At 34.0% G+C, this 72089-nt stretch overlaps 1 long non-coding RNA gene across 1 annotated transcript; it reads left to right on the plus strand.

Moving 5' to 3' along the window:
• The first annotated feature begins 12120 nt into the window (after positions 1-12120).
• Positions 12121-43646, plus strand: LOC308640635. Its single transcript, XR_014020320.1, has 4 exons — positions 12121-12196; positions 34676-34802; positions 40409-40487; positions 43460-43646. It is a non-coding gene; the product is annotated as an uncharacterized lncRNA (long non-coding RNA).
• The last annotated feature ends 28443 nt before the right edge of the window (positions 43647-72089 follow it).

A 72089-nucleotide genomic window follows, 5' to 3' on the forward strand; every position in this document is an offset into this window, starting at 1 on the left:
GAGAGAAATAAAGATAATTCTTACTAACCATAAAATCTGTGAGAGTTTATGCTTAAGAATTCAATTAGAAATGGTGAACATGAGCCTAATTAACCTAAAGTTGTCATGGCAGAGGATACTTGAGAGTTTGATGTTATCCTGCTGTCAGTCCATAGTCAAGAAATGTACCTGGTCAGGACTCTTTGGGATCTTGTTATAGATCTTCAAAAAAACTGAAGTTCAAGAGAGCCATGCTATTATCTTTTCAGAGAGAACACACTTTCTTCTGTCAGAGTGTCACCCTGTTCTTCCTTCAAATCACTTCTAATAAAATCATTGCCTGCCACTCTGATTTCTAAGTTTGGAAAGTTATGTCTTGATTGAAAAAAAAGTTTGCATTTGAAGGGAGTGGTCTTCATTCTACCTCAATTTTTCAGAGTGTCACAGCCCTGTATCACTAAAAGATCCTTGCCATCTGTAAGGCTATCAGAGACTCCCTGGAGTGTCTTCACTTCATAGTTTATACTGCTCTCTAGAGGGAGAGACCCAGGGAATGATATTCACTAGACACTCCAAAAGAATTTAGACATGGTGGCTCTTCAAACCTTTTGTTAAGCAGTTATGAAACCCACAAGTAGGACAATATAGGAGGTTAGAAAGAGGACACATCACACAGGAAAATCTTAAAGGAGGAATTTCAAATCAGATATTGTGATAAGGTGTCTGTACCTGGGAAGACAGAGAGCAGAGAAAAATTGTTCTTATTTTTCAAACTGTCAAGTTACACTTGTCTGCTTTACTCTCATGTGAAATGCTCACAAAGAGAAACCAAAATCTTTAATCTGACATCCAGTTCTTGGAGAAAAATTAGAAATACCGCATTCATTTGAAATGTAAAATAGAAAAAATAAAACAGTTGACAAGCAAATGCTGGCATTAAATATATGAACAGTGCCAAGTGCAATGGTGCACTTCTGTAATCCCAGTATCTTGGAAGGCTGAAACAGTAGGATCATGAGTTCAATTTTAGCTTCAGGAAAGATGAGGTGTTAAGCAACTCAGTGAGATTCTTTCTCTAAATAAAATACAAAATAGGGCTGGGGATTTGGCTCAGGGGTCCAGTGAGTGAATATATTTTAGAATGACTTGTTATCCAATGACAGATAACTAATCCACTCACTTTTGACTGGATGCCATGATTCAATCACAAGATACCAACTAGTTTCTATGTGGAACTCCTGTCTGACAGGGTCACAATGTGGGGGATTCTGTGGCAGGGCTGCACCACCTGGAAACCAGAACCATGGGGAATGTTAAGTGTTTTGTTTCTGATACTCATGAGATAGATAATAGGGCATACCACAATCAATAATAAAAGTACATGTTGCCTGAGATTGCAGGAAAATTCCCAGAATGAGATTAAAGATGCAAATAAGATATGTCCTGAGATGTATTTTAGTATCTTTGACAATACAAACAATAGTGTTTTTTCTTAAGAAATTCACAGGGGAAAGATTGCAAATCAAGGTTCCTGAGAAAAGCTTAACAATTTACACTAAGCTCCTCATTCTAAAGTCACAACCTGTGCAACATACATTCCCTTTACTAACAGAGCCTTCTTTCTCTACACAGGAATTCATGATGAAAATAGGAAACACATAGTCAATACTAATAGCAAATTAGTTGAAGTGCAGAGCCTGCTCTTTAATTAAAAATTATAAAGACATAAGAATTCATAATTTGATGGAGGATCAAAGAAACTCTTTAAAAAAGCAGTTAAATAGGTCATGTGAAAAAAGAAAATTACTTTGGAAAAACAGAATAATGTAAAATTTTATATAGAGATATTGTTGAGTCAGTTCAGAGGAGTAGGCTTTTAAATAATAGGCTTTCACTGTTTTAAGTGTGTATTATTAGGACTTTAGTTTAGAAGCAAAAAAGCTTACCAATAATCATACGTGTGCTTTAAAGTTTAAAGTTAATAGGTCATCATGCCGGTAGTCAAGTTGCATAGTCTAGTACTTAGTGATTGAAGTGAAAATGTAAAAGCTTAATCGTGATTAGCAAAGGTTACAGGAACATATTTTAAACAATGTGTTCAATATCTTATGAAGTTAATATATGTCAGTAAAGATTGCAGCTCTTGAAAATTATTTAAATGAAAGAAGTTTTGGGCTTTGCTATTTTAACTACATGAATAAATACCTTTACAAAAGGTATAAAAATAAAGGCCCCTCTATGGGCATCAGATCCTTCTGAAGGCTGCTTTTAATTTGCAACCTGTCATCCTGTCTCCTCTTCTTTTGCTGAGGCCACATATCCTTCAGTACCCAATGCCATTCATACTTCAGGACCCCTAGATTCCTGCTACGGCTGGACCCTGGCAATAATAATTAATTTTTTCTTTATTTAAACTTGAAGTTGACTCTGTTGATGGGCTGTATTGAATTATAGAAATATATATATATATATATATATATATATATATATATATATATATAGACATAATGCCTGTGATTTGTGCTAATATTCTCATAGTACCCCATACCAAAGAAAAAACAGACATCATAATTCTATTATTATGCTCAAGGCAAAATTGCAAATAATTTATTTTTTAATTCCTTATACTCTAGGTTCTGGAATACTGAGAGATCTAGAGACCTGGCACCATTCACCTCTTGTTTGTTTTATTAAACTAGAAACTTTTAAAAATTTTTTTTTGTCCCATTTTTTTGTAGGGGGAGTAGGGACAATGCTGCCTCAGGGAATTACTTATGAGTTGAAGTCTCAAGCTCTTTTCTCATAAGGCCAGAGAAAAGAAATGTTAAATAAAATTTTACAGTAATTGTGATATTTAATTTTTATATAAATGCACTTCTGTCTGGGCTAGATCTAAATATTGGGAGGAAACTCTGCCATGAAATAATTTTATCCTGAGTCACTTAATGCAATTCACAGAAAAAAAAAAACAATAAATAAAATAAAGATTCCAAGGCTGTGGAGCAGTCCTGTAATATTGTAATATCAGTTACTTTAAAAGCCATCAGAGGAGAATTTGTGACCCTTCCCCAGGACTCTATCTATGTTTCTATCAATTCATCAATCCATTCATCTGTGGTCCTGGGACTCTGTAGTGAATAATACCCATGGGTCTGATCTCCAGTATTTTTTTTTTTCTACTGGCAATTGAACTCAGGGGCACATGACCACTGAGACCACATTCACAGCCCTATTTCTATTTTATTTAAACACATCATCTGAGTGAGGTTCTCAGTGCCTTGCCATTGCTGAAGCTGGCTTTGAACTCATTGTCCTCCTGCCTCAGCCTCTCCAGTTGCTTGGATTATAGGCATGCACCCCTGCATGTGGTACATCCCCAGTGTTTGAGCAACAAAAACAGAACAGACAAAATCTGTCTTTGTGTCCTTATTTGATTCAGATCTGGATAAAATTTACTATTACTCAAACAGTAGGCCTACTGAATTAGACAGGAAGTCAGTGTAGATAGGTAAATTGAGTCAGGTTGAATCTAGGAAGCCAATTTTGAGTGAATCTGGGAAGATGGAGACTGTCCCCTGAGGGATATTATCAAGAACTTGCCCCTGCTCCAACCTGTTGCCAAGGTAACCTATCCCAGGAATTTCCCCTCCCTACAGAGAGCTATAAGATTGTTAATGTGTCCTTGTATTCCATCCTGCCATTCCCCTTAAACCCACCTATTTTGCAACTTTAGGCCATTCCACCAAGCATTTTTGGGCCTAGACATGTACTCAGGAAGGAGAAAGATATGGGGGGAAAGGCAGGAGAACAAAGGAAGCCTAAGACATATAAAAGGGCAGAACACCTTGCTTCTTGGGATACCTTGATACCAGCTATGTCCCCCTTCTCCCTTGTGGGAGAATCTATGTTACCCTTTTCTAAATAAACCCTGCTTTGTATGCTTGCCTCAACATGCTTTTCTATTGTTGAAACTTCAACATGTGGAAAAGTAAGACTTGTCACCAGTAACCAGTGGTATCTCTACCAAGCTCAATTTTGGAGGAAGTTCCTGAGGCCCTTTCCAATCTGTCTCTTGGGTGAGAACTGTCTAATCAAGACACAGCCAGTGATGAGGGGGCAGACTTCCACAGTCTTCTATTCCTTTTGTTTTTGGAGCCTGCCATTCATTGAATCCATTTCTCTGCTTCCAGGTTTTTGTGCTACACTGGAGCTGAAAAAAAAATATATAAGGGGAACACTAAGCATCCTGAAATCCAGAAAATGGTAAGTGTGTGTGCTTATTTTGAGACTGGGTAGGGAGGCTGTTTGAAGCCAGTGGGATTGGCAATTGTGGCTGGAAACTCCTCATAATTGTCTCCAGAGTCTGGTGGATAGAGGGTCTCTCCTTGGCAGGTTAGCCTTTAGTTTTCTCTGACTAGTATAGTGGAGCTTAGATCAGTATTTTAGACCTCAAGTTTTTTGTTCCATAATTGTATGGTGTTTTCAGGGCCTTCCTGAATTCCTATGTGGGCATCTGTGTGCATTAGCTCAGTATGTCCCCAGAATGTGTGGTGAAGGCTGGGATAATCATCAGAAGAGGACCCCAACTTCATTAGTTGTGTTCCTGTGTGGGAGAAGCTGTGGCTTTTTTAGGGACCCCTGTTCTTGTTCCTCCTAAGTTTTTATTTTTGTTGTTTATATGTTTGTTTATTTTAGACCATGAATTATTCCCCTGGGTGTTTATCTACTGACCCACATTATCAATCTTTTTCTATATATTTTTGTAGAGACAAAGTCTCACTGAGTTTCTTAGAACCTGACTAAGTTGCTCAAACTGGTTTTGAACTCAACATCCTCATTCTTCCTGAGCTTTCTAAATGTAGACTAAGAAGTATCTCAAATCCAGAATGGTTACCTGATAGTTTAGCTATTTATAGGTCTGAGATTAAATCCCAAATTTCCAGCTCCCTTCACATTCTCAAAGGCAGGGTTCTTGCTCAACTTGATTGAGAAAAAATAAAATAAAATAGATAGTAAAATTACAAGGCAGCTGTATAATGGACATCTTATTTAACCATACCTGAATGTTAATGGATAGATATGTTAATGAGCACCATTAAGGCCTATTCAAATAAAAAAAGAAAAAAGAAAAAAAATAAAAAAAATACTTGAGACTCACTTATGGGAATACCTTCAACCAAATTATTTTTCCTTGGGGTGAACCCAGTTGGAAGTCACTGGAAGGAGGATGGGATACATTAAGGACAAACTTGAGCCTAGTTGGTAATAAAAATGCCTTTTTCAATACTCATTTTAAATAGATATTAACCAATGCTCTGCCAAAAGCCATATTTAAACTTCGAAATTGACACACACAAAAAATGTGTTCTTCTGCTATCATGCCCTCTACCACATTTTGAGAGTTGTATTTTTTCTTGCTAAAATAAATCCTATTCTTTTTACTATTACTTTCCCTGAGTGTCCATAGATTTTATTCTTCAAAACGTGTGAGACAAGATCCCAGAGAAAATTGGTTAAATGGGAAATTTAGTTTCATCTCAAAATTTCAGTTTCAACATAATTATGTTTTCCCATGTTTTCTTTTAAAGGCATGCTTTGTTTGTATTTTTTTCTCCAAGAACTGGATGGCAGTTTTAAAAGATTTTGCTTTATCCTTATGAGACTTTCACATAAGAAAAAAAAGCAGGAAAAATTTAGATGATGTTAAAAATAATGACTTTTTTCTTAATAAAATAATATAGTCAATGTGTCCCAGTTGCCAGGGGCAAAATTGTGACATATGCAGTCAAGGAGAGAAATAAAAAATGTCCAAATGCTTCTGCCCCTTTTAATGCTTTATTCACTCAAATTGCTCAATGCAATTATACTCTATAGGTTCTTACTCAAGAAAATAACAATCCTGAATGCTAGGCACTGTAATAGAGATAATCCATTCATAGCAAAAGAAAAAACAAAGGTTGATTAATTTACTGCTAAGAAGTCTAGATTAATTTTAGACACTGCAAAAGTAACTTAATCATGACAGGCTAGTTACAGACATTCCCTCTGTGTACTAAGTTTAAATGTCAGAACAATATTCTTAAGCCTTAGGCTTTTAGTCCAGCAGATGCACACTCACTCAGACCATGGTGACCAGGTCCAGAACCAAGGGAGGCTTCTCCTGGCTTGGAGTGGACAACAGGTTGAGGAGAGAACCTATGGAGAAGTTGTGGCTTTCACCAAAGTTCAGATGAAGTGGTAGAGTTTGAGAGATGAGAAAATCATGCAGAGGATCATTAGAAAAATGACAAGTGATGGGATGTCAGGTCCTCATCAGGCTCTTCAGCTTGAGTGTATGCTGGTTTCTGCTGGCTAAATCCCTGCCCATTAGCTCTATTATTTATACTAAATTTGGGGGCTTTTAACCTCTCTTTCAATTCTTCTTAGCTATCATGGGATTTCTCCATGACATCATTTACCCTGGGGTCAGAAACTTCTGGTCTTGTGGTCTCCACTCTGATTTTCTTGTCTTTCTCTCTTATCAGGCAAGTATAGCCTGCTAGATATTTCACTCTGTTTATCACTTTAAGGGGAAGTAACTTTTTTTAGGCTATACTGGATGATTCTGTGGGTGTGCCTGGTACCACTGCATGTTTCAAACCAGAGTTTTTAAAATGGAGTTGTTTAAGCTCAGGGCTAAGGCCATTCTCACAGTCTCAATTAAAGACTTTTTAAAAATGTAATGGGAGGTTTTTCCCTCCATGTATGTAAGACCACTTTAGTAAAATGACCTGTAGAAGCATTCCAAGCATTTCCAGGAAACATCTGTGTCCTAGTGTGGAGGAAAATAAAGATGAGACTGAACTTGATTTAAACTCTAAGGAAGTTTAATCACAAAGGCTAGAGTACATAGTGAATCTGAACATCAAAAGCCATGTGAGAATCCTGGTACATTAAAAAAATTAGTTATCAATGGACTTTTATTTTACTTATTGATATGTGGATCTGAGGATCCAACCCAGTGCCTCACCCATGCTAGGCAAGCATTCTGTTACTGAGCCAAAACTCCAGCCCTAATCTGATACATTTTTATTAACCTGTTTTACATAGACATTAACCAGTAGCCTTAATACTTTTTCAATATCTGTTTGGATTGAATTAATAACCCAGAAATCAGTGAAGCAAAGAATCTAATTTTATCTCCAACTGTGGTTTCAGATATCATAGTGTCGAGTTAAGATTCCCCTTTGAAGAACTTAACTGTGTTGTGTTCTCATTCCAACCTCCCATATTTGCCCAGTCCTTAGTTTTAGAACAGTCTGACTTAAGGTGTCCACAGATATCAATGTCTCTTAGCCTATTTAGAAAATATCATTATCTGAGTCTTGTCTTCTACAGATCAGTTTGAACTATAAGTGTGTAGCATCTAAGGGGAGTAGTTCAATGCTGTGAAGCCAGAAGAAATCTTTTGATATTCCTTTCATCTAAAAGGATGTTTTTTTTGGGGGGTGCATACCAGGAATTAAACTCAGAGGCACTCCACGACTTAGGCTCATCCTTAGCCCTATTTTACATTTTCTTTGGAAAGAGTTGCTTAGTGCCTTACCATTGCTGAGGCTGCTTTGAACTCTCCATCCTCTGCCTCAAACTCCCAAGCCCCTGGGATTAGAGGCATTTCCCACCATGCCTGACTGGCATTTCATTTTTTTATTAGATACTGTGAATAAAGCTACAATAAAAATGGAATTGCAGTTATTTCTTTGAGAAAAGTTTTCCAATTCATTTAGATGTATGCCCAGAAATATTATTACTGGATTGTATGGCACTTTTTTTGCCAGATTTATTATTATTATTTTTATTTATTGAGTCACTATAGATTAACCCATGGGCACTTTTTCACTGGGCTATACACCAACCTGTACCCCTTTTTTGAGACAGCATCTCACTCATTTGGTTACAACCTTGCCAAATTGCTAAGACTGGTCTTGAACTTGAGATTCTCCCCTCTTATACTCCTGAGCCACTGGAGCATAGGCATGTGCAGCCTTACTTTGCTACCCCAAATTATATGTCATTTTTTCTTGAGCTTTGGAAGAACCTTAACCCTTTTTTCAAAAAAATATATTTATAAATTTTTAAATTTTCACTAATATTTTTACATGTATATGGACACTAGCATAATTGTAATCTTTCAGAAATTGTTCACCTTACTTGGTTTGGCACTGGGAGATAAACCTAGGAGTGCTAACCACAGAGCCACATCCCCAGTCCTTTTTATGTTTTATTTTGAGACAATGTGGAGAAAACAGGAGCCACTTCAATGAAACTAAAAATGTGTCTGATCCCAAGAAAGCAATTTTTTCAAACTATAGGATTTATTTCACTTTGAATGTTCCTCCTCTTTTTACCTATTTTTCTGGTTTCAACAGCATGGATGAACATATCTGTAGCCTTATGCTATCATATAACTACATATTATCAGGATCAGAAACACAGTATTTTATATAGGCTTTGCTACTGTTTGAGGAGTATCATATATATTAAATAAACACTTTACACAAAAAATAATAGCAATTTATATAGTTTCTGTAATTCAAGAGAAATTGTTTCTGGTCCTCATCAATACTGTGTAATTTTTTTTTTTTTTTTTTGGCATCAGATGTTAGCTTGCATTTTTATAATTTGTTAAAATGTTAAGAGGTTATAATTTTTGAACATTTCTCCTACCATAAGTGTCATTTTTTTAATTAAATATTCTTAACTTTTATTATGTGAGCTCATGAGTTCTCTCACTTCTCTTTATACCTTTTCTTAAAATTATGTTATTTAGCTGTGGCTGGACATACTACCCTTATGTTATTTATTTATTGTTATGTGGTGTTGAGGATGGAACCAAGGACCCCACATGTGCCAGGTGAGTGATCTGCTACTGATCCAGAACTCCAGCCCATCTTTGTACCACTTAATGAAAAATACTTTATTTATTAATGTTGCCCAATTTATAATTTTTTAACATATTTATGTAACTTTCTGAAAATAAATAACTGCTCTGTTTTGTGGTTCTTGAAATTTAATCCAAAGTTGCCATTACACTCATCAACATCCCCAGGCATTTTTTAAAAATCTTATATAGAGACAGGTTGTTGGCAAGTGGCCCAGCTAACCTTGAAATTTTAACCTTTCTGCCTTAGTCTTCCAAATAGATGGCATTAGAGGCAAGTACTATGACATTTTCCATATAAATCCCTTTTATTCATGCTGGGGATTGAATGCAGGGGTAACTGACAAATGAATTACATTCCCAGGATTATTTTATATATTATGTAGTGACAGGGTCTCACTGAGCTTTTTAGTGACTCTTTCTATTGTGGCTGGCATTGAACTCACAATCCTCCTGCCTCAGTCTTCAGAGTTTTGGGATTGCAGGCATGTGCCACCACACCTAGCATAAATTCCTTGTTATAGTAACTTTTGACAGATATATATGTGTTATTGAATCTAGGGGTGGTATACCCTTAAGCCACAGCCGTATACCCAGGCCATTCAATATTTTATTTTGAGACAGAAACTTCCTCATGGTGGTCATGGCCTTCCTGTGTTGATGAGCCTTTCTTTGAACTTTTGGTTCTTAAGCCTCTACCTCCAAAGTCATTGAGATTATTTCTGTAATACCATCCACAGCTCTATTTTATTTTTATACTGAAGTATAAAATACTCCTGAAACTAAGTTTCTTCTGGTATTAAGAAAGAATATAATATTGTTTTCCCAAAAAATAATTTCTTGTCCCAATGATTGTTTTGGAAAGAATGTCATATTTCTATTTTTGAAAAGCACTGCAAAGTTTCTCTAAATTTCAAGTTTCTTGTTGTTTGTTTTGTTTTGTTTCATTTTCTTTTTCTTAATAAAGATTCTGTGTTACTTACACACATCTATTTATTCATATTATTATAAGGTATCTAATTATTTCTATAAGTTCATATTGTACAACAATGTGTGGTAAAATCCATCTGTTTTTCAGTGATGTACTTCAAGTAAATCTAATATGTAGCCTAAGATAAATTTAAAAAAAAAGTTAAAAAAGTTTAGAGTTCAATGTATACCTATTATTAAATGAGGCATATTTGGTACAGGTACATATATATTACTATTATATACAATTAATATTTTATTGCTACATCTCAAATTAATCATATCTCTTTCAATTTAATTTGTCTTCTGGAAGCACGCATACATGACACTATGCAGATGTACATTTTTTGTGGTGTGAAAATTTTGCTTTTGCTTAGTATGTTCTGCCCTTTACTCTCCTTTTTATGAAATTGTCATTTCAAAATTATTCATTTTTCTGAATTTTAGACCTTTTATTTTAACTAGTGAAGTCTGTAGATTTTCTTTTTATCCTCAGCTTTAGGTGCATCCCACTATATAAATTTTAATGTTGTGTAATTGACCTCTAATATTCGGTAAAATTTACCCCAAATTCTGAGCACTCTGGACTATTGATGTCTGAATGAAAAAAAATCTCAAAATTATTCATGCAAAAAGCAGGAAATGGATGGATCAGAATGTAAGACTGGTGGATGCTAAGTATGTAGGTGACATTATTTTTTTTAAAGCATTGGTGGAGGGGCTGGGCCCAGCTCCAGATTTCTGACCTATCACATAAGAGGCCCTGTGTTTGATCATCAGCACCACATAAAAATAAATAAAATAAAGATATTGTGTCCAAATACAACTGAAAATAAATACATTAAAAATTGTGGAATATATGGGGGTAGGGAGAAAAAGATCAATGAAAAAAAAAACTTGAGCAGCAGAAGGGTTCAGATGCAAAAAGTCTACAATGGCATCATGAGGTTACATGGGTAGTGTTCTTGGAAGCAGAAATAAAATTTGGGAAGAAAGAAAAAGGTAACTGTTGCACTATTCCCAAGTGAGAGAGCCAGTTGTGTGGGTTCTCTTTTTAACACTTCCTATCTAGAAGTGGAATTGACAGTTCATAAGGTATGCCTCAGTAAGTAGTAGAACACCATATTGAAAGTACCTTTACACTTTTTCAAGGCTACAAGCTCTCTTTTACAATTGCAGTCACATTACATCCTTGTACTTTTTAGTTATTCATTCATTCATTCAATTATTTATTTGTTTATTTACTCACTTTTTCTTGTCATTGTTTTTACATTATTAGTGATTATATAATGGCATAAATATCCCAAATGTTAACTTCTCTAATATTGGTTTATGTGTTTATGTATATACTTATTATTTGAACAATTTCCCCCTTGCCAAACCTGATTTATATTAGATCTTAATCTTGTTTTATAAATACTTGATAAAAACATTATTTTAAACAGCTTAAGGATCTATCTCCTGAGCATAATTCCAATCACAAACTAAAGTGGGCATCTGGGTCAATTAAAAGATGCGTCAAATCTTTTCTCTGTTCCTATTTACACCTTAAAATAGGACTCCTCTCCCACTTGTATATGTTTGAGAACATACTAATTTCTGAATGCAGCATTTAATAAATATAGATGAGTTTTCATCAACAAATCCACTATTGTTTTTAAATTTTTTAAATCCTTGCTCCTGAAAGTTTCACTGATTACCCCCCACCTCTCTCTCTCTCTTTCATATTACAGATTGAACCCAGGAATGCTTTTCTGCTAAGAAACATCCTCAGCCCTTTATAAAATATTTTATATAGAAAAAAGGTTTTGTGAAGTTTCTTAGAGCCTCACTAAGTTGCTGAGGATGGCTGGCTTTGAACTAGTGATCTTTCACCCACAACCTCAGAAGACTCCAGAATTATAGGCATGCACCACTGCACACAGCTTTTGATACTCTCTTTAAAATAATCAGTCACAACTCTAATAATTGAAATTGCATTTACATCACTCTTTTCTAATGCAGTAATATATTACCATCTAAAATATTTTTTTAAAAAATTTATTAGATGACTACTATTTTATTCACAGATTTTATTCTGTTACCTCTTTAGTATTGATAAATGGTCTTATTTCTCTTCTTTCTTCTTCTTAGATATGTGTGGTCTCTTGTTATCAAATGCATCTATGATAAGTGTGTTGAAAATTATGATTCTAAACCTATCATGAATCCCAACATTTCCAAGAGTATTGAGAGTAGAAAAAGAAGAATATTCATAACTAATGAATCACTTTCAGTGGAAGCATAGTACCAGTGTCCAAGGTGGAATGTAATCAAGATGCTTCAGTGGTAAGGTGGAGTCAGAACACCACCCTAGGGATTTGGGGACCTCTAAAGCACCATGTCCATATCAGAATCTTTTATTCACCTTTTAAATACAGTTATTGCTGCTTGCATAAAAAATAAAACACTATGTATAAGAAAGGTGAATGAGAATTAAATCCTGTGGAGGCACCAAGGTTGATCTTTAATTCTAGTGGATAATTAGTAAAATAAGAAAAACCTTGCAATAGCCTCCATCTTTCCCAACTACGTGGAATAGAACATTTAGATGTACTGAACTGAAGTGACAAAAATGCATTTCATGGAGGTGGTACCAAAGAAATTTTAATGGCAGAATCCTGGAAATGTTAGATAAAAATATACACATTCATATACAGTTATACAGAGAAAAAGATAAATGATAAGCTCATAAATGCAAGAGTAAATTCAGTGTACATGAGTTGTATGTACAAGGTAATGATAACAGCATGAGTTATATGTACAAGGTAATGATAACACCTAAAAGATGAAGAAAGTAGTAATTGAGGTGATACAGAACTCTATAATTGTGGGGAATAATAATAAAAAATTAATAAAAATAGATACTGTTATATCACTTTGGGTATGCCTCTTTCCTCTGCTGTTCATCTGAATTTGGTTCTCTCAGATAAGCTTAGGTTGGTAAAGTGCTTTCTGAATTTTTGTTTTCTTTTGTTTTCAGGATTTTTTCAGCTAAGTCTTGTAATGCCCAGTCCTGAACTCACTTTTGTTGCCTTTTTACAATTTATTCTCATCTGCAGAGGCACAAACCCACTTCACTCACTTTGTTCAATGAACTGACTTTTTTCTATCTTTTCAAACAATGTTTGAAATAGTCAGTCTATAGGAGGGTCTTCCATATCATATAATATGGTTCTCAGACCCTGTGGGAATTGAGGGTAGTTCCCTGCTGTTTTACTATCATCTTCCCTGTGAGAATGTTTATCTATCTTTTGTATTCCACCAACTCAGAAGAGAAGTATTTGTGGTCATATGCTAAAGAACACTAGAAGCTATAAGATTTGAGAAAATGCAAGTAATAACTTTCTCTTAGACTATTATAGGAAGTGTGGCTATTTCATCAATTTGATTAAAATTTATATACTCACAGTCATTCACACTGTGAAAGTCTTGTATTTAAATAATCCATAATTGTAAGAAATAATTTCTGGTTATTTCATTCCAATAAGTGACTTAATTTTTTAGCCATATTAAAATCAGAAATTACTGAAAATTAAATCTATGTATTCAAATTTCCACGATAATAATGTGATCAGAATTAAGTAGGAATTAAGAGAACATTGAACAAAGTTGCTATAAAACATGATTGAAACTTCCCTGCCTTTCCCTGTAAGAAACAGGTTGATAAAGCAATGTTAAATTTCTGAATAGTATTTAAGTTTATTTGTGATTCATTTTTCAATACTAGTTTCCAGTGCTGAGGATATAGCTCAGTTGGTAGAGTGCTTGCCTTGCATGCATAAGGCCCTGGGTTCAATCCCCTAGCACACATAAAGAGAGAGAGAGAGAGAGAGAGAGAGAGAGAGAGAGAGAGAGAGAGAGAGAAAGAAAGACCTGTTTGTTTGTGATGTAACTTATTGGTGTTCTTTGCTAAACCATTCTCTTCATGTTAGATACTCACATGTTCTCTTTGCTCTTAGTTACTTCTGATAACTTCTGCCTTGACTATTATTTTCTTATGAACCTAATAAAGATTCATTTTATTATTTGGAACTAAAAAACTGATTTTCACAGAAGGAGGTTTTCTACTGTTATATATATACTCTGATCATTCTAGTTCTATATTTTGGAGATTGGCTGTTTTATTTCCAGCTTTTTAACCTACTCAATTTAAATTTGATCAATTTGTTGGCTAGTTTCCTATCATTTGTTTCATCAAGTGAATGCAGTTTGATCAATTTTATGGTCCCATTCTCTACTTTTCTACCTCATTGAGATTGGTTTCTTCAAAGTTTCCCATCAAAGTCTCTGATTGGTGGTGGGGATAACTAGAAACTAAACTCAGGGCTACTGGAGTACTGAGCCTCATACCCAGACCTATTTTGTATTTGATTCAGTGGCAGGGCCTCACAGATTTGCTTAGTGCCTTGTTGCTGAGGATAGCTTTGAAGTTGAAATCCTCCATCCTCAGTCTCCAGAGCTACTGGGATTCTAGGCTTATGCCTCCTTACCCAGCTAGATCTTGCATGTCTTAATTTGATGTCATTTTAAACTTGCAAATACAACTATGTTGCACTTACAGAAATATATTTCCATTCATTATGCAATTATTATTGTGGTAGCAAAGTTTTTTTTTTGGGGGGGGGTAATGTTTCTCGTATAATTTTTCTGTTGTACTTACTAAATTAAATATATATCATGTTAATGTCATGTTATTGACAGTGTTTTACAACATTTAATATTTTTGTAGCTATGTAGTAACTAAAAATGAATAAGCTCATATTTCTTCAATCTTATATGACCCCAATGTAGCTAGTTTCAGACACACTTTTTACTGTTTCTACTCAAATTTGTCATTTTATGATGAGTAGGCCAATGACAAAATAAACTAAATTTTGTGAAAATGAAACTAACATTCAAAAAATAAATATTTAATTGTATTTATTCAGGTTATCATCACATCTGATAAGCCTATAAAGAAAATAGTAGTGTGACTACTTCATAGGTGATTGTGAGTTGTTTTAGTAATTAATATGTTACCACAATGTGTCCATTAGAAACAGCTCATAATTTACTCAGTGAACATTCTTTAAAATATGATATTTTGAGAGACCTTTAGCATGACAGCAAGAAGATATTCATGAAAGGTTAGCCCAGCAGAACTAGTGAACAGGAAAAAAAATTCCAAGTATTTATAATTGCTGGTCCAGAAAAGTAGCTCAAGAAAATAGACAAGTAAAGGTACAAACAAAAGTATAAAAGGCAATAAAAATACACATTTTTTCTACTTTCTTAATGGATATTGAAAGCAACATATAAAATTGCATATTTAGAATATATGTCCTTAGTTCCTCAAAAACCCTAACCTGAAAAATAAAAATAAAAACAAAAACAAACAAAAAAACCTCTCGCTATGTGGTAAGCATTCTTAGTATTCTTCTTTATATTGTTTGACACATATTTTGAGGTTTCTAAAGGGAAAACATGTAAAAAATAGAGAGTGTCTTCAGACTGAAGTGTTCAACATTTTTTTTCATCACCCACACACATACATTTGGCTTGGTACAAAAATCCTTGTTTAATTCTACTAATTTGCACTTTTTTTCAGAGTGCAACCAAAAGTTCCAGATGTGTATCTTCTAGTCTAGCATGTACTTAGTGCCACATTAGTTATTCACCAATGGAAATCTGTCCTCAAAAAGCACTGATTAATTAATTAATTAATTTCTAATTTTACTGTGGAATTGACTTAAGTAAATGTGTGACTCTTTATTTTATTCTTCTTATTTTTGTTCTTCTTTGTACTGGGGATAAAATCTAGCAGTGCTTTATAATTGAGTAAAATCATCTCTGCCTAAGTTGCCCAATTAGTTTTGTACTTTCATTAGTATCGGGAATTAAACCCAGAGGAACTTAACCTCTGAGTTACTTGAAAAACTTTTTTTTTTAGTTAAATCTCTGAGGTTGCCTTTAACCTTGAGAATTACCTGTTTTTTCCTTATGAGCTACTGGTATTACAGAAGTTCACCATCATAACAAGGAATCTTGTACTTATTTGGTTGGCCTCACCATCACAACTTACTAAAATTATAGATGTACACCATCATGCCTGATTCTTGCTGAGTAAATTTGAGGTACTGGGTTCAATTCTAAGCATCACATATACATAAATAAATAAAAATTAAAAGTCCATCCACAACAAGACACATACTTCACATTTGTTTATTATTTTATTACTAAATTAATATTTGTTAATAAAACTGGTTATTAAACCCATAATATTATAATTAGGCTTTATGAAACTGGATAATGAACTAAAAGTAATGTATATGTCCTGGTCTCAGGAGATTACAGTTCATCAGTTATTTACAATATATATCATGTTCCTTTGATTTGCAACTGTTAGTTATCTCCTTCAAATAGAAATTAAAGTAGAGGCTAAAAAACTTGTAGGCCATATTTGTTTCAACTAAGTGCTGATTTTGTAATTAAAAAAAACTATTATATAATTAATTCACTTTTAGTAAATTTCAGATATTAGTCATTTTAAGGGTTTTGGTGATTGACCCCACTGACACTTTACGAATGAGTCACAGCCTGAGAATTTCAATTTTAAGACATGGTCTCTCTATGTTGCATAGGACCTCACTAAGTTGTTGAAGTTGGACTCCAACTTGCAATCCTCCTGACTCAACCTTCAACATTTCTGTGATTACAGTAGTGCTCCACTGCCCCCTAAAATTATTAGATTTTAAGAGAGCACAATTGGAAATAGAATGACCCTGCTTGGTTTGCTTTGTATTCATAATCCTCTGACCTCAGCCTCCAAAATTGCCAGTTTTACCAATGTATGATAAATTGTGTAATTTGCATCTTTGTGAATTACTCATATAACTTATGTGTAAATAACATGTCAGGAAACTTTATGCTCAGGATCTTATTTCTCAGGTTTCATTTTGTCTTTTAGTAAATGCCTTGTGACTCCTTTTTCATAAATCTGACTGTCCCTATGCATAGTTTCTTCTGTCTGAAAACATGGCTATGAGTTATAGATGATTTTTGTTTGTTTTAATGCAGACTTGTTCCTTGCTATGTTAGAGTAAGACCCATGACATATGAAAGAGCATAGGTAATAGAGATTGCTGACACTGAAGTAGAGCAAAAGTAGGAGTGAGGAAGCTGAGGAGCCCAGAGAACTGAGGATTGTGTGAGACGGAGCACACTAATCAGCAGGGAGATCAAGTTTATATTCTACAAAAAATAAATAGGCAATACAAGAAAGCATATATGTGAAGTATTAGAAAATATTAGTTAATCATGTGAAATTTTTATTCACTCATAAAACAGCAACAACAATCAATAGAGTATTAGTAGAATGTTAATTAGAACATAATAAATGTTCACTTTTGCAATAAGAAATATAATACAGTTGAAAATTGGCATTATATATTTTTTTCAAAAAGAGATAAATAGATAAAGCAAGACATGCATGTAATCCCATGATTGAGGGCTGAGGCAGGAGGATTACAAATTAGAGGCCAGCTTAATACACTTAGGAAAACTCTCTGCCAAAATAAATCAAAAGGACTAGGGATGTAGTTCAGTGGTAAATGACCCCAGGGTGCCATCTCTGTCCAAAAATACAAAACAGAGAGAATGAGAGAAAGAGAGTGAGGGGCTAAGAGAGAGACAGAGAGACAGAAAGAAAGGGAGAGAGAGAGAGAGAGAGAGAGAGGGAGAGAGAGAGAGAGAGAGAGAGAGAGAGAGAGAGAGAGAGAGAGAGAGAGAGGGGCAGGCAACCAAGATTAAAAATATACATTTTACATAGGTTGTGGCAAAACAGTCAAACACCTGCCATGCTTGTGCAAGATCCTGGGTTTGATCTCCATTGGTGCATGCACACACACACTCACAAAAAATGAATATTAATTCATATAAGAATATTAAAAACTTGAAAACTTTACAATAGTGGTTGATGTATAGACATAGTTTTCTTATATACTTATTACAAATTATAAAGTATAAATGAAAATTTAAAAAGTCACAGTATATTCATGTAAATGTAAGTGGATCTCACAATGAAAACTCAGTGTTTTTTTAACAGTAATAAGTTACATTTTTCTTTCCCTATTTTACAGGCTTTAATTTTGGTTGCTTTATGAATTCCATAAATTATTTATCTTTTTATTCCTAGAAAGCACATGTGAACTTAAAATTAACTTTATAAATATTTTCAGGGTGTAATTCTTTATCATTTAGTATATTCACATGTTTACCATCCCCAGTATTTAGTTTTAGAAACTATTTTAGATGAAAAGAAATTAGTGCCCACTACCAGTTTTTCCTTTTTTATTTTTCACATAGCTCTAGGCAATGACTTATATGTGTTTTGGATTCATGAATTTACTTGTGCAAAAAAATTAAATATAATATTAATTGTAAATCACATTATAGTTTCTCTCCTTACTTTCAATTAGCTTAAAGTTTCCATGTACACATTCATCGTAACATTTAGTGCTCTCATGAATCCTACTTGCTCAATATGGCTGGGATAATAACTCAGAGGTAGTGTGCTTTCCTAGCCTGTGTGAGGCCCAGAGTTCAATTTCTAGCAACACAAATATAACTTTCCTGAGTAATAGTCTACTGTGAAAATTTACATGTTTCCATTTATCTATTTACCTTGCATTGATTTTACATATTGGTTCTTATGAATAGTTCAGTAATAAATATTCCTATATGAATGACAGTCTCAATACATTTCCAGTTACTTTTGGTATATTTCAGAAATAAATGCTTCTTCATCTAGTAATTCTTTATTTTACCAAGAAACCATCAATGTAATTTTACTTTTGTATCAGAGAGGCATGGAATTTTCAATATTCTGCATATTTACATTTTTTTCTTTTCCATGTTGTTTTATTTTAGGGTATTATTGCAAATATTTATAATTTTTGTTTACATAATATAAAACAGTTGCTTTGGATAGGCAAAAGGAATAAAAGAATGATGTCAAAAATAAACACATAGTTGTTCATTCAAAGGTATAACAAAGACATATTAGAACTGTGGTAGCAGTTCTATGTACTCTGTACTATATACTATGTACTATGAAGTCATCTAGATTTTAGGAATTATCATTGACTTAACAGCTTAAAAATTTTGGGGTCTCTGGCATGTATACCATTTTTAATGGTTTATTCCCTTATTGTTGGGTAATTATGAAGGGTGCATTTTGGCACTGGAGTATGAGAGCCTAAAAAGGTAATTATTTGGGCTCTGGGCTCAATCAGCCTCTCAATAAGGAGGAATGACTACCCTCTAGCCAAGGTAAAAACTTGGAAAGGATAGTTCTTTGAAAACAAAAAGGAAAACTTGATAATTATGTCTTCATTTTCATGTTGAGGTTACTTTTTGTACAGAAGTTTGTTCAAGTCCAATTTCTTATTTCTTATTTTTACTTTGGAAGCATAAGGAAGACTCCACAGCTGAATCTGATTTATAAATATGTGATTGTTTTCTTCTTAATTTTTTATAGTTTTAATTACTATATTTTAGTGTAAAACACATTTTATGTTAAATATTGTACATAATCTCATGTAAAATCCAATAACATTACTTAAAACATAAGCATGCATTTATATCAATCTACGCTAAAGAAGAGACTACTTATTCTCCAGTTAATTTTTCTGACACAATTGCCAAAATTAAATTGACCAGAGGTATGGAGTTTACTTATAGATTTCTAGTTTTCTTCCATTGTTGTGTTATTCAATCTTATTTGTATATATACTACCTGAATATTCAAATAATTATAATGATTAAGGTAATAGGATATGTCAATGTCAGTAAGATATAATATGTAATGACAGAACATTTTTACTTAATTTTATGAGACATTAACAAGATCAACTAGTGAAAAAAATTGAAGCACAACATTTTTAGAAAAAAAAAACACTTTTTTTTTTTTTTTTTTTTTTTTTTTTTACCTTGGATTGATCCAGAGGCACTTCACCACTAATCCACATCCTCATACCTTTCATATTTATTTAGAGACAGAACCCCTCAAAGTTGCTTAGAGCCTCACTATGTTGCTGATGCTAACTTTGAATTTATTATTTTTCTACCTCTACCTCTTGAGCCACTGGGATTTTAGATCCGTGCCACCATGTTTTGTTAGTTTTTGTGTTTTATAAAGATGAAATATTGTTAACTTGCATTATTTAAAATCATTCTTACTTATTAACAGAAGTGTTAATAATCAGAATTATCAAAGCATAGAATCAAGGTGCTGCTTGTGAGGATGATAGGTAACCCTCTGAAGTTCACCAGCCATCAGCTAACTTTTTCTACCAGAAAAACCCAGATAAGCCCAGCTTGAATTAATAAAGCAGCCCAATCAAAATCTAATAAGCTTTAGAGTGAATCATTCACCATTTATAATTGGAAACCAAGATTCTATCACATACTTGGAGAAAATTCTGTGGAAAACAGCAGTTGCCTTATTGGTATTGTTTTCCTTTTTCCTTAAGTTAAGTCTGGACCATTATTGAGGTGCTATTAGCTTATGCAGACATGTATACATCAGATTGATGCAAAAACTGTCACAATACCTCATACAAACTGAGGACACAATATCACAGCCTAGGTAGGCATTAGGTCAAAGGCTAAGTTACAAAATAAGATGTTTGTCTTTAATATATTTAAGTTTTAGAGTCAAGGCTGTGAAAAGTTATACCAAAATGAGACATCCAACTCTTGGAACTCTGTTATGCTATCTGACATCTGAAATGGGAATGAGTCTGTGTCCAGCATCAAATAGAAAAAAAAATCATTATCTTTTATACCTTGTCTTTTGGTCTTCCTTCTCTTTCTGAGGGAAGTGCCTCTACTGCTGTTTGCTTTTGTGGAAAAGCATTTATTAGAAAGTGTATTCTCATATCTCTTGTATGGAATGCAGGGGTCCAGGCCCTTTGACTCCCCAAGGACAGGGAAGCCATATTCTCAAAATGGAATGTGATGATTATGAATTAAGTTGTGCTAGAGTATTAAAATTGAGGGAGTTGTGAGGGATGGAGTTCTAAATACATATATATTCTTTATCAGTAATTTTATATTTGTCTCATAATAAGAATACTCTAGATATATTCAGTTTTGTGATTAAAATAAATTTCAACTATGTCTTTTTTATTTTATATACTAAAATAGTTAAATCTACACCTATGCCTGACATATTATTTGTAGTTGGAGATTAGGGGAGTGCTTCCCAGTTGAGAGCTCTGTCTTTTTAGAAATTAGATCAAGAGACTTTAATAAAAAATTATTGCCCTTTATATAGTTTTCAGTAATTAACTATATGTATGCATTTAATTCATACATTGATATTATCCTATATAAAAGGCTTAATATAAATATCCTATTGCCAGGCTAGACTCCATAACTTTTGGATAAACTTGCCTTTTAAAAAAGCTGCTGTCTGTACTCAATTATAATCACCTTTAAAAAATGAAGTAAATGCACACAAGAACATGCCTATCTTGACTCATTCTGGCCTCATTAATTCCTGGAGGTGATGACATCTACTGTTATTAGATAGTAGGCTTAGTGGATTCAGACTAGGAGAGAAGCAGTTTCCAATCAGGTGCTCTTGGATGATAATTGATTAATCCAAATTATGATAAGTACAAAAGCTATGACTTACACTACCTGATCGAGTTTTAATTTCTGGAGCTTGTCATTCTTTCAGATTCATTTTTAGGCTTTCTTCACAGTGCTCAGGAGACTGAAGTTCTGCTTCCACCTAGATAATAAAAAAATCTATTTGGAAAATGCAAGTCACCCTGAAAGCCAGGCAATAGTTACTGTGCAGGGTATTGAGACCGTATGTGTACACTGGAAAGGCAGAAGCACTCTGAAATATTGTATGGAGATTATCTGGAGAGTAGTTGGATGCCCTGAACCTGAAATAAATCTCCTGAGACATCCTTCACTTAACTCTCTTTTTTTTTCTTTGACTATTGGCAATACTGCTACATGATAATGGGCATGCAGTTATTTCTTTTACTTACTCATTTTAACTCCTTGAATTTATATCCAGAATTAATTTAACCATGTTATATGTTATTTCTGTTTTAAATAGTTCAAGGAGTTTACATCATTTTCACAAGTGACTTTTTTAAACTTACATTTTCACCAACAGAGTGCAAGGGTTTTCCTTTTTTCCATATCCATAGCTTCTTGACTCTTTGTTTGGTATTAGATTATTTACAAAACTATTCTCTTTTTTGGGGGGGTAGGCACTTGAGATTTAACTCAGACGCACATCCCCAGCCCTATTTTGTATTTTATTTAGAGACAGCATCTAACTGAGTTGCTTAGTGCCTCACTTTTTCTGAGTCTGGGCATTGAACTCAAGGCCCTCCTGCCTCAACATTCCAAGCTGCCAGGGTTACAGGCATATGCAACTGTGACTGGTGATGAAAGCTACTCTAACACCTGTGTTCAGTATACAGTTGTCCACTATTTGACTTGTTTATCAAATATGTCAGGGAAGATTGTGGAGTCCAGTTTGTCAAGTATCCACAGAGAGAGTGTGTGGAAACCTTTTCTGGGAATTAACAAATATATGTACTTTATAACCCCTTATCTGAACTACTGCTTGGGATTTTAGAAGCCCATTTAGATGCTTGCAAATCAATAGTAAACAAATATTTTGTTATCTAGGGGAGATTTGCCTATGATCAGTAAGCTTCATTCCCAGAACTTGAGCTTATGGAATGGCTTTTTATTTGGGGTCCTCTGCCTAAGTCTCCTACTTTTCTTTCTCTAGAGTGTTTTCTTATATGTGAGGTAACTGGTTTCTTCTATTGAATGGAAGATGTTGAGATATTACATCAGTCAATAAAGAAAAATTTTCCTGCTGGGAAAAATTGGCTGTCGTGGAATTTTTAGAGGGGCAAGCTGAAAACTGGAGCTCTTTGTTTGCTGAACACCCATAAATGCATAAACCAAGTTATTTGTGATTTAACTTCTCTGTCCCAATCCCAGGGTCTTAAGCCCATGGAAACCCTTGGAAGAACATAGATAACTATTATTTTTTTCTGTATTCTTAGTGATATTAATGTGAGGATCCTTCTTCAGCACAAGCAAAATTAAGATCTAAAGCACAGAAAACAGTTTCGAGGTAGGGTGTTATATATATGGTCCCAATCTTCCTCTTCTTGGGGTTTCACTAGCTGGTGGTAATTCTGTTCCAATTACGTAGCACATTGCCTAAGGCTGGACTGAGATTCCAGCCTACCCTAGCTTTTTAGGATCATCAAAGGGTAGACATTTTCCAAGTTGTACAGTTTATATAAATCTTTCAGCTCATTTTTTTTTTACTTTGCCTAAGAGGAAATTGAAATATAATATTTCCATTTAATGTATTCTTTAATGGAAAGTGAGTCAGGAGCTACTACTTATTTATATTCCCAACATTGCCCTCATTTAATGTATGCCTTTTATCATTGGGCTATTATTGTAATCGTGTGTTTTGCAGATTGTACACAAACTACACCAGTGAATTCTGCCCCCAAGTCGATCTTTCTCCAGGTTGGCCATGTCAACCATTCACATGTGATGTTGTTCTTGAGGTGTTTAGATTTATGTTGACCTTTCAATTCCTATTAAGTATACATAAAGTTTTACATACATATACATTCACCTATGGATTTTGTTTTTTATTATTGTAAAATAAGTTGTTCTTTAAATTCAGAATTTTCAGGTTGCTGGTTTCAAATATAACATATAACATTCCAGATGAATTTTAGAATTTTTTCTCTGGTCACTTCTCTCATTAAAAGTAAAATATGCTAATATTTTAATGAAGTGATATTGTAGATTTAGGGGAAATTTTACATCTTGGTAATGATGAGTTTTATCATGTACACAATGATGTGTATAATAAAGTCTTTTATGTTCTTTTGTATATTTTTATTTTCTCAAACTCTACATATTTTTATACATGCATGAATGCAAAGTAACACATGTATGTGACATCTACATAAAATTATGTGATGACTCACATATTTGTCAAACTGGATGTATTATGATGAAAATGGGTTTTGAAAATCATTTTCTCACTGTATTCCCTTTGCCTTTCTAACACTATTCTTGTTATATCTTTCGCAATGTACATTGCCTTTTCTCCATGTCCTGGATTTCAGCTGTTTGTACCAATACGGCCATATCCTTATATGTTATCATGGTTCAGATATGCAGTAATTTTAATAAGCATATGCTTCTGCTGGGGAATAGACATATATTTTCAATAAAACTTTCCTAAAAGAAATAACAATTTTTACTCTCTCTTTAGTTCCTTAGAATTTACTTGCTCCATGTTTTTACTTATACTATTTAATTTTTGTGCCACAGATATGATTTTAATTGCCATTTTCAAATTTCTAAAGCTATTGAGCTATTTTTTATTTATTGAACAGTATGTTTCCTTTGAAAAGGTGGCTATTGATCTCTTCCCTTCCTTTTATTGGCACCGAGCATTGAATTCAGAGGCACTTAACCCCTGAACAACATCCTAGATTTTTAAAAATATTTTATTTTGATACATGGTCTCACTTGATTGCTTAGGCCCTTACTAAACTTCTGAGACTGGATTTGGACTCACAATTCTCTTTGCTGAGTATCCTGAGCTGCTGGGAATATAAAAATCTGCCACCAATCATAGCTCTTACTTTCTCTATTTTGGAGTCTCTGTGTTTGATATTCTTTCTATTTTTATTTACTATTTTGCTGCCCAGTTTTAAAATCAGGGATTCTTAACTACTGTGCAACATCCCCTAATATTTTTATTTTATTTTTTAAGTTTTAGACAGGGTCTCTAATTTGCTTATGGGCTTGGATGTGTTGCTAAGGCTTGGGATCCTCTTTCCCTAGCTTCTGTTACTCCTTTTTTATATGTGAGGCATACATTTTTGTCATATATGAGGCAATTAGTTTTTTCCCCAATTTGTTACTTCAGTTTGTACCCTTTAATGGTATCATATTATAAATATGATTTGCATTTAAGTATTTTCCTGTTTTGTTATAAAGTGATCATTTAGGGGCTGGGGATGTGGCTCAAGCCATAGCGTGCTCACCTGGCATCCGTGGGGTGCTTGGTTTGATCCTCAGCACCACATAAAAAAAATAAAATAAAGATGTTTTTTCCTCCGAAAACTGAAAAATAAATATTAAAAAATTCTCTCTCTCTCTCTCTCTCTCAAAAAAAAAAATAAAGGTATCATTTAACTTTGAAAATAAACAACCATATTTCTGTCTCTTAATGTTATTATTATTTAATATTCTTCATGATTAAAAAGGTGTGTCATACTACTCAGACACATTCACAGCCATTTCTAAAGTTTATTTTGAGTAAGCATCTCACTAAGATGCTTAAGCTTATCCTAATTTTGCAATATTTCTTTTTCTTCCAAGTAGCTGGTATTACAATCACCAACCATTATGTACACTGTATAAATTTCTTTCTTGTAAAAACTATGGCATATCTTGTATTTTTTCTTTTATATTAAGGTATATTTTACCAGTGAATGTTTTATTAACTAATACCAGGAAATGATACAATGGCATTTTTATTATGCAGATACTGCATTGTTTAAGCAGATTTTTTTGGAAAGTTTATCTTTTTTTTTTCCTTTATGGTAGTTCTGTTTCTGTGTTATATCATTGTCTAAATGGCCAGAGTCTTCTGAAGTATTCTGTCTTTAGTTCCACAGGGCTAATAACTCACCTCATCATGATATCTATATTGATTGCTATAATGTTAAATCCAATAGTCATATGTAGCACAATGTTTTCATTAATGATGGACTTTATGTACTCTAATGGCTAAATTATAACCTAGGTGTGTAGTGGTATATACCATGTAGAATTAAGTAAGTACCCTGCATCATTAGTAAACTAACAGAATCACCTTATGGTGCATTTTCTATAATGTATCCACATAATTAAATGAGGCATCATTATACATACCATACATTTTACAAGTATATAATATATAAATATAAAAATTTTACTTATAAAATTTATCAGAGCTCTTTTAATTTTAGTTGTGTTCTCAATGAAACATTTTGAATTACTGATACTTTCTATGCTATATTCACTGTTAATATGTTCAAGTATTACTCCTTTGTTAGTATTTTCCCTATACACTCTACCTATAAAAATTCCCTTTCTCAAAATATTGAGACTGATATTTAGTGAATGAATTATTTTATTTTGAATTAATCATTTAATAGTATAATTTCAGGTACCCTATTTTTTTTGTCTCCCTTATGCTCTTCCCCACCAACTTTTATGAAATTAATTTGATTATATTTAACAATGCAAATACTTGATCGGCATCACAGTCTACCACTGATCAATGAATTATTACAAGTGGAACATACTATGTGACTACTATTTCTATTAAGAAATAGAACATTATTGATGCTACGTAGAAGAGCTTTGTGTCCTCTTGCTTTCACTATACACTCCAGTCACCCTCGTGGTAACTTCAACTTTTTTGTTTCAACTAGTTATTTTAAAGTATTATTCTTTAAACAAACAAACAACCAAAAAACAATTGGGACCATTTACTTATTTTGTTAATTGTACAAGAATTGAGTAAAATATGTATCTCACTGTGTAGGAAACAAAATCTTACACCAATTATGCCTGAAGGTTTTTGGTGGAGCAAATAGGAGGGTGATCCAGGAGTCAAAAAAAGAGGGGTAGCTCAAAATATCAGGGATGGAGCATGAAGAGTTCAGTTATGAGAGGTTACCTGAGTATAAGGATTGTGGGATGGTTTGAAGAAGAAGAAAAAAGATTAGGTATGAGTTACTGGAGAAAATCTGAGGGAGCTCAGATGGAACAGGATCAGAAGTAGAGGACCAGCAGATTTAAATTGGATGAGCAGTGCCTGGAGAGGGATAAATTTGAAGTCTTTAAAGAAAATGAGAGTGACATTTCTGGTAAAGCTCTAAGAGCAGGAAGCCAGGTGTGTGGCATACTTGTTTGATTACAGCATTCTGGTTTTTAGGAATGTCCAAATATGAGGCCACTGGGGTAAGTATCCTGCTGCCACAATATTTCCTGTCTTCTTCCCCATGGGATCAACCTCTTTTCTCATCTAATACACAGTTAGCAGTTTCTTCATCCTCCTTAGATCCATTCTTTTAGTCCTTCACCTTTCTTCTACTTGTTCCAATTTGCTTTTTCTTTCATTGTGTCCACATTCAGATCCTTGATTCTCAAGGATGCCACATACCTTATGCTTTACTCTGACATTGTTGTGGGACTGGGCATGGGCTCATGGGAATCTTGGTAACCAGGGCTCTGACTTAGACAGTGAAAGATGGCTGCAGAAGCAGTGTATTTTCATGATGAAAACAGCAGTGGCAGTAACCTGTTGGAAAATTCACAATATTTTGGTGTCCAAGAGTAGAACTGATGACTCATTGAGGTATACCTATGTAGGAAGTACCAAATCAATTTTCCACAAGGCTTGTAATTTCAGTTATTTTTTTTTTGCCTTTCTATTTCATGTTCTCCTTCCTGATTGATATGCAATAGTGAATTTTCTTTTTGTAAACTTGTCTCTATAGTCATGATTTATACTCCTTTTTGTAAATTTACATAATTGTTTAATATTTCCTCTTTAATTAAGTGAATTTAGAAATATTTTGACTCTAACATACTCTTTTGGTATGCCTTCTTTTTCTCACAAATATAAACCACTTTCATTCTGTCATATCAACTTTTTGCTACATATGTACTTTGCAAGTATTTTCTCTCACTTTATATTTTATCTTGGATACCTGAGTGTTCCTTATCTAAAATATTAAAATTTGGCCTTCACATACATAAATCCATGAAAATAAACAGGAAAGGGTCTTAAAAATTGAGTGATATAGGTCACTGATATAGTTTCTCTTTTCCCAGTATTCAAATAAGTACCATGCACATTCATTTTAAGAGGATTACCAAGGACAGGCAGAAAGTATAAATAGAGCATTAGTTGGAATAATCCAAAGCTCCATGTAATTGAGTGGGTTTACAGGGTTTCAAGAAAAAGTAAGTAAATTTTCCACTCTGTACCGAGCTATGTCCTCTGCTCTGCATCTGGAGACAGTGTATGATGTCACATTTTAATCTGTCATAGTCAGTTTTGTGCATAATTAACCTGTCTTGCTACTTTCTCCTGGATCAGTGTCCCCTCTCTTCCTTCATCCACTGTGCATGAAATTTTATTTTTTGTGATTCTGTCAAATACTCTGTGCAAGAATAAAAACAAGCTCAATGGAGGATCTAACATCTATGTTGCTATAGTTCTGATTCTATGAGGCAAGAATGTTGTAACTTCTTATGACAGCACCATTCTCTCTCTCTCTCTCTCTCTCTCTCTCTCTCTCTCTCTGTCTCTCTCTCTGTCTCTCTCTCTCTCTCTCTCTCTCTCTCTCTCTCTCTGTGTGTGTGTGTGTGTGTGTTTGTGTAGTTTCTCTTTATTCTTTTGAAGGCTGTATCACTACTAGGAGAACGGAAACATTTGTAACCACAGAAAAAATACAATAGCCATTAAAAGCTGGAATGATTTTCTTCCAGAGTTTCTGAAGGACTGTGTCTTTGCTAAAATTTGTTATTAATCCTCTGTCTTGATAATAAAAAACATCCATAACTCTAAAAAATGAGTTTTTTTATTATTTTAAGCTGTTATATTTGTGATTATTTCCTTTAGTAGCAATAGGAATATAGGGACATTTTTTGCAAGTTTAATTGACAATGTAACCAAACTGAATTCTCCAAAAGTGGTAGGTATCAAATATAAATACTGGTTGTCCAGGTTGTTTATATATACTTGCAAGTTTAATTGAAAGCTGCCTTGCATATTTTCAGAAACAGAATGAGCTTGGTAAGGCAAATTCTTCAGCATTTCATTTATTTATTTATCTATTTATTTATTTATTTAATATCTTACCTGCTGCTTACTGCAGATGTGACTCTATCTTTTATATAACTTCTCATTCTTTATAAAATATTTTCTTCTAAAATACTTTTTAATATATTTTATTTTTGCAGTTTTCAAAAATGTAGGGCTGATTCTGAAAAACTTCCTGAAAATACGTTTTTATTTTTAAAAATTGGAGGAATTTTTTATTGCTTCTGTCATCTACTTAATTGAGAACAGAAAATTTACTGGTTCATGTTTCTTTCACTTTTTTCACTGAGTGGATTTCTGGCTGAATGTTATCTAATATGCTGTCATTGTGTACATAAAAATTTGAGAGTGAAGACTTAAATTCAGAATGGTCACATAGAACTCTTTTTCATCTCTAATGTGTCTTATTGTATTTACCAGGGGTATTAAAGGATCTCTATACTCCTTATTGTGTAGTGTTCAGTGACTTTGAAACCGTTTATGAATTCATGTTCCTGAAAACTTTAAAAAGCTGAGAAAAAGTGTCTTTTAAAACATAAATCAATCAGTATAAAAGAATACTATATTCTGTTGTTTAAATGGGATCTCAACCTATAAATAGTTATATTAAAAATCTATACTTAGAAATATGTGCACGTAGCAAAGAAAATTTACCAAAAACTACATACCTATTAATATTGCAGCCAAAATGTAACTAACAACATTTTATAATTTCTCAGTATTATCTATTAAATTCTGTATGTGCTTTATTATTGTCAAAGTTTTACCACACTGCCTAAATTTTGTAATATATTAGAAATCTTCTCTTTTTTTGGTACCATTAATTGAACCTAGTACACTTAAGCATTGAGACAAATCCTGTGCTCCCGTGCCCTTTTTATATTTTTATTAGAGACAGTGTTTTGCTGAATGACTTAGAGGCTTGCTAAGTAGCAGAGGCACTATTTGACCTTGTGATCATCCTGCCTCATCCTCCCAAGTCACTGGATTTATAGGTGTATACCACCATGTCTAACATATATTAGCAACCTTAAGATTGACACTTGTTTCTCTTTGTTTTATAATAACCTATGGTTATTTTGTACAAAAATTATGCAATGTATTTTGGGATGTATAATGTGTACATAAACATTTATAGTACTTGCACAAAGGGTACAAGAAAATAAACAGTCTGTGGTAAGGTTTTTATTTTGTATTTAGTAAACTCATATAATATCGGCTCTAATTAAATTGACATAAGATGGAAATTATAATTTTCTTAGCCACCAGTAAAAATGAAATATAGTGTCATTGAAATACCAGGAAAGAATAAGCTGAGTGGAATAATTATTTGTTTAAAATTATTGATGGCCCCATTCATCCTAATGGTCCAAAATAAGAAATAACTCAAATGTTCTTGGATGTTGAAATGAACAATTTGCAGTGCATCCATAAAATACAAAATCAGTCATCAATATAAAGGAACACTTTACTGAAGCACACATGCTTATTGACTCTTACAGCAGCTGTATTTAAAATTATATTGCATTATGCCAGGCAAAATAAAATTATAGTTTTTATAATACATTATAATAACATCATTCTGGGGAAAACAAAGTTGCATGTAAAAGAAAATGTTTTTTTTTTGGGGGGGCAATAATGTAAATACTCTGTGCTTAAAAGTAGTGAAGGATTTAACATTCTAATTTGTTAAAACTGTATAATGTATTTCTATGACATTCAAGATATGTACATATGACATCACCAAAAAATAAATATACAAGGAGGATGGCTAGCCTATGTTGTGAAATGGGTAGAAGCATAGAAAAAATAAAAATGGCAAAAAATATGCAGGTATTAAATTTGGGTAACTGGTAAATTATTTACTTTTTTAAGATACATTTTACATTTATGTAATAAAACATTCCCATGCTAGTTATTAAGAACCTTTTTCCTCTTTGGGATAGTAGATGAAAAAACTGATTTAGACTGTCCTGAGCAAGGCTGATTCAAAATGTGTTTACTTTTGAATAACTTCTGAATCTTTACATAAATGCTTTATGTGGTTTTATATGTGCATCATACTTTAATGAAAATTTTAAAAGTTATGTTTCTGAAATAATTATGTTTCTCAGAATACTAGTAACAATTTATGATTTGGTATAAATCTCAAATTGGTTTTCTTTCTATTTTAATATTTTATCATTCTCAAGCATTTACCCATGTTCTAACACTTGGACATAACTTTATTTATTTATTTAATTCAGCAACCATTTGGTAAACATTATTTTTTTATTCATTTTTTTCCCCTCAGTACAGAGGATGGAAGTAAGTATCACCAAATACACACACACACACACACACACACACACACACACACACACACACACCAGTGGGGAGATATATATATATTCATTCACTGGTAAAATATTCACTTTGTGAATATATTTGTTTTTTCTTTTAAATGACACCATGCTATGTTACCTAATGTCAGGTGTGAAGATGCAAGTTCATAATCTCAGCATTTTAATAGGCTGATGTGAGAGAATTAATATATTGAGAATAAAAAAAATATAAAGGGGAGGTGAATGATGCTCAGTGTGTAGGCACTGCTGAGTTTAATCCTTGATATTAAAATAAAAAAAATCTTTGAACTTTTGTTTATTTGTCTTTCATAAGCATAGACAGCAAGTTTAGGTCCCCATTAAGAAAGTTTAGAGTGTGATGTCTTTTCAGTATCTGCCATGTCTTTGAGTGGCTATGGGGTAAAAATTACATGAAGCTGACCCAAGGTGTCCACAGGTTCCATGTTTGTTGAATTACCTAGAGAATGCTAACCTGTGTGTAATCCTCTCTTCCTACAGAGCAGCTTGTGGTCAGCGAATGGAATACCTTGTTGGACTAGCTGGATACTCTAGATACTCTAGAGATTACAGGAATATCCTTTATAGTTTTCATCTAAATAATGCAGATATTGGAATATTAATAATATTTTCCCCAAATGTTAGGTTCAGCTCCCGAGAAACACATTACTGCTCAGATCTATTGATTCTGTAACTGAAAAGAAAGGGAAATATGATTTTTGTCCTCCTTTTTCTTACTGATGTAGGGAAGATTGAGTATAAGGGGCCAGAATTTGAAATGAGAATAATCCGTAGCAAGGATTTAGGAAAAAAAACAAAAAACAAAAAACAAAAAAAAAAAAAAAGAAAAAAACAAAAAAAAACAAAACAAAAAAAAACTAGTGTGTTTGTGCAGATGTCTTCAAGGAAAAACTCAGTATATGCTAATTGGAAGACATAATGTAATGCCTCAAGTTTGGGGTGGTAACTAAATATTTAAATAAATAGGAAGGTGGGTTTAGCATATCTCACTTAGTCTAATATTTTTATTACCTATAAAATGCAATTCATCACTAACATTTGAAAGATTAAAAAAAGTTGCCAAAGAGAAAAGATAGAGGCAAATTTCAAATAAAATTGTATTCAAACTAAGGTAATTTTTTGAGCCTGAAAAAGAACATCATTGAAGGTAAGTGAGATCTTAGTTGTATCTGTGGCTATAATTTTTATTGCTGTGGAGCTATTTCTAGAATGTCAGATTGGAAAAAATTCAGAGATAGTTTATAAGCAGCTTTTGTTTTTCTAAATCTATTTTACAATACTTCAAATTTATCAAATATAAGATATGGATGCATCCAAAATCTTAGGCTGTCAAGGGTTTCTTTTTAGAAGAAATAGCAAATAAATAAGGTGAAATGAAAATGGACCAAAGGAAGTTAGAGCATTCATATCTTTCTGGGCATATTGTGACATGCCAGTAATCACAACAACCTGGAGGTTGAGGAAGAAAGATCAAAGCTGAAGCTTAGTGTAGCAACTTAGTGAGAGACTGTCTCAAAAAAATAAATAAAAGGTCTAGAATATATCTTAGTTGTAGAATACCCCTGTACCAAAAAAAAAAAAAAAAAAAAAAATCAAAACTCCAAATGAAGTATCCTTTTCCCTGAAGCCAATGAACACTTTGGAGTTTTAAGAAAATTGTGTGTATGTTGGTTTGGACTGCCATGAGATGGCTCAGTATTCTTAGATTTTCATATAAAGGAAATTATCTAAAGAATACCAACCTGTTTTTTTAACAAATATTTTGTTCTTACCCCTGAATGTAAAAGTGTTCAATTAAATATTAGTTTATGTAAAAAAATGGGAATATTCAGAATGAGTATCTGAATCAGCATATTTAAAATAGTGAGGATCTTCTAAATCTTATTGGGAAAGGGGCTCTTCTATGGGAGAACATAAAAATTGGAGGTAATATCTTCAACCACTTATTTCCTCAAATGGCCTATATACTGTCCCTTTTTCCTCGGACAATTTTTTAGATTCTATGTAAGGTTTCAATTGTCATCTTCCAGATTTATATAATTTATAACAAGCTGGTATACATAAGTGTTCTTTTGATAGTAGGGAACACCAAACTTGTGGGATCTGTACTAGATGGTATCAGAACTGAATTAATTGGACTACTAGTTGTTGAAATATTGGTTGTTGTGCAAGTTTGCACATTTGGTATCAAAAGTGGTTGCAGAGTCAGGAAAAGGTGGCACAAACCTGTAATCATAGTGATGTGGAAAAATGAGGTAGGATAAAAGTAATTCAGAGACCCTAAGCAACATTGTAAGCCCATTTTTCACAATAAAAAAATCAAAACTTCTTGACATGTAGAGTGCCCCTAGATTAAATCTTTAAATTAAAAAAATAATAATAATAATGCTGAATCAGAAGAAAGACATCACAGATCAGAATGTTATACTAATTTCATGTATGTGTTTGTTCACTAGTGATAACTGAGACCCTGGTAAAAGGAGTATTTCCAAGCTGTCAGAGAGGCATTTAGGGTGCAAGAGCCTTTCAGAATTTTTTTCTTAACTGCTTAGTATTCTCTCAATTTCTACTTTGAAATGAGCCAAGTGAGGATACAGTTTCACAGTGAGAGTGGTTTTACAAATCTGGGAATGTTAAACCTGCTATGTCAGTTTCCTTATGAACTGAGAGATTAATAGTCTATTCAATTAATTTGCTTTTTTAATTTTTATTTTTGTTATAACTTTGTGCCGTGTGATTCAAGTTGACCCAAGTACCTAAGTGTTTTGTAATAGTTTGATAGTTAAAAATTTTATTCTTTTGTTTTAGAAGTGAGTTGTGATGTTGTAAAAGTAATTTTTAAAATACAGTATAGATTTATGGTATATTTAAATAATGAGAAGATAGACAACTTTGGAGATAAACATTCAAATAATTATGTGGACTGTTGAAAGTTTTGGTGTGTCTTTAGTGATCTCATGTCTTCTGCACACTAAGGTGACCACTGTCATATGAGTATAGTTATTACTAACAATTTTGCTCTGCATATCTCAAGTATCATTGATTTGTTTGGTTGTTCTTCTTTTGAATATTCAATAACTAATTGCAACTATTATTTATCCTTTGGAATTATGTTGGATTTTTTCCCACTTTTTTTGCTTCAGTGTTTTGCTTTACATGTGCTGCTGGCTGTGTTTCATTATACCAAAATTATCCACCAATTTTACTGCTTAAAATGAATTATTGGGGCTGGGGATATAGCTCAGTTGGTAGAGTGCTTGCCTTTCATGCAAAAAGCCTCGGGTTCAGTCCCGGGCACCACAAAAAATGTATCTTATTGAATGGTTGACATCACTACCATTTGTGAAAGCCACCTATTTTAACTCTCATTAAAATTTGTATGAAATTAAATACTATGTCATTAATCATATGGTTTATGTGTTATGTATTTCTTCATTTTTATTTCAGGAACCATTGACATTAAGGGATGTGGTCATTGAATTTTCGAAAGAGGAATGGAAATTCCTGGACCCTTCTCAGCAGACTTTATATGGAGATGTGATGTTAGAGATCTGTAAAAACCTACTCTTTATTGGTGAGCCTAAATTTCATTCAGAATTTTTAATTAAAAACCAATATTTATTTTTTTAACTTTATAGAGTATCATATGGTAGCTTCTATTCTGCATTAAAAAGTTTGCTTCTTGTTTTTAGTACAAAGATTGGGCATTTGTTTATGTAGAAAAGAAAATGTTAAAGATTTTTTTTTTTAGGTGTAACTTATCTTTTCTAAGTAGTGATTACAATGTAGAGAATGAAAATGGTTTCAAAGTATTTTAGTGTTTTTGTCTAGAAAAAAATGTTTAAGAAAATAATTTTGTAGACTCTTATAGGATATTTTCTCTTTCTTTTTTTCCTAATGAGGGTAACATTAAAAAGACTTCTTTAGTTACCAAGAAAATAACAAAACGTGACATATTCCATCAAAAAAAATATTGATGTCTCTATGTAATCTTTGGTCACCACTTGGTCTCCAATGAAATAACCTTGGGATTTGAAGAGAAAAGTGACAGTAGACATATCAAATTAGGTAGAAATCAATGAAGCAAAGAATACAGATAAGAGGTCCAAAATTAAAGAGGAATTCACATTTTAAAATGTTAATTGATAAGATAAAATCTGACAGAAAGTGTTTTTTCAAACCTTGGTTTGTTTCAGTTGCAATCATTAAAGAGCATTTCATACACTCTGTTTACCATGCATATCAATTATTTAAGCTCCTTCTTGTTCTTCAGTGATCTCCCTACATTTCAATTAACAAAATATTGTAGGAAAATCAAAAGAAGAGGGGCTGGGCATGTGGCTCAAGTGGTAGCTCGGTTTCCTGGCAGGCATGTAGCCTGGGTTCCATCCTCAGCACCACATACAAACAAAGATGTTGTGTCCACCGAAAAAAAAAATATTAAAATTCTCTCTGTCTCTCTCTCTCTCTCTCTCTCTCTCTCTCTCTCTCTCTCTCTCCCCACACACACACACACTCTGTCTTTTAAAAAAAAAAAGAAAATCAAAAGAATAACCAGATAAGTGACAGGAAATGTGGCATAGTGACAGAGAGGCCAAACTGCCAAGCTTTATTTATATCAACAGGTTAATTTAGGTCATTGGCATCACTAGTACATACTGTTCACTTTATTACTAGGCAGATTACAAACTTAGCAACATTATGCAGCTTATTTATCAGTTATATACTAAGTTGCAATGTGAAGTGTTAGGAGTTTGTGTAGCTCTCAAGAAAGTCTATTGTATAAACTTACTGTTTTATGGACAGATTTAGACTCAGTGAACCATTGTGCTTGTCTAAAAAGAGAGTTTCTTTATTCCAAGGAGTTGTGTGCCAGAGATTATGTTTCAGGCTGATAATACTCTGGTGCAGAGCCTTTTCAAGCAGGGCACTGCCATAGCAGATTTACATTACACATGTATTTAATTACTTGACTGGTTTCTAGGGAAAATTGCAGGGCATTCTAAGGCGGGGAAACAAAGTCTTGTCACCCCTACAAATTATTCCACAATGACTGTGAGGATATGCATAACCTGGCATTTATTTGCATTTGGAGGCTCTCTAGAAAATCTGCTCATTTCCAAATATCTCTAGGCAAACCATTGTAAGATTAATATTACAGGAGAGTTTCTTTAATATAATTAAAATATTTATTCATTCAAATTTTTCTCATCAGCACTTTATATGAATGCTTATATTGAATATTCTGTAAAGTTTTTCTGCCATGTAATGAATAGCAGTATTTCACAATACCTGCTCCTAGTGGTTCTGTAAGTATAGCTAGCTGATCAATGTGGTTTAAAGAAGAATTTTCAGGGCTGGGGCTGTAGTTTAGTGGCAGAGGGCTGGCCTCACACATGTGACTTATTGTGTTTTATCTTTAGCACTACATAAAAATAAATGGATGAAATAAATGCATTCTATCCATCTATGGCTACAAAAATTAAAAGAAAGATTTCTATTGTAATACAATTATTCATAATATTGTAGGTAACATTTCTCTAATTCTTGTGTCTTTTTTGACTCACTCTTTAGAGAGCTTCAGTGTTGTTCATAATGTTTTCTCACATTAGTGATACTGTTTTTGTTTTTATATCTATATGTAATAATTGAATAGAAATTATCATGACTTGTCACTTTAGGACAACATTAGATAAAATTAAACTGCATGTGACCCATATGCCAATTTTCAATCAAGTTTCCATGCTTTTACTTACAAGTACAAATAATACCCCTGTTTTATATATGATTGTATATTGCCTTGATAATTTACTCTGCTTTTGTGCTTAATCATGTAATGTATCTAAAGTTTGTTTATATATATATATATATATATATATATATATATATATGTATATATATATACATATATACATATATATATGTATATATGTATACATATACACACACACACACACACACACACATATGTACCATAAAGATGTTTACAATTCTTTTATCTTTTATATATTTGAAAAATATGTAATTGTGTTCAAAACTGTATATCTTTGCTGAATTATTATCTTATATATTTTAAATTTACTGGTCAGTTCTGTTCATTCAAATTTTTTTGTACCTTTTTTTCTAGAAAATTTGTATCACATTTTTTCTTCAAACAAGTTCTCCTTTTCCTTACTTTTTCATCCCTAATGCCATTCCTTTTGGTCTTTATATTTGGCTACAGTAGATATCTCTCAGAAGTAGAATTACCTGGTATTTTTTTTGGGGGGGGGTGTGAATTACTATTTTACTTAACATACTCTCCTGAATGTTGATCATTGTAGATATTATATAATTTATTATCTTTGAAAAGATTTTTAACTTTTTCATTCCAAATTGCCTTCATGTAGTCATTTGAAATGATATTTGATTTGCTTGCCACATTTGTCTCTTTTGAATGTTGTTTAATGAGAATAGGTCTGTAAATATATTTTGATTTTACCATCAAGTTGAGGGCTAATTGATATACTTTCAATTTTATTACCCTTGGCTTTCTCATTTAACCTCATTCCATTGAATATTGTAGTTTTTATTATTTTATATCAGGAATTACTATTTAAATTTTTTTAGCATGTGTAGTTATTGATGTACCAAGAATATTCTAAAGAATTGTTCAAATAACTTATTTTGTTTACACAAAAATAATATTGTTTGGTATTACATAGTCTTCTTAGATTTTTGGGGGTGCTACTGGCATTTTTTTTTATTTTTAAGAACAGGTGCTTAACCACTGAGCAACATCAACAGCTCTTTTTGGGGAAGGGTACTAGGGATTGACCTCAGGGGCACTTGTCCACTGAGCTACATCTAAAGCCCCATTTTTTTATTTTACATAGAATCATGGTCTCCTTGATTTGCTTAGCACCTTGCTGTTTATGAGGCTGGCTTTGAACTCACAATCCTGCTGTTTTAGTCTCCCAAGCTGCTTGAATTACAGGTGTATATTACTGTGCCTAGCTGGCAGCTGTTTTTTGTTGTTGTTGTTGTTGTTTTTTTTTTTTTTTTTTTTTTATTTTGTGACAGTGCCTAGGTAAGTTGCTTAGGGCCTTGCTTAATTGCTGAATTTGGCTTTAAACTCATATTGATAAATTTTGGATATCACTTTCACTTTTGCTTTCCAACTTATTATTTTATGTTACAAAGCAACTTCAATATTTTAATATATTTAACATTTGTTTTGTATTTTTACCCTGATCTCTTTGGAACAATATTCCACACACTATAAAGAAGATTGCCTCTGTAAACCTAATTAGTTTTTAATGCTTTTTGAAGTATTTTCATTCCCTGAGTACTAATGCAATGATATATTTTTTATTTACATCAACTGGGGATTGATGTATCCTACTATTACTGTGTTGCTTTTTATGCTGTTGAATTTTTTTCTGTGATTTCTTTCTATATATAAAAAATATGATTGGAGTTACAAATATTTTGACTATGATTGTATTCCAGTGATTAGTCATATTTATCTTTATATGATATTGTACTTTGTCTCTCATTTATATAATTATTATCACCTTTGCAATTTTGAATGTAATATTTGTTATATCTTTTTGTTTTTAGACTCTTGTGACCTTATATCTTAAGAAAACATTATGTAGATTTGCATCTGACATAGTTAATATACTTTTAGTTTTAATCTTGTTAATCACATGGTTTTCTGTTTAGTTTTTTACAAATTAGTTTATTTCTACTTAAATTCCTGATGAGGAAGACCTTATTTCTGTAGATTTCAAATTTTGTTGATTTTTTATAAATTTTTCTACTATGAAAAAAACTGCCTTAATTTTTCTACTATGAAAAAAAACTGCCTTAACAACATCAATTTTTTCATAGATTTTATGGTGATTATTTTATTTTATTACCTTCAATGTTTATTTTATCATTACTTTGGAATTATATAAGTACATAGGATCTCACTGAGGTGCTTAGTGCCTCACCATTGCTGAGTCTGTCTTTGAACTTATGGTGCTTCTGCATCAGTCTCCCCAGATACTGGGATTACAGTCATGTACCACATTGTCCAGCAGTACCTGTGTATTTTAATTAATTCTAGCCTTTGATATATTTTCTTCCTCAAATTTCTAATTTATGAGAGAGAGAGAGAGAGAGAGAGAGAGAGAGAGAGAGTGTGTGTGTGTGTGTGTGTGTGTGTGTGTGTGTGTGGTGCTGGGGATTAAGCCCATCCTTTTGCATGTGAGGCAAGAATTCAAACATGTGAGCTGTGTCCTCAGCCTGAGACATTGTTTTTAAAAGAATATTTTTAGTATATAATTTCTAACTTTTCTGTTGCTATTTTTTCTAATTTTTTTTTTCAATTTTCTACATTGATATTTAGTTTATTAAATACATTTCAGGTGCTTTTCTGGCATTACTTAGATAATTAACAACATCAATTTTTGAACTCTCAATTACTAGTATTACATTGTTTGCTTGAGTTGATTATACTTTTTATTGTGTGAGATATTATCTTCATTGGGATATTTCTATTCAAAATCTGTTCAATTAGATCATTATAGTCATTTTGGAAAATATTTGGAAGTTACAAAGTAAACCAAAAAAGGTGATGTGCAATGATATATAAATTTAATTCCATATAACTGGAAAGCTGAGACAGTTTAAAATAAATTTTAAATGGAATGCCAGTTTAAAATAAATTTCAGCATCTTTTTCATAAACTGTCTTTAAAAAAAAGTATATAGATATAGATATAGAAATAGAGAAATGCCTGTGGATCTAGTTTGGTGATAGAATACCCCTGTGTTCTCTTATGAAATAATCCCCCCAAAGATAAAAATATAAATAAAAAAATAAGAGATATTCATTTCCTGAAACATTTGAGTCACAGGTGGATTCTGAATATGTTGAAGTGAAAGGCTATGATTTGACATTGTTGTAGTAATATTAGTCAGTTTGCATTTTGTCCTCATCTGTGGTGCTATAATTTCTTAAGATAATTTTCAAAATTCTCAAAGCTTTTGTCATCATGTTGTAGTAAATTCTATATATTTCTTGAGTAAAAATCACCTTGAATCATACTGTTCTGTGGCTATTCCCCCCCCCCCCACTTTGATAAAGTTTTATATAATTGCAGAGTTATTCACCATAGTAAGTGAAATAACTTTCTATTATTTTTTTTAGGTATGTCTTCTAATCAAAACCAAGAATTTTCAGGAGAGCAAGAAATACAATATTTTTTGCAAAACTTGAAAAAGCAAAGGTATGGAAAGCAGGGCAGTTAATACTTCATTTTAAACAAGAAATTGAAATTGAAAGAGAGGGAAGTTCAGAAAATTTGTCTTAATGAATGGAAAAAAAACATGAAAATTATTTATTCAAAAAATTACAAGTTCATCAGGTTATATTATTACAAAAATCTCAGAAGACTGACTGCTCATCTAGTGCTTTTCAGTTTTTCTTTCATTAAAACTTTAAATTACACTATTGTAATTGTAAAATTTTTACTACTCAGTATTTTTTGTAAAACCGCTTGCAATACACAATATTTTAAATTGCAAAAACATGTATCAAATTACATTTACACAATGTTTACAGGGCATTATTAAGCTGTATCTTAAAAATACCTTTAGGATAATAAAGACTCAGCCAGTTTGCTCAGCTTTAGAAATAGGATTAAAATAGAAATAGGCATTTTAATGAAAAAAAAAAAACTCAAAAGTTATAAAATGCTTATAGTCAGTTATGTTTTTAAAACTTTTAATAATCTCTACATAAGCGCAGGTTAGAGAAAAGTGTACAAATCATTAATTTAAAGTTGCAGCATTCTAATCTGTCTTTTTTATAAAGTAATAAAAAGATTTTCTACACAGTATAGACAAATTGTCTAATTTAAACACATGCATACTATTTCTAGTTAAAAGAAATACATGCAGATTAAGGAAATGCTGAAACAAGCCTTAGTAAGACATTTCTGTTGAAAAGAACAATTCAATAATTAAATGTGCTTACAGTGAAAGTTTGGTAGGTATTGCTTTTAAATGCAATAATAATTAAGCAAAAAAAAAGAAGAGAAGCAGTTGAATCTTTCTAAACCACATCAAATAAGCATACAGCTCATCTGTCATGTATGACAATCCAAACACAGGAAAGTCCCAGGAACTTTTAGCACAGTCTCCCAGAAAGCCCACAGCCCAAATGGCTTGCAGGAATCACACCCCAAAAGCAGACATGAGGGTCTTGTGAGAATTATGAAAGGCTTCTGACACTTTTCTGGGATCTTGCTAAGAGGTATAAAACAAGCCTGAGATAGAAGTAGTAGGGATGGTGTGAGGCAAATGAAGAACAGTGAAGCGCAGCTAATAATTGTATAACCCTTTGAGAAAAGTAAAGCAGCCACAGTGGTGATTTAAGACAACCTTTGAATGATTAATGGCTTACCATTAAACTTCTCCTCTGTAAGAAAAAAAAATCTATAATGTCTTTGTCATTTCATGATTCCGTCTACCATTGCAGAAGCCCACTTTTGTAGAACCTTCTCCCTGAAACTTGATAGTTTGAGTCAAAGGTGCTTGTAAATGTTTATTTATAATTTTAATTCAAATTGAAGCAGTCTTTGTGTAGTTACCAATGTATTTATGGCTCATAAGTTAGCATAATTACTCCATGTCATGGGACATCAAGCATCCCTCCTGAGTAATTTCTTTTTTGGAAGGTGATGAGCCATCTGAAAAAAAAAAATAAATATCTGAAATAATTAGTAAAGGAATATAAGACCAGGCAAGTACTTATGTTAAAAGCGGTAAAACATCTTATAGATTCTCTAGACCTCATAAGTTCTGAAAATCAATTGCTAGATAATTTTTCCAGTTCTTTATTTAAGGGAGTGTGCATCAAAGTAGGAATAAGATTTCAACAGTAAGAGTCTTTCTTGAGACAGGTTGATTGGCATTCTGACATGTCTCACCCATCTCTCTGATGTTAAGTGACTATATGGCTCCAATGGATGATACCATCTCCAGTGCCATGCTTAATTTAGACAAAACTAGGTAGTTTATAACATGTACTGGATAGTCCCAAACCAGCTGGATTTCAACTGTGAGTTCCCAGATACCAGACTTTTTTCCCTAAAGGCTTCCATGCTTTTTTTTTTAATTTCATGCACAGTTTATATATATCTTTCAGCAGCTCCATCTGACATGCACTGCTTCATCTTTCATATCAACAGGGATTTTGACCAGACTCCAAGTGAATATCCCAAAAGATCTATGCATTTTTGTGGTTTTGGGTGGAATGAGAAAAACTTTCCAAATGTGAGAAACAGACTTCCTGGATCCTATACATGTCCCTAATGATCTAAATTCTGTTGCCATTAGATTTTTCTGAGGCCCTAGGTCTACTTACCTGTGCATCTCAAGAAATATGTTTTCAACAAATCAAAAGTATTCCCTAACTTATTTCAGTAAGCTAGTTACATAGAAAGAATTTTAAAAACATCCTCAGTGATAGATATTTTTGCTGGAAAGTTGAGCAGCCAAGCTCAGATGAAGTTTGCTCTTTGGCTTAATGAAGAATGCTCTGGCACATCAGGGCAATCATATATCCAGTGCCTGCAGGATTCCCCACAAATTAAAACTAGACAATAGTGTGTTGGAGGAAAGGTGGAACTGTAGGGATGTGGGGCATTGGCTAATCTGGCGAGAGACAAGAACACATATGGCAGTCACATTTGAGGACCTGTGTGTGCTTTTAAACAGTTTTGAACAGCATTTGTAATTATACTATTCCTCTAAAAAATGAAAAATTTGCAATGGAGTCTATTTCATGCTTTAGTTAGTCACTGGAATAATTTAAAATTCACCATTGAGTAAATATACACAAATATTTCTTTAGACAAGAAGAAAAAGAAGGAGAAGAAGAAATTTCTGAGTTTTAGTAGTCTCTCTGACTGTTACTTTACAAAAATGATGAAATGAACAATTTCTCCTTGTGGCAATGCATGGAATTATAATGGATGTGGGAGTATTTGTACTTACCTACTATTGCTTAATTTAAAAGTAGAAATAATTTTAAAAACACCCTCAGTGATACTCAGAGAGACATATATTTATGATAAATCTTTTAGGACCTGTGGACAGCCTCTACCCCAGGTAATTCGCAGCATAATAGATTTGGTGTAAAACAATGTACATTCTGTGAAAGTCATTAAAATTTTCTTCTTTTTTTAAATCCTAGAAATCACCCATGTGATCGTTTAATAGAGCTTTACAATGAGAAAAGTGAAAAAGTTTTTAATCCATACCCAAAATTTATTTATCCAAGCTTTTACAATCAAGAGACAAATTACAGCTATAAGGTATGTGAAATCATTTTTAATAAAACTACAAGTATTTCTGAACTCCAGAGAATTAATATTGGTGGGAAGCTCCACAAGGTAAAAAAATATGTAAAAGCATTTAAAAATTCCTCAATTCTTTATCAGAGCTGTGATAAATCCTCCATAAGTAAAGACTGTGAAAAATATTTTACTCAAATTCTATGTGTTACTAAAAACAATAGGCTTTACAATGGAGATAAACCTTACAAATTGAAGAAATGTGAAAATGTATTTAAGTGTTGCTCAAACCTCTTTAAACACTACAGTAATCATACTGGAGAGAAAATCTGGAAATGTAAAGAAAGTGTCAAAGCTTTTAATAAAAAATCACACCTTCCTGAACACCAGAAAATTCATACTGGAGAAAAGCCATACAAATGTAAAGATTGTGAAACAGCTTTTAATCAAAAATCACACCTGACTGAACACCAGAGAGTTCATACTGGAGAAAAGCCATACAAATGTAAAAAATGTGGCAATGCTTTTAATCAAAAATCAAAACTTACTCAACACCAGAGAGTTCATACTGGAGAAAAGGCATACAAATGTAAAGAATGTGGCAAAGCTTTTAATAAAAAATCATGCCTTACTGAACACCAGAGAATTCATACTGGAGAAAAGCCATACAAATGTAAAGAATGTGAAAAAGCTTTTAATCGAAAATCACACCTGACTGAACACCAGAGAGTTCATACTGGAGAAAAGCCATACAAATGTAAAAAATGTGGCAATGATTTTAATCAAAAATCAAAACTTATTCGACACCAGAGAGTTCATACTGGAGAAAAGGCATACAGATGTAAAGAATGTGACAAAACTTTTAATAAAAAATCAAACCTTACTCAACACCAGAGATATCATACAGGAGAAAAGCCATACAAATGTAAAGAATGTGGCAAAGTTTTTAATCAAAAATCATGCCTTACTGAACACCAGAGAATTCATACTGGAGGAAAGCCATACAAATGTGAAGAATGTGGCAAAGCTTTTAATAAAAAATCATGCCTTACTCAACACCAGAGAATTCATACTGGAGAAAAGCCATACAAATGTGAAGGATGTGGCAAAGCTTTTAATAAAAAATCATGCCTTACTGAACACGAGAGAATTCATACTGGAGAAAAGCCATACAAATGTAAAGAATGTGAAAAAGCTTTTAATCGAAAATCACACCTGACTGAACACCAGAGAGTTCATACTGGAGAAAAGCCATACAAATGTAAAAAATGTGGCAATGCTTTTAATCAAAAATCAAAACTTACTCGACACCAGAGTGTGCATACTGGAGAAATGCCATACAAATGTAAAGAATATGGCAAAGCTTTTAATCAAAAGTCAGAACTTACTCGACACCAGATAGTTCATACTGGAGAAAGGCCATACAAATGTGAAAAAAAGTGACAAAGCTTTTAATCAAAAATCACACCTTACTCGACACCGGAGGCTTCATAATGGAAAAATGCCATACAAATGTAAAGAATGTGGCAAAGCTTTTAATCAAAAATCATGCCTTACTCAACACCAGAGAATTGATACTAGGGAGAAACCATACAAATATCTATAATGTAGCAAAGCTTCTAATTGAAGGTCACTTCTTAGTCAACACCAGAGACTTTTTATGGGAGAAAAGCCGTACAAATTTGAGATTGTGGCAAATATTAATCAAATATAACTTATTTGACACCAGAGAATTAATATTAGGAAAAAGCCATAAAAGTTTAAAGAATGTGGCAAAGCTCTTTATCAAAGATCACACATTTTTCAACACCAGAGAATTCATACTGGGGAGAAAACATACAAATGCAAAAAATGTGGCAAAGCTATTCTATTTGGAAAAGTATTGTTGTTCGCCAGATATTCATACTGGATAAGAACCATGTAAATGTTAAGAAGGTGGCAAATTTTAAGTATGCTTCAAGTGTTAACAAGAAACAGATCATTCATACTTGCAACAATTCTCACAAATCCATAGACTGTAAAAGCCATTTCCTGTAAGATCAAACCTCATTGGTCACCAGAACAATTACAATTGCCCAGAAGTAGCTCCGCAGCACTGACTCCCCATAAAATTCCAACCGTTGCCCAGCTGGCCATTATTCATTAGCCAATGGAAGTGGGCAGGAAGCATGATTGAATGCTCTGGCTTCTTTCCTTCTGTGGACCTCTATAGGTTCAATTGTCATTTCCTCAGTTTCTCTGTATTGATTGAATTCAAATATCTTTTTTTTTCAAAAGCTATATTTGGACTTAAAGGCCTATTTGTACCAAACCAATACATTAATAAAATTATCTTATGGCTGAAGTCTATGATCACATCAATATTTTTCCCATAATCTGAGCTGGACAGAATAGTCCTATGTCAATGTCTTATTTATTTTATTTTATTTGGGTGTATACCGAGGATTAAATTCAGGTGTACTCATCCACTAAGCCACATCACAAACATATTTTGAATTTATTTAGAGACACAATTTCACTGAGTTGCTTAGGGTATCACATTTACTACTAAGACTGGATTTGAACTTGTGGTTCTCCTGCCTCAGCCTCCTGCACTACTTGGATGCAAGGCATGCATCCCTGAACCCAGAAATCAATGTCTTTTGCTTTGTAGTTAATTAAAAAATTTTACTCAGGATTTCATGTCCATAAAAAAGCATTCAAAAGATGGTTTTGTCACACTTCAGGCATCAGATTCTGGCTTTTAAAATGTCCTGCATGATACATGTTAGCTTTCTACATCAAATGCAGGGTTCAAAAGTTTGAAACCAGGTGGCTGAGAAACAAAGATATAGAACAGCAAAATGCAACACATATTGTGGTTAAATCCACACATGTCATGGGTATAAATGCTCACACTAAATAGACATCAAGAGGCCTGTACATGACCCCTGAAGGTCCTGAGCCTCCATTCAGACTTTGAGCCCCTGAGCCTTCAGAGGGTCTGCACAAATGAGAAAGAAGCATACTACCTTTTCCCACCCCTAAACATACTATAGTGTTTACTAGACAGAGCAGAGGAAGCACTGTGTGCCTTTGTACCAAAGTGTGGTTCTACTTGCATATATATGACATCTGTTTTAGAACACTGGGACAGTACCTGATGAAACATAGTTGCCCTTTTTTCTCTTAATAGAAAACCACAGCCCTGCACATTTTTAAAACAATTTTGTTACAGTTGGAAAAAAATAAGAATGGTTAAAAAACGGTGTCAATGAAAAGCATTTGAACTGATGAGTCCATCCTTCAGTAGCACTTACAAGGATACAGTTGTGTCACCCAGAAAAAGGCAGCTCTGTCCCAAGCCACACTGTGAAAGCTCAGAAAGTTACATCTTTCCCTGGACCCATCCTCGGCTCTTCAAGTTGCTTTACCATGTGAATGATATTTTTAACAGTTAATAAAGTATGAGGAAATCTCTTCTACTGCAGTACTTCAGGTTCTTTCAGGATTCTGGAAGACTCAAACTTCAGCTGGGCACACTGGTACACACTTTTCATCCAAGCAGCAGGGGAGTTCAAGGAAGGAGAATCACAGTTTCAAAACTAGCCTCAGCAATTTCCCATGAATCTAAGCAACTTAGAAACATCCTAACTCTAAATAAAAAGATTTGGGGGTGTGGCTTAGTGGTAGAGAGCACTTTGGTTTGATCCCTAGTACAAAAAAAAAAAAAAAAAAAGAGACTCAGGTTTGTGGTCATCAGACTCAGTTTATGCTGTACGTAAGTCTGAACAATTGAATTATTTAAAAACTTTTTTTAAAAAAATTATACTATCTATAGTTACTTAGTGATCACCATAGTGCTATAAAGCACAGATACCTCCACTAACTTTTACTGTCACAGAAATACCTCCATAATAATCCCACAATATTAAGATGATGCCTCTGTTGATGGAGGGATTCATTTGGTAGCCTCTGTTCAATTCCTCTCTCACAACAGGTGTGCACTTAACCCCTGAAAGTTTCAGTAATTCAGACTCAAAAATCATGCCTTACTCAACACCAGAGAATTCATACTGGAGAAAACCCATACAAATGTAAAGAAGGTGGCAAAGCTTTTAAGAAAAGATTATGCCTTATTCAATACCAGAGAACTCATACTGGCAGTGGTTACACCCAGTGGACATTGGGCATTCTAGAGGCAGTTTTATTTTCAAGTAGGGAATAGGATTACTAAACATCATCATGATGGGCAAGCCTCTTACCAAAAACAAGCCTTTGGTCTCTAAGTTTTACCATGCTGAGGCTCAGGGTAGATCATACATGCTGAAAAAAAAAACTGGTATTTTTCTAGTTTATTTTTTCTCCCAGTGCTTTAAACACAATGATTGTTTCCCAGTAGTGAGGAAGGGAGGAAATAAAAAAGAGAAGGAGCAGAAGGAGACACACAGCATATTATCAGAAGAAACCTAAAGCCTTCAGGCAGGAGATTTATTAATTTGGGACTGATTGTGGTGCTACTAACACTCTGTCAAAGAGTTCTACCAATCTTCCCAAAGTTACCAGTCTTGGGTCACTTGTCAGTATCAAGCCAGATGCCCCTACTTGAACAATAGGCAAGATTCTTCCTTAGCAGAAACCCCATTGAGTAAGCAGTCTTTTCACCTCTTCTTTTCCAAGAATGAATAGTGAGTCATTGAGGACTTCACCTGCATTCTTGTGCACGCGCGTGCACACACACACAAATTAATATTCAGGTCATCAGAATCTGCAACCCCATGCTGGAGCTGGTGACCTGGGACATTATCTTGCCATCTCCAAGAAAAACCTTTGACTTCTGATCCTGCACATTCCAGAATTTTCTGTGCAGTCTTTCAGTTTCCCTTTCCAAGATGCCATCCGAGAGAAAAATAGCTACAGTGAGATTCAAAGCCTTTTCACTGCCATCTTCTCTGTATCTGAGTAATCCTTTCTTGTCCCATACATCCTGAGTTTGTGCCAGGCAGTTATCACCTGGTGTCAATTTGAGGATAAAAGGACAGAGGAGAGATTGTTGAAAGGCATCAGAATTCTCTGCTCTGCTGGCCAAGATTTATGGCTCACTGGAAGACACTCTATTAAAACAAAGAGTCCTGTTGCTCTGCAGTCACTCACAAGGCTGCATAGGGTCCATTAAGCAAAAAAGAAAAAATAATCACAAACACCATTCCTTGCCTGAGGGAGCAGAGAGCAAGCCTCTAGAAGAACCTACAGAGTCATTTTCTTTTTTTTTTTTTTCTGTAAATACAAAGTACTTGTGTTACCAAGGCCTTTTACAGTTGTGACTCTCTTCTTTGACAATGGGGCTTTGCTTACGATCAAGGGGATAAATTCTTAAACTGTGTACGTGTGTGTGGGTGGGTGGGTGTGTATATTTTGGGGGCAGAGGAAGTTACTGTGAATTCAACTCAAGAGCCTTTTACAGCTGTTCTACTATACCTGAAGAAGATTCCTAGATGTGTTTTCAAAATTTTACTGTGAGCCAGGATATCACTAAATTGTTCAGGCTGACCTTGAACTTACAATCCACCAGCTTCAGTCCCTTGAATCACTTGATTTATAGGCATGGGCAACCTCACCCAGGCATGCATCACTTCACTCAATCATGGAGAGAGCTAGTTTTTAGAGATAGTCAGCCATTTTCCCAAGTTGTTCATGTCAAAATTAACTAATATACTTATCACACTACCAATATCCTTCTAATTTTGCTCCCAGCATCCAAAGTCAGTCTTTGTGTGATATAATAATGGCATGTCCAGTTACCAGAATAACAGAGATGGCTCATGCCCCCTACAGCTCACTGAAAATATAATAACATAATAACCCTAAATCCACTTATGCTGTATCATCTTTTCTTCCTGTGCAAATAGAAGAAAGTCTCTTTTACATGTTCTCCATCACCTCCCACACCCCTATCTCCTGACCAACCCTGGAGCTTCCCAAATGGCTCTTCACTACTGCTTATAGAAAGGTGTAGCTCTCTGTGACAGTGCATGTGTTCATGTGCATCTCCTGTATATGATTAAAACAAACCCTAAGGACTCTTACGACAATAGCAAATCTATAAATCTCCTCAAAAGGGCCAGAACAACTGCATCTGTAACCTGTACCACTTAGACGTGGTCTTAGGGAGGCACTGAAGCCCCTGCTTTCTGTTAGGCCTTCCCCATCTTAGTGCTGGGGAACACAAAAGGCTTCCAGAGGTGGGAGGAAAGGAAGGGCTCTGCACCTGGAATGTTGGAATTGTGCAGGCACTCTTCCTGTTGCATACAGTCTCTTCCAGCATTGTTGTCAATGTGGGTTGCAGAAGAGGTACATTAGCAGATAATGTCCACAATAGTCTCGAGTGGAGCTAGGCTTAGATTCAAATTCGACATATCTTCCCACCTTCTCAGTTATCTTCCTTATAAACACAAAAGGCAGGCCATATGTTCTGGGTGTTCATAAAACAGAGTATACCTTTCAGGAGAAGAAAATATTGTCTCTACTTTTCTCTTCCAAATTGGTATTATTAGGGCCTATGACCATATCTCTGCCACTATCAGGACTTCAGGCTGTGGGCAAATAGTCAGCCTTTCCTGTATGAGGAGGAGGACCTGCACCATTTTAAATAAATTTCCTGCTACAGTACTATAGTAGTACTGTAGTCAAAGACCCTGGCTTCATATCACTTCCTGGAATCTCCAGTAAAACCTGCCTCAGCATAGGGACACTTCAGGGAGTCTGATGGGAACAACCAAGAGAAGGCCCCAGCCAACTACAGAGCGCCTCCACTGGCAAAAAAAAAAAAATTCTCTCCATCCAGTGGTCTTATAGGGCAACTGTGGGGATCTGCACATCATGATCCAGAAACTTTATTTAAGAAAACCATGGTCCATCCAATCATGGTTACAGTGCAGTAACATGGCCTTTAGAGATTTTTTATTTTTTTTATTTTTTTAATATTTTGTTTTTAGTTTGAGGTGGATGTAATTTTTTTTTAAATTTTATTTTTATGTGGTGCTGAGGATCAAATCAAGTGCCTCATGCATGCTATGAGAACACTCTTCCCAGGAGTCACAAATCCAGCCCTCTTTAGAGTTTTTAAACAAGAGATTAGGTATCACTTTAATCTCTGGAAGTGAAGTAAAGGTTAAAATGTTTACAGGGATTGACTCTTAGCTGTGGGTGTTGTGGTTGAAGGTCTTAATGAGGTCATTGCAGCATGATTACCTGAACACCTCAGCAGTAGAGATCCATGCACCCAGCCCCTTGGATCTCAGGGTCTGTCAGCCAGGGCTGAAACTAGAAAATTTTGGATGCAGGTCATTAAGGTGTAAGTTGGTGAGGTCATAATAACTTTTTTTTGTAAAGTGGTCAAAAAAATTGTTCTTGGAGGAGAGATCAAATCAGGGCACAGATTGTAAGCCCCAACCATGCAACTGAATGGATCATAAATATTAAGATTTGTGAGCCACTCTGAGTCTCATATAATAAAGCTGAGCTGCAAACTGAGAACCCACATTTCTATCCAGGTCTCTGGTAAAACTGATGTTTGTCTGGGGCCCAATCTTTGGGACGTAGGATCAACAACAGTATGATTTAGGCTAAACTACTTCTTGCTAAATGATAGGGGACAGATGTGAGTGGTGAGAGCATGATTTTCAGAGAATAATTCTATAAACTGGGGGTCACTGTGCTGACCCCCACATGCTTTTCTCTTCATGAAGAAATTAACCTACTACCCTGCCTGCCTTAAGTGGATGTGGTAGTTCACATTTATCAGTAAACTGTTATCTTCAGGAGAAAGTCAGGTATAAAATAAATGTCCATACGAAGAAGCCATGTTACCCTAAGAAGGGAACTTTTGTGACTCTTTCCACATACCAGATTCTGAAACCCAGAGAGATAAAAATATTTTTCCTAGCTCTAAAATCTACAAGAATTTATGGTTAAGAATCCAATTAGAATCAGTTGCATTGGCCAAAGTGCCCTAAAGTTATCATAGCAGTGGGGACTTGACAGTGGGATGCCATCCAGCAGTCAGTTGAAAGTTAAGTAGTAGGCCTGTGTGGGACTCTTTGGAAACTTCTCTGGGATAACCAACAAAAGTGGATTGTATGAAAGGCACACTGTCTTTCTCCCCTCTCAGAGGACCCATTATCTACTATGAGAGTGTCATCTTTCCTTGTTTATCTATTCAATAAATTCATGCCTGTTATTCTGAGTGAAATGTCTGAAATCTTTCTGACTTAGTTATAAGAATTAGAGTTTGAAAGGGGGCCTTCTTACTCTCTCAGTTTATATGAAGGCACCAACCTTGTATAATTAAACATTTACAAAGGTCTCATGATCTACATTAAGCTTGCTCCAGCTACACTTTCTTTTTTTTCCCCTTGGCATACTCTTTCTTTTTTTTATTGGTTGTTCACAACATTACAAAGCTCTTGACATATCATATTTCATACATTAGATTCAAGTGGGTTATGAACTCCCAATTTTACCCCAAATACAGATTGCAGAATCACATTGGTTACACATCCACATTTTTACATACTGTCATATTAGTGACTGTTGTATTCTGCTACCTTTCCTATCCCCTACTATCCCCCCTCCCCTTCCCTCACATCTTCTCTCTCTACCCCATCTACTGTAATTCATTTCTCTTGTTAATTTTCCCATTCCCCTCACAACCTCTTATATGTAATTTTTGTATAGCAATGAGGGTCTCCCTTCATTTTCATGCAATTTCCCTTTTCTCTCTCCCTCCCATCTCATGTCTCTGTTTAAAGTTAATCTTTTCTTCCTGCTCTTCCTCCCTACTCTGTTCATAGTTGCTCTCATTATATCAAAGAAGACATTTGGTATTTGTTTTTTAGGGATTGGCTAGCTTCACTAAGCATAATCTGCTCTAGTGCCATCCATTTCCCTGCAAATTCTATGATTTTGTCATTTTTTATTGCTGCGTAGTACTCCACTGTGTATAGATGTCACATTTTTTTTTTATCCATTCATCTATTGAAGGGCATCTGGGTTGGTTCCACAGTCTAGCTATTGTGAATTGTGCTGCTATAAACATTGATGTAGCAGTATTCCTGTAGCATGTTCTTTTAAGGACTTCAGGGAATAGTCCAAGAAGGGCAATAGCAAGGTCAAATGGTGGTTCCATTCCCAACTTTCCCAGGAATCTCCATACTGCTTTCCAAATTGGCCGCACCAATTTGCAGTCCCTCCAACAATGTACAAGTGTACCCTTTTCTCCACATCCTCGCCAGCACTTGTTGTTTGACTTCATTGTGGCTGCCAATCTTATCCAGCTACACTTTCAAGATTTACAAAGTTGTAGTTTCCAGCTATTTCAGGAAAGCAAAAAGATAGAGCTAAGATCAGCTAAGATAAAGCAAAATGGTGTGACTGTCTTTTTCCTCATACTATAGTGGTTAGGACCACCAGGAGATAAGGTTGAGCCCAGTTCCTGTGCAGCAAAGACCTTTGTTTCCCACTTCTGCATCCAAATTACCAATGAGGTTAGAATGGTCATCATCCACAGTATGTGAGGCCAGATATGAGATGTTTTCACAAGATATATGTGCATTTTCATCACTTTCAAATAAAGATTTGCATGTGAGGGGTTTTATGTTAGAAACTCACCAAAAAAAAAATGGTAAGCCTGTGCACTGGACAACCAGAAGAATTGAGGATCAGTTCCATCCTGTATCTCCAGCATAAGGGGCTCTGGTAAATGCTTGGCTCAATAAACCACTCTTAGTTTACAAATAAGCAATAATCTGACCTCCACCCACAAATTCTGTTCAGCCTATTCAAACCACTAGTACATGTAGCCAATGAAGTTATTCCTGCTCAAGGGACACTCAAGAAACTGGAATCCATAACCTGGCTTTACCTGTTCTACTCACTCAGGAAAAGTATTTCAGTGGATATGGTTTTTAGTATGCATTGCAGAACTAGAAAAAAAAATAATGAGCCTGAAACTAGGAACAAATTATTGGTTATAAATGTATAATAGTAAAACAAACAAACAAACAAAAAACAACTCTTTCAGAGTTAGTTTATCCACTGAGAAACATCCCCAGCCCCATTTTGTATTTTATTTAGAGACAGAGTTGCTTAATACCTTGTTATTGCTGAGGCTGGCATTGGACTCAGGATGCTCCTTTCTCAGCCTCCAGAGCCACTCGGATTACAGGCATGTGCTACTGCACCTGGCCCCAAATTTGTTTTCTTTTACATGTAAAATATCTGTGGATAGTTGTGACTGAGGCATATCTGACTTCAGAAATCATTGTCTTTTCATCTCTCACTTTCCATTTTATTTTCTGGCCTCCCCTTTAGTCATAGTTGGCAATAAACTTTTCATGCTCACTTTCTATTTTTATTGGTGGTCCTCTGGAAGAGTATGTTCAGACCAGCTCAAACCCACTTTGCAGGTTATTAGCCTCTTGTTCAGGGGGCTTCATGCTATGAATTCCTGGTCTGGGTATCCTGTCTGACTCACCCCACATGGAGCAGAAAGCAGAAGGGGATTCCCAGGAAAAAAAAAAAACACAAACAACTTCTGGAAGAAGAGAAAAGAGATACTGGTGATAAATAACACATCAGACTCCCTTCTGATATCCAGGGAAGCTATTGTCTATACTGTAAAGCTGAGAATCTATGTTAGTTCATGACACTGTCCAAGCAATCAGGGCTCAGAACATCTCCACTTTATAGATGAGGAGACTAGAGCTCACAAAAGCCATTAACCTTGAAAGTGGTAGACCTGAATATGAAGACAAATCCAGACTGTTTTGAATCAGTGTTGACCACCCAGCTCAAGGCTATCAGAATTGTCATTGAGCAATAGTGGGGAAGTAGAAACCTGTCTACAATTCTTAATATCGTCCATTTGTTTTGTTACAGAAAAAAAATGGACATTTCGAAAGGAAACTCTCAAAAGAATCACGTTTAGAAATTTGTCTTAAATATTGTCTCTGTGCAAATGTTTGATGGGAAGTTTAACTCAGTGCTACATTTATACTTGGCTAAGTTAAAAACTTATGCATGGACCAGATATCTTTTCAAATTTTCCACATTTCCTTTCAGAGGAAATATAGTCATCAAAATTGGGTGTGAATATATTCTTAAACATATATATTCTTAAACATATATATATATATATATATATATATATATATATATATATATATCTCCTTAATACTAATAGAAATACATTAAATAATTTTTCAGATATTAATTGTTTATTGTACATTTTGGCTATAAAATTTTTATTGCAAATACAGTCTACTAATTGGTTTTGTCCATTATAATACGATTTTTGAACTTTACTCTCACCTATATTTTCCCATTGTTTTCTTCATTGTAAATAGTCAAGGTCACACTTTCCACATCTTCTCTCTCTCTCTTTTATTCCTTGCTCTGGTAAAATTTCTCGAGGATGATGAGAAGTCATGGCTGAAAGAAATAAAAATTAAATAAAAAACAATCATGTTTACTTACTGTATTTTGCAAACATTGGAATCTACAGCAATTAAGGAACATCAGCAGGGGAGTGGATTATTAAATCCAAGTCCATTGTTATGGCAGAAATATATATGAATCAAAGAAAAATCTACACAGAAAAATACATTGAGAAATTTTCAAGTCATCTTACTGTTCACAGTATCCAAGATGTGTACATTACTGTGAAGAATAATACAGTAGAGGAAAATACATTGTGTTACACATAGCCTTTCCTCCTTCACAATATATTTTAAAAATTTACCAACTTTCTTCTGCTTCATTAAAAAATATGAAACATGCAATATTTGGGGACTGTTCAAAAAAGGGGTTCCTGCTTACCACCAGAAAAAAAAACACAGCTAAGTCAACTGTAAGAAAAGTTATGAATTAATCCAAAGGAATAGTAAATTATCATTTAAATGAAGTTTACTGAGCTAAATCAACACACAAAAACAGAATAAAAATTAGTCAAGAATTGTTAATAGTAATAAGCAGAAAATGTGTGTTGAAAGAATTTCTTTAGAAAATGTCTGAAAGTATCAAGGAGGACACAGCAACATAGGAGGTTGAGCCAGAAGGATCAAAATTTCAAGGCCAGCCAAAGTAAAATGAAAAAAAAAAAAGAAAAGTGGGAAATAATCCTTAAGTTTTCTTTCTAGTACTAATAAACACATCCCAGAAAATAGGAAAAATAAAGCATCCAAGCAACTCAATTATCACCAAGTTGTAAAGACTCAAAGCAGGTATTAAACTAAGTTTTTAAACTCAGAATATTTAGAGCATCCAAGAGAAAAAGATGGATCACCTAGAAATGTGTAACTATATAATTGTGAAATCCTTAGTTGAAACTTCACAACACAGAAAGGAATTCAGGGCTATTTTCAAAAAATGAAAGAATAAAATTATCAACCAAGATATTATATTCACAGCTACTATATTTCAAAAGAGAAGGAAAATGATGTCTTTAAAGATATAAAAATGCACACACTACTCATCAACACTAGCTGTTCTCCACAAGTACGGAAGTTAATCCTTCATACTAAAATGTAAGTGTGCCCAGCAACACAAGTCATATGAAATTTTAAACATGTCTTGGCACAAACAATTCTATTGTATTGTAATGATGGGTCAAAAATATGTAATTTTGCAATAGAATTTGAAAGACAAAAGCATAAAAACAAAACTGTAAATAGGCATATATATCTGTAACAATAATATAATTTTGAAAGGACAGATAAATATATTCATTTTTTAATAAAGTGAAGTCAAGTTGAAACTCATACAAAGTATGTGAAGGAGATAATTCAGTTTTTATATTTTTTGTTGCCAAATGCAAGATTACAAAATTCTGTTCAAAACAAACCTTGGCTATCTGAATTAACTCTAAAAATTACAACTGTTGGTAATCCGCAGGATACTCTAAATCTAAAAACACACATACACGGAAAGCAAGAGGATATAAGAAGGACACATACAAAGGTGACCGAACACAATCTGAGCTGTCTAAATTATTGTACACAAAACATAGTTTAAAACAGTAATAGGACACAGAAGATGTTTTAAATTTAAAAATAACCTTTGAAAAGAGGCAAAATAGAGAAAAGGAACCTATCCCTAGGTTATGAATTAAGAGTAAATACATTCACAACAAACATCCTACATTCCAAACACACAAAGAAAACATTGATAGAGTTGAATGTAAACCAAGAATCACTGTCATACTAAAAGACATCAATCCCCACTTACTGAAAAGGGAAATACAGTGAAGCAAAATGGAAATTGCAAAGCATAAGACTTTACAATAGTTTCAAAATATTTTCAGACTTATATAATCCCTGTTCTTAATCACAAATGGGATATTATGCTGGATAGACCAATTTTATGTATTAAAAAGGGTTAATAAATATTTAAGTGATAGCTATTTTTTAACCAACATGGAATCAATATTTGAAGTCAAAAGTGGTAGGGATTTTCAAAAATCACTCAATATGTGTCAGGTGATTGAAGACTCTTGGGCATGCTGTTGTTCAAGAATTGAAAGATAAAAATTAAAAGATGTTTATAATACTTGAAGTTAACTAGAGGCTCCAGGTAATATTCATTAAACTCGCATTGTTAAAAAGGTTTTTTTTTTTTTTTTGCAGAGAAATCTGTTAAATTATATGAATACCCCCAAAATACAAATAAGAAGACTTTTCCCTGCTAAAAAATATACTAAAAGTTACCGGATTCAATTGTAAATGCAGACATGGAGTTAGGTAAACGGAGTTCTTAGTGAGTGTGGCAATAAGCCCTCACATCAATAGCAAATTAAAAACATTACACATCAGTGTTGTTACAGTGTTATTCAACAGAGCCATTATGGGGGATGCAAACCAAATATCCCTTGAAAAGAATGGATGAGCCCATTTGAAATATAGAAACAATAAAACTTTGAAGTCAAGGAATTTATTCTAATTATATATTTTACAAAATGTATGTACACTAGGTTAACTGAAATGTCACAGAAAGAATACTGCAGAATTCTAGAATATGACATCTCTAAACTAGAGAAGCAGCTTTCTGAACAAAAGAGAATGGTTTTGTGATGGGGAGACAGAAATCAGCCCTTGCTTCCTAGGCATTGTTGTTTTTTTTTTGTTTTTTGTTTTTTGTTTTTGTTTTTGTTTTTTTTTTTTGAGATGCAAACTTTTTAAAGATATATTGCATAACAATTTGAATTAATGTTACTGAACTGTATATTTAAAAAATTTTGGAGGCAGTAAGATTTATTTTGTAGTTTTGATTTTAATAATAATTAGAAAATTTCATAAAAGAGAACTGCAATATTTCTCAAAAAGCTACATTTAAAATAATGTCTTTATTATTTATAAATGTCTTTATCCTATAAAAAAGAACAAACTAATCAATATACAAATGATGGCAATGCATGTAATCTCAGCTATTAGGAAGTCTGAGGCAGAAGAATTGCAAATTCAAGACATCCTCAATAACTTAGTGAGAACCTCTCTCCAAATATGAATGCAAAGGAGCTTGGGGTGTAGTTCAGCATTCGAGTATCACTGCCATCAATCCCATTACATTTACATATAGAAAACTTCAATTTCTAAGTACATGGGCAGAATGAAAAGCCAACCAAGATAAAATACAAAAGTCATAGACAAAAGAGGCTTAATATTTATACAAGCAAAAGCATATATAATATGATTGGCAATACAAACTAGAGTCATGCATATCTTAATTTGTAAAGCAATTAACTGATATGAGGAAACCCTCTGTACAAAATAAAAACATACTGAAAAAATTAACCAACCAAATTGTAAATATCCACAGATGTATTATTTTACGAATCCTCTTATTCAACTACAACTTACACCATCTCTCAGAAGAGCAATCTTTGTCCATCTTGACATTCATTCCATGGCAGATAATTTCACAGAAAATCCATTACACATATTCAGAAAGAAGTCTAATAAGGAAATTTTAGTGAAAAAAATGTACAAATAAGATTAGAGAAACTGACTTTTCATAGTAATGTATTACAATGGGTTGACCTAGAGGTCTTGAGAAATGTGCAAAAATTTACTGCAAATAATGCAAGAAGGGTTGGAGTTGTAGACTAGTGGTAGAGTGCTTGCCTAGCATGTATGAAGCCCTGGGTTTGATCCTCAGCACCATATATGAATAAATGGGAAATTCATTAACAACTAAAAATATTTTAAAAAGTTATGGAAGTGCTGTCAGATAATATTGACACTCACAAGGCAAGGGGAGTGTTTTGTTGTTAATTTGAATGTTCCGATACATTACTGGAGGAAAAGCAGGAGACTAGGTAATTTTAAAGCACAAAACACAGGACACGTTTTTCTATGATAACAAGAGAAAGAAATCAAGGCTTCTAAAAATCTTTTCTGTTGGGTAACTTCTCAATCAACCTTAATGAATTTAGGCTTCCTCCTCTACCTCAATTATGTCCTCTGCTATATGTGGGCCACAGGATTTGACATCACTGCATTCCTCTAAGGAAACCATATGTCAAGTGAAGGATATATATCATGCCAACAAAGGAAAAGATTAAGGATGAAAAGAAACATCATTAACATTTTTTTGTCAGCACCAAGAACTACCCCATCTAGTTTATTGATAGCATAAATGTGAAACTCATTCTTGTGGAGAAGTTCCCAAAATATATACTTCAAGGGAAGAAAATTAAATAATGATAATTAGGAATTTTGAAGTAAAGTTATGCTCACCCACAAAGAGCAGGTTGCTGTAGGTCTCCAACATCACTTCTCTATATAAATTCTGCTGAGCAGGATCCAGGCATTCCCATTCCTCCTCAGAGAAATTAATGGCCACATCCCCAAATGTCAATGGCTTCTGAAATAAAAATTGGTAGATCAATAGCACACGGACCAAACCATTAGTTAGTTTTTAGTTTGAATTAAGAGTTAGTAGAACTGACTGTCATGTAGGAGAGTGACTTTAATTATGTAAAAATATACTTTCTATTATCATTCCATTATCTAATTCAGAGGAAAATACATAAGTCCAAAACAGTGTGTGTGTGTGTGTGTGTGTGTGTGTGTGTGTATTCCATATCAGAGTGAAGTGAAGGATATATACCGTAATCCAAGCAATGAATAAACACCCAACTCCTAACTTTTCTGCTATCAGTGAATGTGAAATTTGCTGGACATTACAGATGCAAATCAGACTCGTCAAAGATATTCTCATAAGGAGATTGTGCCCAAGGGAGACAAAAAGAGTGGTAAAAAAGCTTTTGAAAACAGTCTGGTTCCTATTCTCTCTGCTTTATATCCATGAGATAGATTGAGCTCCCAAAAAAATTAGTTTCAAGTATCATCCATGACACATTGCCAATGTGTAAAATATTCATATAATATTAACGTTTGGAGACATGTAAAGTGACACTTCCACCTCGTGAAAAGACAAAATTGAAATATTTCAAGTTCTATAAGCAGTTCAATGTGTGAATAAGATTGGAACGATAGAGGTCCAGACAACAGCACATATGTGTTCAAAAGACTGAGGCAAAGAAATGGTTAATAAAAGAAAAAATACCTTTTGATATAATTGTATTGGAAAAATAATAGTAACAATGTTACTTAAGACTCATACAACCAAGTAAATATAACCAAGGTAAACGATGGTTTTGAGAAATACATTATAAAATTATTAGTCATAAGAGGCACAGGACTGTCAACATCTGTGTGTGCAAAAGGAAGATGAGATCAGTAAGACACACCAGAAGTGTCCACAAGGGTTTCTGCATGTGGATGGATCCTAATTACTTAAACATAGCTACTTTATTGGAACAATTACCTTGACACCAGAGCATAGTCACCCCATCTACACAAATAACTAATTAAAAATCTTCAATAGCAAAATGTTTAAATAACTGAGCGAATTGGAATTGTAAGGTATCAAGATTTCATGAAAGAACAACAACAAGAAGACAAATCAGGTTAGTAGATGATTAGAGTCACAGTTCACAAAACACAAAAAATAAAAATCCTGACATGTTAGAATAAATATATTTTCCAAACTGTGGAGCACCCTCACTGTAACACTGTAGCCTTCTGTGGCTCATTCCTAAGAAGTGAGTGAGGTAATTCTGGACAGCTAAGAAAATAAAGTCCACACACCTCAGATACCTTTGGCAAAGAAAGGAAATGCTTAGTCTTCCAGAGTCACAATTCTCACCAGTTAACAGACACGTAGCTGCAGTCAGTTATAAGTCACTTATAAGTCTGATGTCACTTATAAGTCCCAGAATGTCATCTACACTGCTGATCAACTTCCTGTAAGTTGGTGGACCCCACAACTACCAAACATAGAAAGGAGCATTCAATATTAAGTGTTAGTTATCTACAACTCTAATAAATGATTAAACACAACCATGATAAAATCCTAACAAGTTTTTGCATAAATATTGAAAAATTGGCTTCTAAAGGCTATATGGAGAAGGCAGGCATAGAGAGTGGTCAACAATTCTGTAGAATAAGTTTACAGAACTGAAATATTGGATGCTGAGATGTACTATGAACTTAAAGTAACCCAAAAGGTGAGCTATGTGGCAAGGAGTATACAAACAGATTGTTGGAATAGAACAAAGTCTAGAAAGAAACTCAAAAAATACAAGAAATGGAAGGACTTCACTGGAGATGATATAATATTTTTAATTAATTATGAATAACTTGGCATCTGTATGCAAAGAAATGAATTTGACACAGAACTTACAACTTTTAAAAAAATGAAATCATTCATCTGAAAGAAAATGTTAAATTTGTAGCTTGTGTCAGACAACATAGCAGAAATTCTATATGGCTTTGTCCTTGACATGAACATTCAAAGCCAGAAGCAGCATGTATAAATGAGAAACTTAATGAGTTTTTATTCTGTTGAAAACTATTCTGTGTTTTGAAGTATGCTATAAACTGAATGAGAAGAAACTAGATGAAGTATTTGTCAAACATATATATATGTGAGGCACTGGGTTTGATCTTCAGCACCACATATAAACTAATAACAAATAAAGGTCCACTGATAACTAAATAATATTTTTAAAAAACACTGAGAAAGAAAACAATGAGTTTCAAAATGGCACTATCACATATAATGATATTAGAAACTCATAACGAGCAATAGTAAGAATAATATAATTAGAAACTATAATATATACAGATCCATGGAGATGAGATTTGTGTATCTATCTACATCTGTTTTTCTATAGACTTCTGTATATGTACATACTTAGATTTATAATTATTGATATATAAAATCCATAATTACATAGTTTAAGCATATATCTTAAAAAACTTTATTATAATTCATTCATTAATGACTTATTGTATTTAATTTATGCTTAAATACAGAATAACTTGTAAGGTTTTCACTTAGAGATATTTACACAATAATATTTTATGGAGTTATGGTTGTAGTTAAGTGGTGCAGAATTTGTACAACTTGTGCAAGACCTTGGGTTTGATTACAGCAGCACAAAAACAAATGCAATAGTTTCCACTAAGGCCATTATAACATAGTGACATTTGACAGATATTTCAGTCATTTTCTTGGAAAACCACAGAATTTAGTGGGTTTCTGTGTTTCCCATATGTAGTAGAAATTTCAATGTCTGAAAACTTCTACTTGAAATATTTTTACCAATCCCCATTAATTTCTAATGTCATTAAGTTAAAACAATCAATCATGATCCTCATGTACCTTAAGCATAATTTTTATTTAAACTTTCATTTTTTACTTTTCTTTGTTTCTACTTAGTGCCCAGCCTTTTTTACTTTGGAATTCATAAAGTCCCCAAATTATTCCTCCTGTTCAAACACCATGGTTCCAAGAACTGTAGCTGAAATGTACAAAATGCCCCCTTAGGGAATCTAGACTGATTGTACTGATACATAGGCTCATCCAGGGCAGGACTTTCTTAAAAGTCAAAGCCATAAGGAACAAATTGTTATGCCTTTTATCTTTCTAAGGTTGTTGTCTAGTGAACAAACCAGTATTAAAATTTACACAAATCTAAAAATGTAAGAAAACAGATTTCAAAATGACAAGGGATGCAAAAATTAAAAATAATTCTTTGGGAGAATGTAAATAGGTGTTAGAAGGAACTGATTTTTTATGTATAAAAATATCAGAAACTAAACACTGGTAATCGTTTTACAACATTGTGACTACTGTATAAGCTATGGGATTGTAACCTTAAAAATTGTAAATTAGATTTTAATTATATTTTGCCAGAAGAAAAAAGTTTTTGTAAGAGGAAAAAGAAAAATGTGAAAACCATAGCAAAAATAATAATTATAAAATAATAAAAGATTTCAAAAGGCAAACAAAAATGCAAGTGATATTTGCCCAATAAATAACACTATTTCCATAATAAGAAACATTTATTTGAATATGCTACTGCCTGTATATAATGATCAACAGTGGATTGTTTTCTTATGCCTGACATATCTGTATCAGAAAAGCATGTCCGAGTAGCCATGAATATTAGCTATCTGTAATTTTAATTAATAGTTTATTTAGATAGAGCCACATTTTTTCCCAGCATCCCAATTCACCATAGCCAAATTATGGAAGCACTTCCCATTATGGACGCAGTTCCCAATAGATGAATTGAGTAATAAAATGTGATACACACAATGGAGTTTTTAGTCAGCTATAAATAATATTATTGACAAATGTCACAATTTCAATGGACAGAAATTAACAACATCATTCTATGTGAAATAAATCAGACTGATCAAGGGTCAAATGTTTTCTTTCACATGCAGCAGCTACAGCAAAACAAAGGGAAAGGAGAGTTGGATATCATAAAGATATAGAAAAGATTAGTGGAGTATGAGGAGATTGGGTGGGAGTGACAGGAAAGGAGAATATTAAATGTAATACACACATACCACTGTGAATTCCACATTCCTGTATATGTAGAAAGCATCAACCATAAATGAATAAATAGATTAATAAAATAGATGAAGGAGAATATTGGGGGGAAATAATGAAGGGAAAAATAAGGTAATGAGAATTGAAAGGGATTAAATTAATTTAACAAAAGAGGTGAAAGCCTTGTGCAATGAAAAGTACACCATGCTAAAGAAAAAGAATTAAAGAAGACCTAGAAGATAGAAAGTTCTACCTTGTTCTTAAATAGGTAGAAGTAATATTGTCAAAATGACCATGCTACCAAAAGCACTGTACAGATTTAATGCAATTCCAATCAAAATCCCAAGACATTCCGCATGAAAATAGAAAAATAAATAAAAATTAATCCTCGAAAAACAAAGAGACCCATAAGAGGCAAAGCAATCCTTAGAAGAGGAAGGCAGGTGGCATCACTATACCAGACCTTAAACTATACTTCAGAGGAATAGTAACAAAACCATGTGGTACTGGCACCAAAATAGACAAGTAAACCAATGGTATAGAATAGAGAACACAGAGAATAGCCCACATAAATACAGACATATCATACTAGACAAAGGTACCCAAAACATATTGGAGGAAAAATAGCCTTTTCAACAAATGGTACTAGGGAAAGTGCAAATCCATATGCAGCAAAATGAATTTAAGACCCTCTCTTTTATCATGCACAAAACTCAAATCAAAGTGGATCAAGGACCTAGGAATTAAACCAGAGACCCTAAGAGAAGAAAATATAGGTCCAAATCTTCATCATGCTGGATTAGGCCCCGACATCCTTAATAAGACTATTATAGCATAAGAATTAAAACCAGGAATCAATAAGTGGACAGATCAAAACTAAATAGCTTCTCAGCAAAAGATACAAGCAGTGAGGTGAAGAGACATCCCACATCCTGTGAGCAAATTCTTACCACTCACATGTCAGATACAGCCCTCATCTCTAGGGTATATGAAGAACTCAATCTTGACACCAAAACAAAACAAAACAACAACAACAACAACAACACACACACACACACACACACACACACACACACACACACCCACCCATATAACCCAATGGATAAATGGACCAAGGAACTCAACAAGCATTTCTCAGAATATGATATACAATTGAGCAACAAATATATATGAAAAGTTCAACACAGCAATTAGAGAAATGCAAATCAAAGCTAAGACTTCATCTCCAGCCAGAATTTCAGCTTTTATGCATATAAACAATAAGTGTCAGCAAGGATGTGGGGAAATAGGCACATTGATACATTGCTGGTGGGGATGCAAATTGGTGCAGGCAATATGGAAAGCAGTATGGAGAGTCCTTGGAAATCTGGGAATGGAACCACCATTTGACCCAGCTATCCCACTCCTCAGTCTATACCCAAAGGGCTTAAAAACAGCATACTACAGGGACACAGCCACATCAATGTTTATAGCAGCACAATTCACAATAGCTAAACTGTGGAGCCAACCTAGATGCCATTCAGTGGATGAATGGATAAAAAAATGTGGCATATATACACAATGGAATATTACTCAGCACTAAAAAAGAATAAAAACATTGTGTTTGACAGTAAAGGAATGGAGTTGGAGAATGTTATGTTAAGTGAAGTTAGCCAATCCCAAAAAACAAATGCTAAGTATTTTCTCTGATATGTGTGGGGTGACTCACAGTGGGGTAAGGAGAGAGAACCTGAGAGGATTAGATTAATTCTAGATAGGGAAGACGGTGAAAGGAAAATGGATGGGGAAGGGGATTAGCAAGGATGGTGGAATATGATCAACATCATTATTCAAAAACACATGTATGAAAATTTGAATTTGATGCCAACATACCTTATATACAAACAGATATGAAAATTGTTTTATATAAGAGTTGCAATGGAGAAAGAAATAAGTACATGTATAATGGCATGAATTAGCGTGAACATACTTTTTTATACAGAGATATGAAAAATTCTTCTCTGTGTGCAATACGGATTATAATGCATTCCGCTGTGGTCATGTAATTAAAAAATAAATAATTTTTTTAAAAGAAAGTTATTGGAACCTGTTGGGGACACTATAAGCCTACAGGGTAAAGACTGTAAAACCTTGAAAACACAGAGATGGAAGAGAAGATTCATGAACAACATGAAAAACCAAGAGTAATGTGCACCAAACAAAGATGCTACATTATTAGAATCCATGGTCAGAACATCAGGAGAAAAAAAACAGAGAAGGAGTGGAGGAAGTACATAATTTTCTGTGAATTAAAGGTTGATATAAGAGCAAATACAGGCAGCAGAGGATCATTTTGATAAAGAGCTACATAAGCAAATACAGAAAGCAAAAGATTCCTTCAATAAGGAGATAGAAATTCTGAATAAACAAACAGATATCCTTGAAATGAAAGAAATAGTAAATCAAATTAAGAACTTAATAGGCAGCATCTCCAACAGAATAGATCACTTGGAAGACAGAACCTCCGACATTGAAGGCAAAATATATAATCTTGAAAAAATGAAGTTGACCCCAGTGAAGATGGTAAGAAACCAGGAGCAGAAGATTCAAGAATAATGAGATAACACAAAAAGGCCAAATTTAACAACTATTGGGATAGAGGAAGGCATAGACATCTAAACTACAAAAATGGACAATCTATTCAATGAAATAATATCAGAAACATTTCCAAACATGTAGAGTGAATTGGAAAATCAAATACAAGCAGCATACAGGACACCAAATGAACAAAATCACAACAGATAAACACCAATGCACATCATAATGAAAACACCTAGCATGCAGGAGAAGCAGAGTATTTTAAAAGCCACAAGAAAAAGGAATTAGATTATATATGGGAGAAACAAATTGGAATCTCTGATTTCTCAACCAAGACCCTGAAAGCTACAAGAAGATCCTGCAACAACATATACCAAGCTCTGAAAGAAACAGATGCCAACCAAGAATCATACCCAGCAAAATTAAATTTTGATTAGCAATTGAATTTTGATATAGATGTTATTTTTCTGACAAAATAAAAACCTTCCATGATACACAAAACTTGAAAGAATTTACAACTAGAAGGCCTGCACTACAGCACATCCTTGGCAAAACATTCCATGAGGAGGAAATGAAAAACAATGAAATTTAGAAAATGGAAGTATCCCTCTAAATGAAAAACCTATCAAAGAGCAAGTTAAATACCAAAAATAAACAAAAAATAACTGGGAATACAAATCATGTATCAATAATAACCCGAAAAAGAGGGAACACTTCCAAACTCACTCTATGAGGCCAATATCACCTTTATTCTAAAATCAAAGACACATCAAGAAAGAAAACTTTAGACCAACCTCTCTAAAAAACAGATGCAAAAATTCTCAATGAAATTCTGGCAAATAAAATACAAAAACATATCAAAAAGATGGTGCATCATGATCAATCGGAATTTCCCCCAGGGATGCAAGTTGGGTTAAACATACAGAAATCAATAAATGTAATTCATCGCATCAGTAGATTTAAACATAAGAATCATATGATCATCTCAATAAATGGGGAAAAAGCATTTGACAAAATACAGCACCACTTCATGTTCAAAACACTAGAAAAACTAGGGATAACAGGAACTTACCTCAACATTGTAAAGGCTGTCTACACTAAGCCTCAGGCCAATATCATTCTAAATGGAGAACAACTGAAGGCATTCCCTCTAAAATCTGGAACAATACAGGGATGCCCTCTCTCACCATTTCTATTCAACATAGTTCTTGAAACACTGGCCAGAGCAGTTAGACAGAGGAAAGAAATTAAAGGAATAAGTATAGGAAAAGAAGAAATTAAATTAGCACTATTTGCTGATGATATAATTCTGTACCTAGAAGACCTAAAAAACTCAACTAGAAAACTTCTATAACAAGAATTCAGCAAAGTAGCAGGATATAAAATCAACACCCATAAATCAAAGGCATTTATGTATATTAGTGACAAATCCTCTGAGGGAGAAATAAGGAAAACTACTCCATTCACAATATCCTAAAAAAAAAAAAAAATAAGATACTTGGGGATCAACAAAAGAGGTGAAAATCTATACAATGAAAACTATGGAACACTAAAGAGAAATCAAAGACCTTAGAAGATGGAAAGATTCAACTTGATCTTGAATAGGCAGAACTAATATTATCAAAATGACCATATTACCTAAGCACTATACAGATTTAATGCAATACTGATCAAAATCCCAATGGCATTCCTCATGGAAATAGAAAAAGCAATCATGAAATTCATCTGGAAAAATAAAGACCCAGAATGGCTAAAGCAATTCTAAGCAGGAAGAGTGAAGGAGGAGGTTTCATTATACCAGACCTTAAACTATACTACAGAGCAATAGTAACAAAAATAGCATGGTATTGGCACCAAAACAGGCCGGTAGACCAATGGCACAGAACAGAAGACACAGAGACCAACCCACAAAATTACAACCACCTTATACTCAAAAAAGGGGCCAAAAAATTGCACTGGAGAAAGGATAGCATCTTCAACAAATGGTGCTGGGAAAACTGGAAATCCATATGCAACAAAATGAAATTGAACAGCTCTCTCTAACCATGTACAAGACTCAACTCAAAGTAGATCAAGGACCTAGGAATCAAACCAGAGACTCTGCATATAACAGAAGCAAAAGTAGGCCCTAATTTTCATCATGTGGGATTAGGACACAACTTCCTTAATAAGACTCCTATAGCACAAGAATTAAAACCAAGAATCAATAAATGGGATGGATTCAAACTAAAATGCCTTTTATTAAAAAAAAAAATAGAATAGCCTAATTCCTGGAAGCAAATCTTTACCCCTCACACATGAGATAGAGCACTAATCTCTAGGGTATATAAAGAACTCAAAAATCTTAACACCAAAAAAAAAAACAAAAAACAAAAAACAAATAACCCAATCAAGAAATGGGCCAAGGACCTGAACAGACACTTCCCAGAAGAGGATATACATATAAATCAGTACACAAATATGTGAAAAAATGCTCATCATCTCTAGCAATTAGAGAAATGTAAATCAAAACCACTGTAAGATATCATCCCACTCCAGTCAGAATGGCAGCTATAATGAAGACAAACAACAGCAAGTGGTGGCTAGGATGTGGGGGAAAAAGGCACACTCATACATTGCTGGTGGGACTGCAAATTGCTGCAGCCATATGGAAAGCAGTATGGAGATTCCTTGCAAATCTGGAAATGGAACCACCATTTGACCCAGCTATTCCACTCCTCGGAATTTACCCAAAGGAAAGCAGCACACTACAGGGACACATCCACATCAATGTTTATAGCAGCACAATTCACAATAGCTAAACTGTGGAGCCTACCTAGATGCCCTTCAGTGGATGAATGGATAAAAAAATGTGGAATGCATACACAATGAAATATTACTCCAAACTAAAAGAGAATATAATCACGGCATTTGCCAGTAGATGGATGGAGTTGGAAAATATTATGTTAAGTGAAGTTAGCCAATACCCAAAAAACAAATGCCAAATATTTTCTCTGATATATGGGGGTGACTCTCAGTGGGGTAGGGAAAAAGAGCATGGGAGGATTAGATTAATACTAGATAGGGAAGAAGGGTAGGAGGAAAATGGATGGGGAAGGTGATTAGTAAGGATATTGGAATGTGATGGTTATCATTATACAATGATATAATCGACATGATTATTAAAAAGACATGTAGGAAGGCTTGAATTGGGTGTCAAAATACCTTATATACAAAGAGAGATGAAAAATTATGGTATTTATGTGTAGTAAGAATTATAAGGCAGAAAGAAATGAGTACATGTATAATGGCATAAATTGACATGAATATACTTTATATACAGAGATATGAAAAATTGTGCTCTATGTGTGTAATAAGGATTATAATGCATTCAACTGTTATCATGTATTTAAACAATAAAAACAATATATATAAAATTAAATCATGACCTAAAAAACATCCTAAAAAAAGAAAAAGAAAGAAATTGTGAGATAGGATGCATGTGGTGCTACACAACTGATATATCCAGTGGTCTAGAGGCTGAGGCAGGGGATCACAATTGTGAAACTGACACCAGCAACTGAGTGAAACCCTGCCTAAACTTAAAAAAAGTAGGCAAAAGTAATTTTAAATTTAAAAAAAAAATTAAAAAATATTTTAAGTAAAATTTAAAAACTGCTGGGGATATAGTTCAATAATAGGATACCCTGGAAATTCCATCCAGAAATAACCATTTCTGGCAATCATCCATATTTTGTTTGCTATACTGCATACAGTTTGATCAATACTATGAAACACCATCTCAGTTTTATATCAATGTCACATAAATGTCACATTTCACATATATTCATACTTAAAAACTACATACGCAGAATTTGAAAAAATACAAATACAGATCAGCATATAAGAGACTGAATGATAAAATTCTTCATTATAAATAGGACCGCTCCCCTCAGGTTCATCTATGATAAAAACCCATCAAAATTTCACCATGATTTCTTTGTAATTGAAGAAGGGACTAAAGCAAACAGTTTGAAAATTCTCCTATTTATATTGATATGAAATTAGTCAAGAATTCTGAACTATAAGAGCAAAAGCAGGAGCAATTATTACCAGGCACTAATGCATATTATAAAATTATCATATTGCAGAAATTTGAGGACCAAAAAATTTGCACAGTGCAGAAATTTCATAGATGACTCCACATATATGTAAATGTCATTTTTATGATTAAGTGCAATGAAAAGGCCATGATAAATGCAACCATTACCAGCAGAGGTTTTGATGTGAATGAACAAGACAACCCAGCATGAAGGGAGGTGTGGGAACTGGAGGCACAGAACACTGGTAGGGCTTGAGTGCAGGGCGCGCATGGTACTGGATTATACTCCAGCAACCCAAAGAAGCACATATTGAGTAGGATTATGTTTTATAATTATACCAGAATAGGAGGCTCCTGGATTTTTTCCACACATGCATACAACAAATAAACACCTACTTCTCTCTTGAGTTCCTCTTAAATAAAGTTATACGTGGACTGAGATACCTATGCATTGGACCACTGAGAAAATATCTACCATCCGAAGAGCAGTCAAAGTTGAGGGAAACTTGGGCATTAGTCCTGCCTTGAGCAATGTGCTACACAATGGGGACAGAATACCCCCATCCAGTATCACCCAGAGTAGATGAAGACTGATTTGGGTCACAAATGGAGCACATTGGACACTATATGACTTGTAGCTGGAAACACAATTTGGTGTTCATAGAAGAGCAAGCTGGATATACACAAGTATCAGGATGAGAGAAAAGGGTTGGTTTTCTATGGCTGTGGTGGGTCATGAGCTTTATCCCATGGGATCAGGGCAGAAAGGGAGTGAGATCAAGGGTCCCAGTTTATCCCTAGAAGGGATTTGCCAGCATAATCTGCAAACTGTGGCTGCTAACAGTCGACCTCCTCCCTAGCCAGTCCCTAAGGGTAGACAGGACAAATGCAGTCCACCCTGACAGCCCTGCCTGAGCCCTCTCCCCTCTACATCGGTAATAACTCCAGGCCTGATCAGTTCTTTCTAGAAGGAGTAAGTCCAGGCACTCAGAGTCCCAACATTTTTCCCCATTCCATGGAATCCATCCTAACACAACAAGCTTTGGGAGCAATGGCAACTGAGCATGTGCAAATCTCCCTGGATCACAAAGAAGCGGCTTCACATTGGGTGCAACACTTCCATGGACTACGATTCCCCCCACCCCAGGAGTGAAGAAAACGGATTAAAACCACAGCTCCCTGTTTCTTTTTAGAATAGGCTCACACTAGCTTCTTGCAGTGAGCACAGGCAACCTCGGTTCTAACCAACTGCATCAAGAATTCAGTCCCCAGCCAAGTAGGAGAGTTTCTGCAGCCTGAGCACAGCTGTGGGAAAGGCTCCATATCAAACAGGTGAAGGAACCAGTCCTCCAATTACATGGATATGGAGAAAGACCCGCTCACACGGGGATAGAATATAAGCTTAGTGCAGCTTATATTAAATAGCATGGAGTTCATTAAAAGCTAACAGAGTAACAACCACTCTGGACGCATTTCCAAAAGAACTTGTACCAGTGTGTTAATAAATGGCTGCATGCCCATCGCTGTTCCAGGATCCACAGGACCCAGGATGAGGGAACATCTGAAGTGGCTTCTGGATAAGGAGACTCCTCCCAGCCACAGAGCCATCACCTACTACCCTGAAAAACTACTCCCCCAAAATGCACCTGCTCATAGGTCAACAGGTGGCTGATATGTACCAGACACTCAAGAGACCTCAGATGTGCCAGGTGTGGGATCCTCATGTCAGGCAGAGCCAAAACAGGACCAGGAAAATATCACAGAGGGCATGAGACCCCTGGGACATGCAGTCCACAGGAAGGACTCTCAGCCCAAAGACATTCTGACAAGGTGTCTGGCCTTGGTGAGGTAGCGAGAATACATATGCACGCGAGTGTGCGCGCGCGCGCGCGCTCACACATACACACACACACAAACACACATTTTTT

Source organism: Spermophilus citellus (assembly GCF_964194105.1).
Source record: "Spermophilus citellus genome assembly, contig: SCAFFOLD_199, whole genome shotgun sequence".
NCBI lineage: Eukaryota > Metazoa > Chordata > Mammalia > Rodentia > Sciuridae > Spermophilus > Spermophilus citellus.